The 72089-nt window shown below is 41.7% G+C and overlaps 1 protein-coding gene across 1 annotated transcript; it reads left to right on the top strand.

Annotated features, from left to right (window-relative positions):
- Window positions 1-20848: 20848 nt before the first annotated feature.
- Thbs4 (thrombospondin 4) lies at window positions 20849-61913 on the top strand. Its single transcript, XM_090331705.1, has 21 exons — window positions 20849-21034; window positions 34604-34851; window positions 37461-37569; window positions 37852-37934; window positions 38280-38331; window positions 38537-38739; window positions 40765-40902; window positions 43060-43128; window positions 44015-44167; window positions 49208-49312; window positions 49538-49645; window positions 50248-50407; window positions 51716-51834; window positions 52849-52901; window positions 54651-54844; window positions 56067-56245; window positions 56894-56942; window positions 57034-57230; window positions 57774-57946; window positions 60253-60392; window positions 60863-61913. Exons 1-21 carry the CDS (start codon window positions 21016-21018, stop codon window positions 60922-60924), a joined length of 2613 nt encoding a protein of 870 aa, XP_090187831.1. The 5' UTR covers window positions 20849-21015; the 3' UTR covers window positions 60925-61913.
- Window positions 61914-72089: the final 10176 nt, after the last annotated feature.

The raw sequence follows: 72089 nt of genomic DNA, 5'->3' as shown, positions 1-72089 counted from the left end.
AGGCCCTGAATTTGATCCCCAGCACAACAGGGGAAAAAAAGAGCATTTATCTTCCCTAAAATTTCAGTTTTAGTGAGTAGCTATGAGAATCAAGCAATGTTAAATTAGCTCCTGGCACAGGACCTTGAATGTAGTTGCTCTGATAAATGACAGTTGTATAGCTTCCCCATGAATAAGTCTAGAAGAAACAACCTAACAGTATGACGTACAAAGTTAACTTGGTCTAGTTACAAAACCTCCAGATACATCTCAGAGCCCAGCTCCTAGCTTTGTGTTTCTGTCTCACTTTCCAGTAACCCATCACTGAGGCCCATATACAGATGAGATTGTATGTAAATTGTAAAAAGAGATGTTTTCATTAACAATGCCTGAAAGGCAGAGGTGCTCTGGTTTCATCATAGCCTTCTATAACACGTAAGTCCAATCTGGCTGACTGTAAAGGGGTGGAGGGACGAAAGGGAGGGGAAGACCAACCATTTAAATTTCTCTGCAAGTTGGAATCACAGATGTACTCAGTAGATTCACCAATGGTCTCTAGCTCATATGTCATAAATACTAAGACAAGATTATGGTTCACAATGGAAGAATCAATGATTTCTCTAACAGACATAACACTGTCCCCTCACGCATGGTGGCATCTCTAGAAGTAGCAGAATAGTGCTATATGGACAAGCAGACCACTGAGAAACATCTATAGTCTTAGGCTGAGAAATAGAGGGGAGTTCAAGGATCTTGAGGCCCAGCAGGAGCCATACTCAAGTTCCCCGTGGTTGGGGAAAGAGAAGAAAGTGTTTAATACCATAAAGTAGCACTGTCACCATATGTGAGGCATAGTCAAAAGCACAGATCTTCTAGAAGTGATAGATATAGGAAAGAAATTAAATTGGACCAGAATGTGCAAGATAGCCAGGGAGCTATGAAGCACATGCCTAATTTTTGAGGTCATGAGAGGAAAACTAAGAATTTCAAGTATGTGTGTGCACACATACGTGCATGATTGTACACACATGCTCGTCTAAAGGCTTGCACTCAGGGCCTCCTGTCCTTGGTCACCTCTTTTCTTGCTTTAGTTGTGACTTGTGCTCTACCACTTAAGCCACACATTTGGTTTCAGCTTTTTGCAAGTTAATTGGAGATGGAGTCTTTCAGACTTTTCTGTTTGGGATGGCTTCAAACCTCTCAGCTTTCTGAGTAGCTAGGATTATAGGCATGAAGCATAGATGCCAGACTCGCACTTCTATTTTTACATGTTGCGTATTGATTGTAAGGAGGAGTTTCACAGTAGTATTTCCATAGAGGCATAGAATGTTATTTCTGTCATATTTCCCCTATCGCTTTCTCCATTTCTCCCATTTCTTTCATTGTTTCCTCTCCCCAAATGTTCTCTTTCCATATTCAAGTCATAAATCTTTAGGTGTCGATTTTACATATGAGAGAAACTATGCAATATTTGTCTTTGTGATCTCTATTTTCCTGAAAATGACCTCACTTCATTCTTTGCTTTTCAATCTGTGTTTCAATGAGGACGTGGGAGAAGATCTGGGATTGAAATTTAAAAGACAGATGAATCCTAGTCTGCCTCTGACTCTCTGGGAAGTTACTTAACCTCTCTAAGGCTTAACCTACCCAATCACAGAAAGAAAGCGAACAGTTGTATTCAATAACAGATGCTTTTTCCATGATGAGTTTATTTCATCACTGCTGGATTCAGACAAAGTCTAGGTCCCCTTAACACTTCTCGGTTTAAATGTAATAACTCTCAAAAACTTGGAACGCTTAACATAATCTTTTCATGGAAACTTTACATCCTCCAAGATAATTAACATTCAGTACCCAACCTTAGAACATTACCCAAATTTAGATGACAGGAGATACAGCAAGGAGAGAGGTGTTACCTTATCATACTTTTCCTTTTGGCATTAAAATACAGATCCATTTGGGGTATAGGAAAAATTTGGGTTTCTTTGGTACTGACTTGATGGCATTAGGAGTTAAATAGGAGATGACCATCTCAGATAGGGACTTCAGCTAAGTGACTCAGGAGCCAGGCTCAGCCAAGGTGAGTATGTCCTTCTGGGATTGCATGGTTATTCATGGTGAAAGACCTTCTACAAAGCTGACTGGAGCTGGGTGAGGTGGCTCATGTCTATAATCCTCGCTACTTATGAGGCTGAGATCTGAGGATCAAGGTTCAAAGCCACCCTGGGCACTAAAGACCATGAGACTCTTATCTCCAACTACTCACTAGAAAATGAGAAGTGGGGCTATGGCTTAAGGGGTAGGGCGGTAGTCTTGAGCTGAAGAGCTCAAGGACAGCACCGAGGCCCAGGTCAAGCTGCCTGATACCTGTGGAGATGGGAAGTCACGTTCTCACAGCTGTCCCAACTGTTGGGAGGTGGGGTGGGGAGGATGATATAGCCAGTACTCTGTGTGATAAAATCCATGGAAGAGAAAACCCACTTTCTAGAGCCCCTTTCTATGCTTTTCAGAACATTGCCCTTCTGAGAAGAACCCCTGTGAAAATAATGTGTTTCACTGCAGCAGTATCATCTTCATCATCAGTAAAATAATTGCCAGTTGGGAACACTTGTGGAGAAGGTCCCTCGAGAGATCGGTTGTCATGGGAAGAATGAGAGGCTGACTCCAAGAGGATTGGTTCTTTTCTAGGTGAAAATACCATAGACCAAATTCACGGTGTCAGTCTTAGAGATGTGGACTCTTGTGAGTACCTGAAGAAGGCTAAAGGCTAATCAGCAGATGTCATTGTTGTCGTTAAGATACAAGGTGTTATTTATGAGGTGGACATTGGCATCAACCAGGCAAAGACATTCTACACAAATGGTAAGAAAGCTAATTTAACAGAAATTTGCTTGGTAAATAAGTGGGATATTTAATGGAGTCCGCCTATCATTAGCTGGTGCATCTATTTTCATCATGTGGGCCTGTTGGCCTCTTGAACCAGAAGCGATTTGTTGTTGGGATGGATGTCAGGAAAGCCTTCCGAGGACAACACTCACACGTCCACTGCCATACTTTCCCTTCTGCCTACTGTGCTGCTGGTTTTCCCACTCTGACTAACCGGGCTCCCGTTGTGATTCACATGGTCTTTTTTGAAGTGCATTAATACCTTTAGTCAGGCTGGGTTAACGTTAGGTTTCTGCATTCTATGAGATGTGGTTACACACTGTTGGAATTCATGTGTGCTCAGCTACAAAGGGCTATTCCTTAGATAGCTTAATATTTGGGTTACCCCAATGCGCCTCCCCTCGAACACCAACTCTGAAGCCTGAAAATGTCATTTTGTTTAATTTCAGTTCAATTTTATTTCCTATGCTCTTTTGAATGCCTCCACTGATTTTTTTGAGTGGGATAGCTCGAAGAAGTGATAGTATTTTTAGCATAAATTGAGTCAAGTGAAATGACATGGAACAAATGAACACTGGTTCATTCAATCAAAGGAGAGTAGATTCTTTAACAACTGAAATTTCTCTTTGAGAGACAAAACTGTGTTCATCATAAATGAGGAATAAAGAAATACCCATATTGTGTTTGGAATTCCTTTGTACCCTAAATTCTGCTCAGCAGTAATTTGGCACTTTTTATAATCAATTTCACTTGTTAGTAGTTTGCACCTTTAGCACCTACTAACAATCCCTATAAATAGACACTCCCCACTAAAGAACTGAGTGGAGCAAGCCACTGAATATCTTCCCATTGGGACACAGGGATGGAACCAGGATCCAAGCCTGATGTACTCTTTTTTTTTTTTTTTTTGGCCAGTCTTGGGCTTGAGCTCAGGGCCTGATCACTGTCCTTGGACTTTCTCAAGGCTAGAGCTCTACCACTTGAGCCTCAGAACCACTTCCAGCTTTATTTTCTATGTATGTGGTACCAAGGAATCACACCTGGGTCTTCATGCATGCTAGGAAAGCATTCTACCACTAAGCCAAACTCCCAGCCCCTGATGTACTCTTAACTAGAGCAATAGCCCTGCTGCTTTTACTGATCCTTCTCAGAACTGTTCTGGAGTTGGCTTCAAGTCTACAATGTCAGAATAGCACTAATCTAGAAATGAGGCATCACTCTTTATTGGGAGACAGAATGTCTGGAACTGATTCTCACCTAACTCACAAAATAGAGATCATCCTGTCATCCCTCCCAGGAAGAAGATGGAGACATCCTCCCAACACAGAAAGCTTAAGCTACTTCCCAACGACACATAGCCAATAAGTGTCTGGGTCTGGTTTTGAGTATGGGATTGGATCCTCACGCTGCCAAGATATTGTGAGCAGACCTTCACAGCCCAGGGTATAGTATTGGGAGCTGCACAATGGGAATAGCCTTGTTGGTAAGTAAAATACCTCTCCCCCCGCCTCTCTCTCTGCTTACGTGAACTTTGTTAAAATGTTTCTATTTTCTATGAAAATGATTTTGTAAAAATATAAGGAAAGAAAGGGCATATACTAGAAAATTGAATGTGGGGCTTCAAATAATACATTAGAAAGAAGTAAATGATGTTCATTACGAGAAATGTATGTTTTTTAAGAATTTTATAATAAATTGATGCTCAGAGGAGTTACAGTTTCATAAGTAAAATGAGTACATTTCCTTTTGAACAGTGTTACCCCCTCCCTCATTTTTTTCTCCTACTTTCTCTCCTCAGAGACTCCCCTCCCCCCTAAAGTTGTAAAGTTTCTTTCCAACATAATGAGTTTCTAGCGAGCATAGCTATTGCATTGGTTCATTCTTTGTCCTACTGTTTCTGTGATGTGAAATGCATTCTGTGGCGTCCCCTACCTTGGTATACCTGGAAGCAGCACTCATGCACTGAACACACATTCACTCACAGTCAGGCAGTGCTGCAGCACAGAAGGGCACTGGACCTGGGGACAGAAAGCCTAAGTTTGAGTCCAGACTTTGGTATTTCCTTGAGAAGTTTGTTCAATCTATTTGACTTTCAGCGTTTTTGTCTGTACAGTGGAAATTATAGCTATCCCATCTACTTCACCTTCTTGTTGTAGCAATTAAATGAAGCCAAACATAAGACAGAGCCACTAGCGGGACTTAGCAGTGCGTGCCTGGATCTCAGCTACTTAGGAGGCAGAGATAGGAGGATTAACGGGGAGACAACATCTCAAAACCTACATGAAAACCAAAAGGCTGTGGATGTGGTTCAAGTGGTAGAACATTCGTCCATCAAATGTGAAGTACTAGGTTCAATTTCTAGTTACTTAAAAAAAAGAGACAGACAATATCAGTCTTTGAATATTTTGTTTACTATTATTATGTATATTATTAGCAGGTAAAACTTACTATATTCTTCTATACAAAAGGGAGAGATGGTTTGCTTTGGTGTGTTTGTATGTGTGTGCATAGCTATACATACTCAGACAAGAACATATGTACCAGTCAGTGTATTCCGCCAATAGAGATGTAAAAACAAGCAACAACAAAATGCAGGATCTCATAGAAACAGCCTGATAAAGGGTGCCAGGTCAGATGTGCAGGTCAAGCTCCTTGCCTATCAGATACAATGTTGAAAGATTTGCAGGAGCACTAGCCCACAAAGCCTTGACCTTACCTGTGACTTCAGGAGCTAACCATGGAATGCTTCCAGCTGTGTCAGGAACACTTCACTCCAGACAGAGGGCACCAGGCTCAAGGAGAACTCCTTATGACGGGTACTTTAAGGGAATCGATCCTCAACACCCTGGACACATCAAGCTTGTCTGTGCCTCCTTCACCTTCCCTTCCCAGGCCTCCTGTTTGAACCTTTCTCTGTTCTTCTTCATGATCTTGTTGCTATAATTGTACCTAAAGTTCTACTAAAAGTTGACTACATTTGCCATCCCTATTTTCTTTCCCATTGGTCATTTTTAGGTGTGGCAGCCAGAATAACCAACATCCCTAGTAATGGCATCACATGCAGAACTACTTTATGACAGAACATAAGGGAACACCAGGAGAAAATATCTTTCGAGGACCATAGAAAGTCCGAATCCATTTTTAACTAGGTGTGACAAAACATGCTGTATATCAATGAAAGTTAATGTTCACATGGAACAGTAAGGTATGCTTGCAGTTCACATTTCCTTAGATCCACAAGATGAATTAAACCATATCATTAAATTTTTCAACTCAGTGACTAGATCCTCTTGAATGTTATGAAGTAGTCTTATGTACTTCTCTTTCTTATGTAGAGAGAGGAGGAAGAGCAGCAGCAGACAGCGTTTATTTGTCTGTGGACTAGGAAGCAAGATGGTAATCTAAGGCACTGAGCTTCTACAGAGGGTTATGAGTGAAAAGGCATATGCACTAGTCTAGATAATATTCAGAACATTTGGAAGGAAAAGGCAAGCTAAAGGGAGAGATCTGCTGGTTCTGCGTTAAGATAGGAATGTCAGGGACAGAGCAAAGGGATTCCACAGGCATTAGCTTTCCCTTCCTGCCCCATTCTCTACTTAATAATGGAATCTAACACTAATAGCTAAGTGTTGTTGGGAAGACTGTGGCCGGGAAATTACCAGAGAGTAAATATGCTAGACTTTGGCATGTCTTACAAACTGCGAAACAACTATACAATTTGCCACGGTACCACAAAAACAACCAGTGATAAATGAGCATGATTGTGTTCCAATAGTACTTTATTTACATCCCTTGAAATCCGAACGTTACATCATTTTCACATGTCAGAAATCTTACTCCTGTTTTTATTTCTCTCCCTGCCATCTAACACTCTAAAAACTGTTCTTGACTTGATAATGCTAGACAAGCACAGTGGCCAGATTGGGCCTGTCAAGCAGTTTGCCAATTCCTGCTTTAGAAATGTATGTTAGTTAAATGACAGACATTGAAGCCAGCTTCTCCCTTTCCACCTTCTCCACACTCTCACTCCACTCCCATTCATCAGCACATTGCTTCTCTTGAGTTCACATGTTTGTACTGTAAACTTCACGGGAGAAGAAGGGCCATTTGGCAGAGCTCCACCAGGCCATCCCCAGAGACTGCAGAGGGCACCACGGAGCCTGTGGGTGAACACAGCAGTGACACCATCCATCACCTTCTCCATTCCTAGTGTAATCCATTTCCCATAGCAGGCTGAAAACACTGTGGTGCCGCTTTCCTAGCCCTTCCTATAGACAAGACGCAAGTATGTCTGTGATTTACTTCTGGATAATAAAACTTGAAATCTCCTGTGAAGTTTTTTTTTCTCACTGGAGAGAGAGAAGAGAAGAGAAGGGAGAGAGAAGAGAGGGGATAAGAGAGGGAAGAGAAAGGAACAGAAGAAAGGAGGGATGAGGGAAAAGGGGGTGGGGAGGGGAGAAAAAGGTAAGGGGAAAGGGAAGAGGAGAAGGGGAAGAAGAGGCAAGAATGAAAAGAAGAGAAGTGAGAAGAGGAGAAGAGAGGGAAAGGAGGGGAGGAGAAGAGGAGAAAAGGAGAGGAGGGGAGGAAAGGGGAAAGGACAGGAAAGGAGAGAAGAGGAGAGGAGAGGAGCCATCTTGCAATCATGAGGAAAGCTCAGTAACTGCTGAATTCCCTAAAACACTCCAGAAATGCTGAACTTTGCTATAGACTATGGCAAACTCTCTCAGTGGGAATTATCACTATTACATAGATGTCCTTTATTCTTGTGAAGCTCATGTCATTGGAAGGGTGATGGACATCAAAAAAGTGAAAGGTGATTATTAGAAAGCATAAAATAGGGGAAGGGAAGGGGAAACAAGATGATTGGGAGGGGGTGGGGGAGGGAAATGGGGACCAAAACATGAGAATGGGTATCAATGTGTGAGAAGTAATGCACCAACTACCTGACAAAGTTAAATGTAACACCTCTATACATTATCCCAACAATAAAATAAAAATTAAAAAAAATCCCAAAGCAGATATGGGAAAAAAAGAAAACATAAAATAGAAGGCTCATTCCAAGAATCCCAGCTTTTGGAAAGCAGAAGTAAAAGGATCATGAATTCAAGATCAAGCTGGCAACCTGAGTTCCAGGCCAGCCTGCATTTCATTGTGAAACCTTTCTCAAAAGAGAAGAAAAAAATATAAAATATCAAATTTCATAGACCAGTAAATTATATATCCTATTTTCATTTATTTTTGTGACCCTGGATTAAGAAAAATCCCTTGTCCATGATTCAACCCTAGAAGTCAATGTGAATAGAAACAGGTTTGCATATGGGCCTGGGATCAGCTCCACAGACCAGATTCTCCAAAGCTCACTGCCCCGTTACCCTCCAGTTTCGTGTCTTTATCCTCAACCCAAATGGCCCATTGACGCTGTTCCACCAAACAGCTTCAGTCACCAATGACTCCAGTAATAATAAACCCAAGAAGAATTGGGGTTTTTTTGCTTTTATTTATATTTTATTTACTTGTTTGGTGCTGGCAATCAAACCCAGAGTCTTACGCAAATATTCTACTGCAGAGCTACACCCACTGCCCTCTTTCTGATTTAGTCTGCATCTTGCCTCACCATTCTATAAATGTGTTATCATTCTCCTTTGTCTTCCTAACAGCACACATTGTAGCTCTCCTCTCATCTCTTGCAGTCTCTCAGTGTTGATTCTCCTCACTGTCTACTTTAACCCCTATCTTTTCTTATTTTACACTCTTCTTAGGTTGGTCTCATCTATGCAGCTTTAGTTATTCTTTATGAATGTATGTGGTGCTTGTATCTATAAAGCTCCCTCCTGCATCACAAACCCAAATAAGTATGAGGAGACAGCTGCATTTGAATATCCTAAAGTTACCTTAAATTCAATATAGCGAAGCCAAGTCCTCATTTACCCTTTGCATGTCAGCACGGCATGTAATTCAGAAACCAGGTATATTGTTGGCATTTCACTTATGGTTTTCCATGTAACAATTCATCTCTTCTGGTTGAAAGGGTCTCCCCTAGCTTTGTCACATAAACAGTGTCTCCATATTCTTTACCATGTCAGAGAAAAATGAGCTCTTCTAGAAACCTTTCTGACACTCTCTAGCTACATTTTGCTCTTTCCCCAGAATGTTTTTATATCTTATAACACATCTCTATTACAGCATGTATCATCTATTTGTCTAGGTAGAACTTGAGTCAGTGTAGACATTGTGTTCATAATTCTGTTGTCAAGACATTGTTGAGAACATTCTAAATAGTTGCTGAGTAAATTAATACATAAGTGCTGAGTGACTAGTTGGATGGTTGATTATACCAATGAGAATAGATTCTAAAATATCATACTTGATAGGAAAACATCCTTTCTTGTATAATGCTCTTGTCAATATATAGTGAATTTACATGTTTTTTCTATGTAGAATTAGAAAAAATAATAGATATTTATTCTGGCTTCTTTACGAAGTAGTTAGGGGTTGTTTGTAATTAGCAACACTAATTTTTCTGATGATAGTTAATGATTAAAATCCTTCATGTCTTTGATTAAAGGTGCTTACAAACCTTATCTTCTTCCTTCATCTCAGAAGAACCTCAATTCAGATCCAGTCAAATTATACCAAATTCTGAACTCCTTTCCTCCAAATCGGTACAATTTCTAGTGTGTTTTGTGAGTGTGTTCTATATCCTATTATGTCATTGTACTCTGCCTTATTTAGCCCTCTGGCACTAAATTTGGGCTTTCCTGGTACAGTAATTATCATTGTCATTAAATATTGTGGGACTTAGTATATGGATACATTAATGGGCTGCTTAATAAAGGAATTGACTAATTTAAGAGGTGGTACTTGTTAAAACTCTCTCTGGACTCCAAGTTTGGTAGACAAGGTTAATAACTAAGAAACATACCGTCATTTATAAATATTTTTCTGAGTTTTACACATTATTTAGTAAAGTATATTAAAGAAGCTTAATGAGAGGCTTCTTAGAGAGTCTACTGAGACTTTCAGTGAGATGAAAAGAAAGTGATTTTACAACCCCTTTTTTGTACTTCACTAATCTTCAGTGCCTAATTGCTAAAACAAAATATCTTCTAAAACCTAAAAAAAAAATTCTGTGTTTAAATTGCACACTAATCAAAGGCCCCCTGCTTCATTTACTGGACTCTTACTTGTGCTAAGCAGCTTCTAGAAAAGCTATTTTGCTGTCACTTAATAGATTCCCTGCCTTTGTAATTAACAGTAAACAGCAGTGCAGAGTCCACCCTCCCAGTGCTGTGGTGTAAATGTCATCCCACAAAGCAGAATGGAAACTATATTACCTTTCCCATCTTTAAATGTTAGTAACTATCTCCTTGATGGTCCCTTTGAGAATTCAAGTGGAAACTTGGCAGAACTAAGGATGGTGTTATACATGTCTTAATGAACAAATATATATAAACATATATAGCTACTCAGTTGTGCCAACTATCAGTATATGGTGAGTAATGTCTCCCACCCTGCAAGGAGAATGCCAGAATTCTGTACACACCTCACAGGAACAGCATGGACCACATTCTCATCCTTAAAACTGGGTTTGGATGTCAAGGTTAATGCTGATGCTGCACAGGCATTGAAAGACATCATAAGACATTCTGGGAAGAGCAAAGTAGACTCACCTGCTGCTCAGCAAATGGCTTGAGACATCAGGGAAAGGAAAATGGCTTCAATAGGAAGGGCAAGGGCCAGAGTGTACAGAGATGAAACATCCAGCCAGCATGGCATCTAGGCTTTCTCATCAGTTGGGGCTGAGATGAAAGGGAGTAGTAGGGCTTGAAATTGTCAATAGTCAGACATCGGGACGCGCCCGATAAGTTGGCATCCTCAGCAAAAAGACAGACACATCAGCTAGTGTGTCTTGCTTCTTGTTCAACGTGGCCTCCTTTCTAGGGATCAGGGCCTCTGTCTCCCCTCTCAGATTAATGCCTACCATGATATTGCCTAAATCCTCGCCCCTCACTTATTTTAAGGTTTAGGGAGGATATGTCGGAGACATTCTCCCCTTCCCTGAATTCTTAGCATAAGAATGTGCCTGCATAGTTCCTTGCCCTAAGGTCACTAAGCAACCCTTGCCTGCTTGTATTGATATGTAAACATCCTACCACCTGACCTCCTACCCTGAGCAGTACCCCAACCCCGTCTTGCCTCTCCTGAAGAGGCATATAAGCCCCTGTGTGAAAAATAAAATTCGCAGCTTGATCAGAAAAAAAAAAATGGCATTCTAAGTTGGGCATTGATGGCTCACACCTGCAATGATTAGGAGATGAAGATCTGAGGATTGCCATTTAAAGCTAGCTTGGACAAGACTCTTATCTCCAACTAATCACCAAAAAAAAAAATCCAAAAATGGAGTCTTGGCTCAACCTCAGGGACAATGCCTCCGCCTTGAGTTCAAGCCCCAGAACTAGCACATACACACAAAAAGGTATTCTATTGTGTATCACAACACATTGTGTATTACAACAGAGAAAAAGCAGCAGGCACCTATGCTTCATATCTGAAATTCTATGTGGGGAATAGAAATCTGGAGGATGGTAGGCAGAAGCAGCCCAGAAAAAGTTGTGACTGCATCTCAACCTACTTCTGGGTATGGAGGCATGAAACTTCATCCCATCTACCAAAAGAAGAATGGTAAAAGGCTTACAATCCAGGCTGTCTGGGCAAAAAAAAAAAATGAGACCATTTTAAAAATTATCAGAGCAAAAAGGTCTGGTGGTATGACCCAAGAAGGAAAGTGTCTGCCTGGCAAGTGTGAAAGCTGTGAGTTCAAACACCAGGACTAACACTTTTTAATGTAACTGTATTATTATTAAGATGCTTTGCAGAGGAGTTATTTCACAATTCAGGCAATGTATGCATTTCCTTTTTGGACAATGACTCCCCTTCTTTTGCTTTCTTCCAGTTTTTCCCTCTCATTCCTGCACACAAATTATAGCTATTTTCCATAGAGTATGTATTGATACCATTACTGAATTTATTCACCCTTCTCCATTCCCTTTTCCCTTTCTGTGTCCTCCTCTGTGCCCCCTGAAGAAGCAGAAAAATGAACACCACACACACATACACACACACACACACACACACACACACACACACAAAACACGTCCACCCAAAACAACAATAATAACCAATATTTCTGTTTCCTGGAACTCATTTCAAAAAATAGTATTTTACATGTTTAGGGGAATTACGCCTTTGGGCTCCTTCTTGACTAGAATCCTTTTATGGTCTGTTTGTCCATGGGTGCCTGGAGTCTTGTATAGATTATCCTGTCCAGTTATATTTTAGATCTAGCTTCCACATATGACAGAAAGCATGCATTATTTTGCCTTTCTAAGCTTGGTTTACACCTCACTTAGTATGATTTATTCTAGATGCATCCATTTTCCTGCAAATGATATAATCTTATTCTTTTTTCCATATATTTTTATTGTAATTAATAGAAGGGTTATATTATATTCACCCTTTCTCATGTCTTGGTCCCCATTTCCCTTCCTCTACCCCCGCCCCTCATCTTGTTTTCCCCCCTTCCCTATCCTATTTCAAATAACCAAATAAGCATATATACAACATATCAATCTTATTCTTTTTAATGGGTGAATAAAATTCCATTGTGTGTATATATACCACATTTTGGATCCACTTATCTATCGTAGGGCATCTGGCATGTTTTCATGACTTAGCTGTTGTGAATAGTGTAGCAGTGAACCTGGGTACACAAGTGTCTTTACTGCATCCTAACTTACAATGATCTGGATAGATGCCCAAGAGTGGTATGGCTGGGACATAGGGAAGTTCTAGATTTAGTTTTTGAGAAACCTCAAAACCTTCTTCCAGAGTTGGTTGCACTAATTTACATTCCCACCAACACTGCAATAGGGTCAGGACAAACTTTTTTGGAAAGAAAGGAATGTAGGAGGGGGAGAAGAAAGGAGAGAAGAAGATGGAAGAGGAGGAAGGTGATAAAGAAGAGGAAAGGGAAGGAACTTAGTATACTAGTTACCCAGTGTTATTATGGTGTTGTAGACCATTCACCCTCCACCCCATGCCCAGCTTCTATAGCTGATAAAATTGTTCATTGCTTCTCTGTGTGGAGTCAGCTAGACAGCTCTGCTGGTCTTGCTGGAGCTCATTTGTCTGTATGAGTCAGTCATCAACTGATTTTGGCTGGCTTTTTCTAAACTAATGATGCTATCCTCCATGTTGATGATCGTTCATTATATGAATTTAGGCAAGCTATCCTGGCAAAGATAATGGCAAGCAAGTCTAATCACACAAGCACTTTTTAAGCAAATGATGTGAATCATTTTGTGTACCAAGCTGTTGAGCAAGCAAGTCATTTTTCCCAACCTATTGTCCTTATATACAAATGACCTGCACCATAGCATCTCTTGTCCAAGTTCAAAGTACTTGGAAAGAGACGTTGAGTCAATGATCTATTCACTATTAAGTGCTCCAGCACTGTACTTGAAACTAGTGCTACAAATGCAAATGAGATAATTCTCAGGAGCACAAAGCCTGATAGTTTAATACACTATTAAGATAATTCAATTCAGTGCAAAGGCAACCACATAGATTTTAACAAGGTGGTACAGAAATTAAACTGGTTAACTCTTTTCCCTCCTTTCCCTTATATTTGATAGTTAATTCAATGAGTTTTTGGTCATAAAATTTTCTCTTGATTCATGAAGAGAAAACTTACTAAGATTCCCCTGTGTGTGGCTTCATAAAAACTTATTTATAGAAATACTTACCAGTTCTATTAGGGTAGTGGAGATGTATTTGATTCCTTTTCTCTATTGCACTTAGTAGCAACCTAGTTCAACCAAAATTTATTGTGTCCCTGTATATGTAAGCTATTGTTCTGGGAACCTAAAGATGACTAAGATGACCAAAATATGATATCTATCTTCAAATAACGTATAGTTTAGTTTTACTTATCCATGTCAGGAAAATTGAAAACTCACCACGTATTTCAGGTGGAAGGAATTAGTATAGGGAAACAGCTACATAGTGAGAAAACTGAGATCCGAACTGAGTCCTGTGAGACTGACAGCAGCTAGTGGAACAAATGGCCACAGGGCAGAAAGAAGACTATGTTGGCTCTTACCTACAAGAGTCACAAATAAGATGCATTTATTCAGGTCAGAAAGAAGGGAACGATTCCAGCTTCTATCTAGATCCCCATTTTATCTGGACTAGTGACCAGTATACAGAGGAAGGAGGAAGACTGGAGGGGAGAGGAAACAGAGAGTGTCATTTTACCCAAGGACTTACTCAGGCAGCTATTTTATGTGTCAAAGTATGGTATGGCACATAGGGTATATTAGTCGTTCCTTTTTTATGTGTTTGCTATTGTTTAGGTATTTTATTATTTTTTTAAACAGGGTCTCACTAGGTAGCCCAGATGGAATTAGAAACCCCTATAGCTTGCGTTGATATGGAACTCAAACCCTCCTTCCTCAGGCAAGTGCCACCAACTCCAGTTTTAATCATCCTTTTCCATGTTTGGTTTTCTTGGTATCCTGAAAGCATTTAATTTGTGTATTTTTAAGTTCCCCGAGAAAATTTTAATAAGCTTATTAAATAGTAGCTTTCAAACCTGTCAATATCCACTTTTTCAAAGAAAATCCCTTTGGAAGTGCATTGTATAAAACACATAAAAGCAAAGCTGTTCTACTTGTTCCAACTCAGTCCGGGAGACAAGGTTTGGGAACTTGAAGATCCTCAAGTTTTATCTGATAGAAGCAAATCTACACATTCTTTGTGTCTCTCCAGAGCTCTCATTCGTAGATATATGATGACTCATTCCATCCAGTGACTTTAGCTCAACACTAACGGAAGTGTGGATAGATCTGTTAGATCTTAAATAGAAGAGAACTCTAAGGATTGCACAAATCTCCAAGAGTAGCTGTAAACTTCAACTCTAATTGCTGAGGGCTTCTTCTATCTTTGGGAATAGATAGCACGTTAATGTCCTAGTTTGTGGTAGATAGTTTCTTCAACTTTCAAATAAATTCTTCTAAACAAAATTTAGAAATACTCCATTGGACCCCTACATTAGCAAAGATTGTTACACAGGGAAAATTCAGCCCCAGATTTTCCTCAGATATTCCCCCCTCTAGTGAACCCTATACGGTGTTAGGAGAAAACTAATTATATAATGTTCTTTCCATGCCTTTCCCATCCTACTTCAGACTCTTTAGAAAGGGTGGAAAAGGGAATTGGGAAACTGGATTGAAAATAAATTCTCCACAAAACACAGCATATATACGTACAAATATATATATGTATACATACACATATATGCATATATATATATATACACACACACACATAGAGAGGATAGTGTTCTGGATGGATTCTTTGAGATGTGTTTTATTTCCATTAAAATTACAAAAACTTCCAGTATTCTTGTCTCACATGTTGATGAAAAAATAAAAATCTAGCCAAGAAAGGTTAGAAGAAATATCTAGAAATATCTAGGAAACCAGTTGTTCCCTGGACCACAGGAGGCAGAACTTTCTGGAGTGCCTGGGGAGATGCTCAGCTAGGAACTGGGGGGAATCCTAGAAGCCCCTCCCAATGTAGTTCTTTTTAGAAAATAAAAGAAGCACCAGAGGGCCGATGGTGTCACCTCTTCCTCCTCGCCTCTGTTCTGTCTGTCCCTGTCCTCCCGTCAGCCCTCCTTTCCTTTGCCTCCCTGCTCAGCCCCCCAGGAGGCCAGTGTGTGCGCTCACCCCGTCTCAGTCCTCCCAGCTCCTGGCCCTTCCCTCCGCTGCCCACGCCCCGGCTCGCACCTCCCCCACCCTTTCCAGCACCGGGGGATCCCCGCCAAAGGGGGCCGCCCTGGCCTGGTCCTCCCCCGCCCCGGGCCGGGCCGGACCATAAAGCGCCCAGTGGCGGCCGCCCAGCCCAGCCAGCAGCGCCCCAGGTCTGGACACGAGCACCCTTCCTCTCCCCCCGACGGCTCCCGCACTCGGTGTCCTCTCCTCGCCGTGCGCCCTACACCTGCGCAGACCTCGGGGACGCCTCGACGTGGGACGGCACCCCGCCAGCCCCGGGACGCCGAGGCAGGGCACGATCGCTGTCGCCTGGCGGACCCCTCGGTCAGCATGCCGGCCCCGCGTGGAGCCGCCTTCCTGCTCCTGCACCTGGTCCTGCAGCCGTGGCTGGGGGCCGGCGCGCAGGCCGCCCCGCAGGGTAAGTGGCCGATCCCCTGGCTCCGGGAGTCCCGCGCAGGGTCGCCTGGCTCGGGGCTCCAACAAAGCACGTTGTGATTGCAAGCTGTGGCTGGAGTCTAGACTTTCCTGAAATTCGATTATCCCTAAGGACAGTGCGAGGGGTGCAAAACTTCTTCTCCAGCCCAGGCTAAGCGGGGAAGTGCATGTGTGTCACAGCTCCCTACAGGGTCTTGGGGGAGTTGCCTGAAAACCAGCTTCTGGCCCCTGGTCCACCCAGCCCTAACCCCGGGAGGGCCGGGGAAAGGCTCACCCCAGGAAAGGCTCAGCGTTTCCCTCCACTCTGTCATCCACCTTTCTGGTTTGGATCCCAAGGAAGCACGCTTTCTTATTCTTCAAAGTTTCTTCCAGCACCTTGATTCCTGAGACAGAATGAGCTGAAAAGTGGTCTTTTTCTATGGAAAAGGTTTTTTTTATTATTATTCAATAATGATTTAGAGAAGAAAAGACGTTAAGCCATATTCCTATTTGAACCTGGTGCTTGGGTTGATGTATTATTGACTAAGGAAAGAAAGCGTGAAGGCAAACACACACTCACATGCTTGAAGTAACAATTGTGATCCTCGAGGAAGCCAGAGCACAGAATTCCTGTGAGAACACTTTCAATCCCCGCTAGTCCCCATCACAGGATCACCCACTCACTCACTCATCTTGACTGCGCACCAGAAAATCAGAATTGTGGTTTCAGGGTGCAACTAATTTCAGATAGGGTTGAAATCCTGAAAATGCCAAAGTCTGCAATATACATTGTGCCCTGCGCTTCTAGGGAGCCGGAAGGGCTAATTGTTTTAAAAAATACAAGTCAAAAAATATTCTTGTTGCAAAGATTATTTGGCACATGTGAATTTGGATCCAATATTTAGTATTCTAATAAATTCTTGACGTGAGAATACACAATTTCGTGGTGCACCTGCTTCTTGTATCTGGCAGTTTTATGCAGACTTAAGCTCGGGCTAGAATCTAACTATCTGGTTAATTTAATTGCAGTAGATGGTCTGATTAACCCAAGTTTCTGATAGACTCTGTAATTGAGTTAGATAACCATCAACTCAACTAGATAATTCGATTATCTCCTTGTAGCGTGGGAATTACAAGTACTAAATTAGAGTGTTCCATTTACATAATAGTTGGGTTCAATGGCAGCAGCAATTTCACCTCTAACACTAGAGGGTTGTGCTTGGATTCTGGTTGGACTAAAAAGGCAATAACATTAATAGAAAATGGGAGTGCCTTGTTTCCTTTTTGAAACCTCCTAAAGTCATTACTAACTAATCTCCTCTCTGCCTCTTGAGAGAGCAGCAAATGAATCAGACAACCCATACTGACTGAAATACAGCAACTTTTAGTATGAGTTAAATTATGGACTCAGAGTCAAAATAAGGACGAAGAGTACCAAGTTTCATCTGGATGCACTTATCTACCCTGAACACATCTCTTTTCTGAGGATGCCTTCAGCGGTAGAAATGCAGTTTCCAATTATCTGAAAATGACAATGATGATGATGATGATGACAATGATAACACCCGTTTGAAATAAATTGGGCAGCTGTGTTCATAATTTGGGGACACACAATACATTTATTTTTCCCAACACATCTAGTATTATATTATTGTATGAGGTCCTCTAGTGCATAGGAAAGACATGGTATGGATCAATTAAAACAGGCATTTTTTTTTTTTGCCAGTCCTGGGCTTGAGCTCAGGGCCTGAGTGCTGTCCTTGGACTTTCTCAAGGCTAGAGCTCTACCACTTGAGCCTCAGCACCACTTCCAGCTTTTTTCTATGTATATGGTACCGAGGAGTTGAACCCGGGTCTTCATGCATACTAGTCAAGCCCTCTACCACTAGGCCAAACTCCCGGCCCCTAAAACAGGCATTTTTGAGTAGCTGAGTTTATTCCTATTTGTTTTTAGAATTTTATTTATTCTTTCATCTAACAAAAGCAATATCTATTCATTTTAGAAAATAGAAATTGGAAAAGAAAATAATAGAATGGATAAGAAAAAAATACTAGCTTCTATCAAGCCAGACCCAAAGGACTCAATGGTTTCTCTCATTTGTAATAATTAGTACACATGTAGGCCTCTCCTAGCAGACAATTACAATAGCTCAAAACCTCGGTACATAAGGTCATATAGAAAAAGACTAAATGAAAGGATCTCTAGGATATGGAAACAAGAGCTTTATCTTGAGTGATTGTTGTTCTTAATGTACTATGTTATTAATCTCATATTGTGACTTTATCTGACTTTGTTACCTAGTATATTGTACATACGTTTATTTGTTTATTTGAAAGAGGAAAGGGAAGGAGGGAAAATAGGATGATTGGGAGGAGGTGGGGGAGGGAAATGAGAACAAAAAGGGGTATCAATGTGTGAGAAGTAATGTACCTACCATCTGGTGAATGTAACTGTAACCCCTTTATACATTAAAAAAAAGAGAAAAAATAGTAGCTTCTGTTAATACAAACGTTACATTATATAAAGCATGTCACAAACCTTCATAATCTTATTTTTATTTTATCATAAATATCTTTTCCTATCTGTAAGTATTTAAATAGCTGTATTTTAAAAAGTAGTTAGTAGTTTCTTTTCTTTTAATAACTGAAATTAACTTAGCCAGCTTTGTAACCAAGGATACTTGTCATCTTCAGTATTTTGATATTGTAGTTGGTAATTTATTGAGTGATTAAAAGTGCCACGTGGCATGGTTAGCATTCCCCAACCAAAGAGAGTTTATATTTCTGTGGCAAAATGCTTTGTCAAGAGAACTTCAGAATTTATTTATCTTCCATTTAGAGTGGAAGATAATTTCTCCCTAAACAAAATGTTAGATTTTCCACTATTTGATGGCAAATATCCTTGTACCTAAGTCATCTTCTATCTTATCTATTATTTCCATAGTATAAATTTTTCAAGTAGAATTGCTTGGTCAAAAGGTATTTGGATGCCTTTGATACTATTTGTTAAGCTATCTTTAGGGTAATTATACTTATTTAAAACTTTCCAAGCCAAAAATATGAATAAGAGAGCCCATTTCCTCAAACTCTTACTAGCTATTAGCTATTACTATATTTATGATTTCTCTGGTTTATAGAGAAAATAATGTCCTATTATTTAAGTTAGCTTTTTTCATCATTAGGTAAATGTGAACATTTATTTGTATGCTTATTTGTGATTTATAATTTTTTCCATACATTGCTTTTTCATGTTCCTTGTTCATTTTTCCATTAGATACTTAGCATACATTGTAAGAGGTCTTTATAAATTATTAATATTATCCTTTAGTAATCAAATTATCATGTCTAAGAGACAGGTATAGAAGTTCCTGTAGGTGATGGAATTGTTCAAATAATACTTGCATAAGCTAAAAAACTCTAAGTAACTTCTAAGTAAGTGAGTGTTACCCAGATTTTAGTCTTTGCCTTTTAAGTGGCTCCAAACATAGTCACCTATAGCTTTTGTAAGTCTTAAAATATTTTTTAGAAAGTGCTACTTACTTGATCAAAGACAATTTATACAAATACAGACTTTTGTTTTTGCACATCAACTTTACCAGTCTGTAGTCAAGAAAGAGAAGCCTCCTCGTTTAGTTTTGTTTTTATAATAGGACTATTTTTAAACAGAGGAATATTGGAGAATTATAAAGGCACAAAGGGAACATTTAGGTCTCACAAAGGCAGCCAATCATTTTTAGTGACACTGCACCTACCACCACATCCATGCCTTCAGCTAAATTAACTGTCATTTATCACTGACCAGGAAAATGCAATTGATTCTGGTCTGCCAGGTACCTAAGGGAATCCCATGACTGAAACCCACTGCTCGAGGACATGAGAAAAACAATGAGCTTGATGTTTTCACCTGTCCCCATTGTACTTCAAACCTTAGTGTTTTTCCTCGAGGGCATTTTCAAATCCACTAGTATAGCCACATCTGATTTTGTTTGCAAATGTAGTCTTCCCTTGATGGCTCTGAATATTATACTGTAATTCTGCTGCTTCAAATGTGCAGCCACTACCAAGTGACAGAGAAGAATTTATGAGCCTGACAATGGGAATGCGTGGTATAGGTGGCAGGAGTGGTGACTCACACCTGTAATCTGAGCTACTCAGGAGACTGAGATCTGAGGATTATGGTTCAAAGACACCCTGGAAGGGAAGTCCAGGAAACCGTTATCTCTAAGTACCACTAAAAAGCTGAAGTTAGCCGGCGCGATGGCTCAAGCCTGTAATCCTAGCTACTCAGGAGGCTAAGATTTTAGGATCATCATTCAAAGCCAGCCCTGGCACTAAAGACCATGAGATTTTTCAATTAACCATTAGAAAACTGGAAGTTGTGCTGTGGCTCAAGGGGTAGGGTAGTAGCCTTGAGCTGAAGAGGTCATGGACAGTGCCCAGACCTATAGTCTAAGCCCCACGACCCAATAAACAAACAAACAAATAACTAAATAAATAGCTGAAGTGGAGCTGTGGTTCAAGTAGTAGAATGCTAGCCTTAAATAGAAAAGGCTAAGGTACAGAGTCCAGGCCTTGAGGTCCATGTACATGTAGATGCAAGATACAAGGTAAATTTCGATTATTTTGTAGCTACTGTCATATAACCCCTAAGAAACATGTTTGCCTCAAAGTTAATCTCTCACAAAGTTCATCTTCCCCTTCTTCCCTCTCCTCAGTCTTTGACCTTCTGCCATCCTCCAGTCAGAGGCTGAACCCTGCTGCTCTGCTGCCCGTCCTGACAGACCCCACCCTGAATGACCTGTACGTGATCTCCACCTTCAAGCTGCAGACGAAAAGCTCAGCCACCATCTTTGGACTGTACTCCTCATCGGACAATAGCAAATATTTTGAATTTACTGTAATGGGACGCTTAAATAAAGGTAAGTACATTTGAAAGGAATATTTTCTTGAAACTCCCTTTTTCTGATCCCAAAACTTCATGTACACTGTCCTGAAAAGGGTTCCCTTGTGCAATTTTATTCTTATACATTTTTGTTTCATTTTCAATACCACATTCTTCTATTTATGTATAGTGGGGGATGAAGTTACATGAGGAAAGAATAAGGAATTGCTTTGGGCGAAGATAGCTTTTAACATTGTCAAAATTCAGCTTTGGAAGGGACAAGACCAGCATAATTCTGGCACTGTTTTAGTCATCCCTGGCTACTGTAACAAAATACCAATAGAATACTAAAAAACTACCACAGATTCTACTTCTCACATCTCTGCAAGCTTCAAAGTCTTAGGTCAAGGTACTGGCAGATATGGGTGTTGATAGGGAGTCTCTCTCCCCCCCCCCCACACTCACTCTCTCTCTCTCTCTCTCTCTCTCTCTCTCTCTCTCTCTCTCTCTCTCTCTCTCTCTCTCTCTCTCTGTATATATATATATATATGTATGTACTGGAACTGAGGCTTGAACTTAGGGTCTGGGAGGGTCTTGGGCTCTCACTTGGCTTTTGGGGGCCCATTGTCTGGCTTACAAATGTTCATCTTTTCATTGTACCCTCTACAAAATGCATACGAAGCATATTTTCTAGACATCTTATTTCTCCTCTTATAAGGGATTGAATCCTATCGTGAGAGGCCCCCCTAATCTAGTCCTACTTGCCTCTCTCAAGGCCAATTACCTCCAGGTACCACTTACTGAAAATTCAGAGTTTAATTCAGAGTCTGATGTGGACACAAGCATTCAGCCTCTACCAGCAGAGCCCATCATTCTCATGTTCCAGAGGCTCTGCAAGGACCTAGCTCTCCTGGACAGGGAAAATGCCCTCCTCCAGTAGAGAAGAAAGGGCGCTTTGCTGCTTGCTTCTTAACAGCTTACACAAGCTCTCACTTTTCTGATCCTTCTCCTGTCACCTCTTTTACTGCGGAAGGGAGGGACTGTAAGCACAGAGAAATGACTCCCAAGAAGAAAGGTCACTATTTTTCATCCTTTTCCTCCCACCCATGCCCTGGGGACAACACCTGTTCCTGTTTATTGAGGAATGTAATAGATACATGCTCTGCTGTTTCATGCATTTAATAAAGCAGGAAGGGGAGGCCAGTCTTTCTGCCTGGGTTTTATATTTCTCTCCACTTGCTTTAAGAAGAGATGCTTGCAGGTGCTTCGCAGTATCTCTTAGATTCTACTCACGACTGCGCCCTTAAATCTGTGGATTAAGAAATTAACCCTTAGCTTTCATAGGACTGTAGAGTTAAAGCAAATGGGAATAGATATAGGCGTGCCTATCTCCTAGCAGAGACCAGGAAGTTTGCAGTTCAAGGCCAGTCTGGTTAGAAAGAACATGTTTCAAAATCCAATCTCAACCAAGAAAAGCACCACATGTAGTGGCCTTTGCCTGTCATCCTAGCCATGCCAGAGTGTAAATAGAAGAATCCTAGTCAAGGCTAGCCTCGTCTTAAACATAAGACCCTATTAGAAAAATGATAGAAACAAAAAATGCTGATGCTGTGGCTCAAGAGGTAGACCCCTGCATGGAAGTTCAAACCCAGTGTCATACCCCTTTTCCACCTCCAAGCAAAAAGCTCATTTGCCTTGCATATATTGAAAGAGCTGCTTCTCCATAGTGATCACTTTTCTTCATTTATAGGACAGGAGCTTCTAGCCAAACGATTTTAGACGCATTGGTATATTCAACCCAATGGCTACAAGGTCCTCTGTGGTGAGAAAAATCTCTGCTCCTAGCATGTCACTCTCACGGCATCTCCCTTCAGTTTCTCAGTTGCCCCATCTGTATGAGTTCACCATGGTCTATGGGGCCAGGAAACTCAAGGAAGTCATTTCTGAACAGATTCCATTTGCTCTGACAGGACAAGAATAGCAGATCCAGCATAGCAGAGAGAGAAATGAGTGAGGAGCTTGTTAATGTGTCTCTTCTGAAGAATTGCCAGTAATAGGATGGAGCCATAAATACCAGCTTATCAACTCCTATGGAAGAAGAAAGGGTTGATGGTCCCCTCCTGTTATGGCTTAAATGGTGAATGTTCCTCAAAGGCCCATGTGCTAGAGGCTTTGTCCCAAGAATGTTGGCAACATTCTTGGGAGCTGATGAAACATTTAGTGGTTGGGGCCCAGTGAGAGAACTCAAGTCATTGAGGGACATGGCTTTGAGAGGCATCTTAGGACCCAGACCCTTCCTGTTTCTCTCCTTTACTCTCTGGCCACTACGAAGTGAGTAGCTTTTGCTGTATCTTGTATCCCCACCATCAGACTCCCTCACACAAGCCAAGAGGCAATGAGCCAACTGACTATGGAGTAAAACCTCTCAAACTGTGAATCCAAATAATTGTTTCCTCCTTTTCAGTAGTCAGTCCCATCTATTTTGCCATAGCTATGGAAAACTAACACACTTCCTCATCCTGATATATAGTATTCAAAAAAGTGAAGGGAGTTAGTAAGTGAATGCTGAAGGCTTTTTGAGTATGAAAATATTTGTTGAATTATTAGCACAACAAAGTCTTAATAAAAATAAGGATTCTACAGAAACTACTTGGCTGAATATAGTTGATGCTTTTGTAGTATCTGACAACTTTCCAGTTAGTATTCTGGGTTTAGATTACTAACTGGTCTCTGTGACTATATATCTCCATCTATCTTAGCCCATTTATCGTCTCTAAAACAAGTAACAGCTGTCTCCCAGGTCAACTCCAGGAACTAAATTATTTAATAGTCTCCTTTAGACTTTGAGATGCAATAAAACGTTCATATTCTTTTTATTTTTATTTCAATGTATAGAGGGGTTATAGTTACTCTTTTTATTTTTATTTCAATGTATAGAGGAGTTACAGTTACTCTTTTTATTTTTATTTCAATGTATAGAGGGGTTACAGTTACATTAGCCAGATAGTAAGTAGGTACATCACACATTGGTACCTCTTCTCATGTTTTTGTCCCTATTTCCTTCCCCCCACCCCCTCCCAATCATCGTGATTCCCCCCTTCCCTTTCATATTAAAACATTTATATTCTTAAACACTAGAGAATGATAGATGGATGGAAAGATCGATGGACAGATGGATCAGATGGGCATATAGATCTCTAGTGTTTATCTTCTAAAATCAAAGCCTTTCCTTAAAAATAGCTTTACATTTCAGGGGAAAAAAGACACTGGAAAGAATTGTTTCTTTGATCTTTGACACAGAAGAATAAATTAATGCTGTGAAAATGAAAGAAACCTTACTGTTAATTTGCAATCAGGACCAAGGAGAGCCAAACAACTCATCCTACAGCTAGGGGATGTCCAGTGATCTACAACAATGGTTCTAGCACTTACTGGCCAAAGAGAAATATAGCTAGGGAGAAATGGGACACTTAGAAATGAATACTCGGAACTCTATATTGAGTGGAGAAAGACAAAGGACCATGAAATTAATCATAACCTTGATTGTTTCTATTCAATATGCCAAACCTTTTCTAAAAGCTCAAAACTCATTTTAGTTTTAACTATTAAAAGATTCTAACCCTTCAATTAGCTCAGTTTTAAAGTGGTCATATGCAGAAGATAGAAAGAATTTTTTATTGTATTTTATTGTTGGGGTAACGTTTAGAGGGGCTACAGTTACATTTGTTAGGTAGTGCATACATTGATAAGAATTTTTGAATTTTCAAAAAATAGGAAGAACAAGTTAAGGAGAATTTTTAAACTTTCACAAAATTTAGGCCAGAAACACTAAAATCTAATTGAGTCAAAGTTAATAATTCACACTTCATGTAATAAAAAGCTATGTCCAGAATAAGGAAGGAATAAGCCCTGGAGTGAGACATGAATATGTTTTCCTTGTTAGAAAGAGAGGCAAGGTGGATTCTGAAAAATCAAAGGCTAGTGAACTTTATAGCATAAACTCCCAGAGGTCTGTCTTATTATTCATATATTTTAAGATTGCCTGGAAAAGAAATCTGGAATTTTTTGAACACAAAATTGGAGTTACTGATGATAAGTCACATGAAACCTTTTTTTCCATGCAACCTCTAAGCTGATTAAAAAATGCTATGGAACACTGTGTATTTTTACTGCACAAAATAATGTTATAAAATCACTGACTATATCTTTCTGAATAATATAAAAAGGAATAAGTTACAGATAGATAATAGTGCTGCTGAGTTTTGTGAGGTGATTTACCACTAAGTAGCTAGAAGCTTTTTGACAAGACTGTCTTTAGCATTAAACCTTTCAACGTTGTGATTTAAATGAAGATAGACAGTATTTATTGTGTTTATAGTCAGCACAAAGCTGAAAACCCAAACTGAACATATTGAATGCCATCAATAGTTATAAAATAACAACAAGCCACAATCAAATTGGATGTGACTTCACAAGCATAGATGTAAACCCATGCTCCAAAAGGGAAAGGAAAACTGCAGAAGCATAGAAGGTGGGAGATCTAATATGAGTTCAACAGCAGTAGAAACCAATCAGTGTTGAGCAGAGTGCTAGACATAATAGACATTCAAAAACATTTAGTGGACGTTTCATAAGAATACAACTGGTTTTTAAAAGCTCTTTAAGTTTCATTAATGCATACACGTGTCCAGTTTAAAGAAACCAATAGTCTCATTTTACCCTTAAAATAGCCAAGCCACATCTAGAATTATACCTTGTCACAAACACATTTCACAAAGATACAGTCTAATCAGACACTGCTTTGAGAAGAACTGAATCCATTTAGACCGTCTTATGCCTTTTATTATTATTATTATTATTATTATCATAACCCAGTTGAAAAGTTTAAAAAGCTAGGAAAGTAAAGAAGGCAGACAAAAGACAAAAGAAAGATGAAAGTTGCCTTAAGGTATTTGAAAAAAATGTCATTTGAAATGAGGGTCAGACTAAATCTGTCTAAAGCTCTGAAGAGTAAAATGAGGACTCAACTCATTGGTGAAAGTGAGAGGAAACAGGTATTGGCTCTATATTAGGAAAATTGTGAAGAGCTTTCCAGGAGTGAAATGGGTTTCTCTGCAGAGTAATGAGTTCCTTGTTACTGGACATGTGTTGGTAGAGGAGTCATTGTGATTTTATTGAAGAGCTTTGTGAAGTGAGACATTAAGCTGGATGACTTATAATGCTCATATTCTGTGGTATTTACTAAGGCTAGAAAGGTTCTGTGACTTACGAAGTTGCTATGCAACTCCTTCTGCAACATGACCCTTGGATTCTGTGCACCTCACAGCATTAGGCATCATGACTCGTCTTATAATTTTTAAAACATAAAAGCCCTCTGTAGATATTTAATATAATGGCTTCCCTTCTTTTACTAAATAATTTTGCTGGTGGTGGTGATGGTGGTGGTGGTGGTAGTGGTGGTGGTGGTGAGGTGTGTGTGTGTGTGTGTGTGTGTGTTTGTGTTGTGTGTGTGTGTGTGTGTGTGTGTGCTCTATAAACTTTGCATCTGTTCAAACTATCATAAGAAAACTGGCCAGGTACCAGTAGATTTATCCCTGTAATCTTGGCTACTCAGTAGCTGAGCTATGAGGATCTTGGTTCAAAGCTACTTAGGGCAGAAAAGTCTGTGTAACGAATTAACCAGCCAAAAGCCAGAAGTAGAATTGTGGCTCAAGTGGTAGAGCACCAGCCTTAAGCAAAAGCAGATAAGGGACAAGGACCCAGGCTCTAAGTTCAAACCCAGTACCAGGACATACACACACACACACACACACACACACACACACAAGCACACACACACACACACACACACATATGCAAATTGATACAAGCTAAATTTATGACACAGAGTACTTTTAGTAAAAGGCAATTTTATATGAATCAAAAATATTAACATTATTATGACCTAGTATATAGACCATAAAGATAAATAAACAAAAATTCCCATCACAAAAGAATTAATAGAATGAAGGCATTTGAATATGTAAATTACTTTAAGAGAAGAAACTTCGATGGTAGTGGATTCCATTATATATTGTAAAGTGCCAGAGCAAAGCCATCTGCCAGGCAAAGACGACAGTCCTGTGCTACCTTCAGGAATTTGCTGCCTGCAGGCCACGTGACTGAACTTGTGTGCAGAAGCTGACAAAATGCTGTCAGCTCCAGTTTGTTAAAACCATCATTCTCCTTTGTTGCCTTGTAGGTAGGTCAACATTTCATAACATTTTTTACCTCCATGTCCACTTTTCCAAAAGTACCTTTAAAAAATTCTTTCCTGGGGGGCCGGGAGTTTGGCCTAGTGGTAGAGTGCTTGCCTAGCATGCATGAAGACCAGGGTTCAATTCCTCGGTACCCCACATACATAGCAAAAAAAAGCCAGAAGTGGTGCTGAGGCTCAAGTGATAGAGCTCTAGCCTTGAGAAAAACCCAAGGACAGTGCTCAAGACCTGAGCCCAAGCCCAGGACTTGCCAAAAAAAAAAAAAAAATCTTTCCTGAAACAGTAGTCTACAAAACTGCGTTCACTGCAATTGCTTGTCGCTCCCTGCCAGTCACTGAGATGGACTCTACTCAGGAAATTAAGGGAAGGGGTTACCACATCAGGTATGAAACCACATAGCTTTTGGATATGCCACAGAACCAAGTCCCAGATTGTCAAGTACACAAAGATGCTATGTTTGGGGGAAAGGTTTTAAATTAACAAGCCAATTAAAAATGTCCATATTTTCTAAAATACTTAATTACAGGTAATAAACAGAGCAGTCATACAAATATTCTGTCTGATCTATTTTGTCATTCAGTAAATGAATACATTGCCATCTACTGTATAATCCCAGTGATGCGGACTATATGAGAAGTAGGCAGAAATAGACGTGGTAGTGTAGAGAGTAAAGAAGGTGGCAGGAAGCATGGGGCCAGGCCTGAGGTAAGGAGTTTAGACAATATTTATAAAAACCATTAGGGAGTTATTAAAGGATTTCATTCACTTGTCTGTGTGCTCACCAAAACAGAGCACTTTTATAAGATCCACCTGTCAGTCCCAAAACTCTGGGCAGAAAGAGTGGCAAGGTGAGTCAAGAATCCAACACAGAAGACTGAAATGGAGCCGAGTACAGGTGGGGCAGGGGCTGGGAGTGGTGTGGCACGGGAATACCTGAACGTCAGGAGCCTTCTGCTTCAGTCCAGTGTGGCTCCCCTTTTTCGTTTGCTTTTGTTTTCTTTGTTTTTGCACTAAGCCTGCAAAATAAGCAGGTTGAATCCCCAAGCAGACGTGTTGAACTGATGGTGAGGGGAAATTTCACATGTGGACTGCATGTGCTGCAGCTGAAGAAACAAAATTGTACCCAGGAACACTTTCCTGAGCTCAGTGCTCCCTGGGGCAGGGAGAAGGCAGGACTGTGCTTCCAGTCAGGTTCCGGTTTCTCACTTGTTGCTGGAGGGTGTGTGATAGCCTCACTCCCTCTGAAGTATGGTACCCTTTGTTTTGCTCTCTCTGTTCTGTGTACATGTTGGGTTATGACAGTGCCAAATGAGCCTTAGAAAATGCTCCTTCTTGCCCCCTTACTTGCTCTGGAAAGGTCTGGAAGGAGTGCAACAGAGGCTGCAGGGATCATGGTTTTCAGCCATTGCTGGACTCAGTGCAACTGATAAAAACACATGGAGTTTCCTGAACAGGAGCCAGTCTGCCCTCTGGGGTTGTCTTGCTGCCGTAGGATATAATAAGTGTAGAGGCAATGGAGTAAGGAATTTGCAATAAAAAAAAGAAAAATGAAAACTGGAAGCCACAAGAGAAAGGAGAATTATTGGATCAAGTTTGAAGAATGGCAAATGTCAAGGCACTTGATAATTTTTTTGTGAAGATGAAAGTTTCCACAATTCTTCTTGTCTGTTCTTCATCTTGCTATTGTCACAAGATCTGAGAACAGGAGGGATTTATCATCCAGGAGTTGCATTGCAACAAAAAGCAAGGGAGAAGTACAGAATCCCCTTAAGTAAGAGCATGGACACAATGGTATGCTTTGCTACATGGAATAAAAAGCTAAATTGCCTCTCCAATCTTTTTATTTTCTATATGAAAAGCTCTGGGATGCAATCATTTAATTATTCATTGCAAGTTCATACATTTAATGTGCACCTGTTATATAAAAGATCCACTAGGCACTATTTATGAAATTCAACTCAGCTATTCAGTTATGAAAATAAACTACAGCCCATGTACCCTGAAAAGGCCTATTAAGGCTAGCAGCATGCCTAGGGAAATATATTTCTATTGAGTTTCATAGACACCTTACTTGGGGTTAAAAAAAATGTTATCTGAAATACAAGCTGAGCAAGGTGGCACATGCTTGAAATCTCAGCTAGCCTATAAGCAGAGGTAGGAGGATCCAGTCTGAAATCAGATCAGGCAAGAGACCTTACCTGAAAACAAATGAAAAGCAAAAGTACTGAGGGTGTGACTCAGATTGTAGAGTGCAAGTATGAAGCCCTAAGTTCAATTCCCAGTATCACAAAAGAAAGTATCTGTTTTAAGTCCCTAAGTGTATCTTCTTAAACTGTTAATATAGGGAACAGAATTAGTGGCTGTAGCTAGAATCAGGGAACACTGAATAAATGTGTAATATCATTCAAGTTTGGTAGTCCAAGTGGCATTTTTATTCGCTTATAAAAACTCCAGGAATTTGAAAAACTATTCTAAATCATAAAGTTATTAAAGTAAAAAAAATGGATTAGTGCTTATTTGGGCTCTATTCTTTTAGCTGTTATAGGTGACTCCTATGTCCAGCCATAAGTTCCTATTGTAAATTCCCAACTATTAACATGTAATTAAAGGGTTAAAATCCTGTTGGGTCCCAGATTACAGGAAATCTTAAGAATATCTCTCCATGTCAATATTTCTCTATCTATCATCTTCTTCCTTTTTCTACCTTATATCTCACTGAGAGTTTACTTCGGGAAACTTAGTATTGGGCTATAATCATAGATAGTCCTTCTAGCTAATCTTCCTTTGCAGGGCTTACCAATTCTTTTCTCTCAAGAAGCTTTGCAGTGGTGATCACATGATAGATCTATGAGATCTATCTCAACCCTCCTGACACATCTGTAAATCAGATGGATGGCTGCCCAACTCCCCTTTTCTCTCATCCTGGTCAGATGGAAAAGGAAATCTAGTCAGAGCTCAAGAGGGGCAGGACAATTAACATAGAAAGTGTAGAAAAAGCCGTTAAATGTATGCTTCAAGTTAGTCAGCAGAAATTATTTTCTTTGGTGAAACGGCAAGGTAAATAGGTATTCTTGGCTAGGTATCCATGAGGTGGTTTTACCAACTTGACATTAACACTTTCCAGAGTTGGTACCTGAAGAAAAGTAATCCAAGTTACATACTTGCCATAAATCATGGGTACACAGCATATTGTGACTTTACTTGTTTATATATAGGTAATGGGTATTTCTAGGATGCGACAGTGATCTGACTGTGACCTCAGTAGCCAGGGTTGATTCAGCTGCTGGCTCATATACCATGTGAGTCCCTTCTGAAGCTGAGCCACACCAGTGAAAGAGAGATCCTTCCCTAACCAATGAATATGAATGCCATGATCCACCAAATAAGCTCTCATAAGTAGCAGGTGTCTCATAGAAAAGTTAGGTGAGACAATGGAATTCTATGCTGCTGTCAGAAAGAATGACATCGCCCCATTTGTTAGGAAATGGAAAGACTTAGAAAAAATCATATTAAGTGAAGTAAGCCAGACTCAAAGGAACTTAGGCTCAATGGTTTCCCTCATTCGTCATAATCAGTAGAAACCTTGGGCTCTACTAGCAGAGATCTGCAATAGAGCAAAATCTTGATACATAACGCCATATAGTATGAAGCTAATTGAAAGGACCTCCAGGATATTGAAACAAAAGCCATATAACGAATGATTGTTGTCCTTAATGTACTATGTTGTCTCTCATCTCCTTTGCTGTCCCTTGGTTATCTCATATTGTTACAGTATCTCACTTTGTTATCTGATATATTGAATTTATTTGTATTTGGTTATTTGAAATTTGATAGGGAAGGGGGGAAAACCAAGACAGGTGAGGGGTTGGGGGGGAGGGTAATGGGTACCAAGACATGTGAAAGGGTATCAATGTATGTGAATTAATGCACCTTCTATCTGGCAAATATCATGTAACCCTTTTACTAATTACAATAAAAAATTTTTAAAAAAAGTCCTCAAGGTTTGTCCATGTATACATCAGTCATGTTTCAGAATTTCCCTTCTTGTTAAGGCTGTATAATATTCCACTGTGTTTATACGCCACATTTTATTTACCCAATTTATCAATAGATACTTGGGTTGTCTGTACCTTTTGATATATATTATAAATACAAATATTTCTTAACTTAAAAAAAAGAAAAGTTAGGTGATGATGATAAAAGAAAAATACCATCTAAACACCCAGCCATTATTAAATGAATATTGATTGACATAGTCTTATTTTCCCTACACACATGTACATGCACATATGCACATGTATGTGTATGCTTTCAAACAGACATATATACATTTTTCTTTTTTTCTTTTTTTATTGTCAGGGTATTGTATGGTTGCAATTACATTCATATTATTTCTCAAACATTGATACTCCTCATGTTTTTATTCCTGTTTCCCTCCCTCTATCCCCTCCAATCATCTGTTTTCCCCTCTTACCTTCCCTATTTCAAATAAATGTATATATATGTATATGTATATATATATAAATGATGCTGGGTAACAAAGTCAGATACAGTAACCACATGAGATTAACCATAAAGGGAAAAAAGAGAAAAGAAATAACTGCACATAATACATTGAGAACAACAATCACAAAGATAAATCTCTTGTTTTTCATATCCTAGAGTTCGTTTTGTATAGTCTCATCCTATATATATAGCTTTTGAGCTAATGTGATCCTCTGCTAGGAGAGTCCTAAATATGTACTAATTATTACAAATGAGGGAAACTATGGAGCCTATGTTCCTTTTGGTCTGGCTTACTTCACTTAATATGATTTTTTTCCATTTCTTTATGAATGGGGCAATGTCATTCTTTCTGATGGCAGCATAGAATTCCATTGATATACACATTTTTCTGAATGAAACTATGATGTCTTATGACTTCCTTTTGTTCATGTAACAAAGCAATGAACCCATGTTTTTGTTCTTTTACTATATAGCTATTCCATTAAGGCCTGTTTTATAATCATACAATAATTTGTGTGTATGCGTGTGGAGGAGTAAAAGAAGGGGGCTGGAGAGAGGGAGAGAGAGAGAGAGACTGTGCCAGTCCTGGGGCTTAAACTCAGGGCTCAGATGCTGTCCCTGAGCTATTTTGCTCAAGGCTTTACCACTGGAGTCCAGCTCCATTTATGGCTTTATGGTGGTTAATTAGAGATGAGTCTCACAGACTTTCCTCTCCAGGCGGACTTTGAACCATGATCTTCAGATCTCAGTGTTCTATGTAGCTAGGTGTACACAAACTATGAGCATGTAGACATCACACCATAATTAAGTAACCATTTGCCTCTTTTCACATATATGTATATACCCTGCCAGATGCTTACTATAATGCATATTTCTGAAATTACCATTCTTATCCATAAATCTTGATGTTCCCCCCAAGCCCTCTCTCTTTCTTTCTCTGTCTCTGTCTCTGTCTCTGTCTGTCTGTCTGTCTCTCTCTCTCTGTCTCTCTGTCTCTGTCTCTGCCCCCCCCCTCTCTGTTTTTTCTTTTAATTCCTTTAGTTCCAAGTCCCTGGAGTGGCCTTGCTGGGTTATTTAAATTTTTCATGGACATTACCAATTTTCCTTCCAGACCTGTTTCTGACAGTTCAAGGCTTTCCCACCCTGGGACAGCTGAAAGATTGGACTTGGACCTTGGAGGCTGCAGTGATGTGTTTACCACATCCACTATCCAACGATGGGTACAATCACCTTTATCTTGTTCCTGAAATTGTTTCTAGAGAGTGATTGGGTTTGAAAAGGATACTCATGGATGGACCTATGGAGTTTGGTTGAGTTACTAAGACTTTGAAAGTAAATCACTGTAATCTCTCTAGCAAATCTCAGCCAAGGATTCCACGTGCAAAGCGTCAGCTGCTATGACCAGATTTTATTTTAAAGCCCAATATATTCAGGACAATAATGATGTAAAAATGAAGGCTGGAAACCAGAATTTAAAATACAATAAAAAAGTTCACACAAAAAAATTCTCGTGAATTTTTATTGAGTAATCCCATGAAAATTATCAGCTTCCTACATTAAAAAATAATAATAAATATTTTTTTAAATCCAGGGGGCCAGGAGTTTGGCCTAGTGGTAAAAGTGCTTGCCTAGTATGCACAAAGACCCAGGTTCGATTCCTTGGTACCACATATATAGAAAAAAGCTAGAAGTGGTGCTGAGGCTCAAGTGGTAGCATTCTAGCCTTGAGAAAGTCCAAGGACAGTGCTCAGCCCCTGAGCTCAAGCCCAGGCCTGGCAAAAAAAAAAAGTATTGGATAGGGGTGGGGGAGAGGGGAAGGGAAATGGGGACCAAGACATGTGAAAGGGTATCAATGTATGGGAATTAATGCACCATCTATCTGGCAAATATCATGTAACCCTTCTATTAATTACAATAAAAAATATATATTAAAAAAAGTCCAGGAGCTGGTAACTTACACTTATTATCCCAGCTACTCAGGAGGCTGAGATCTGAGAAATGAGGATGAAAAGTAGTCCAGGAAAACAAAACTGAGAGACTCATATCTCCAGTTAGCCAGCAAAAAGTCAGAAATACATGCTTCAAGTGGTATAGTAACAGCTATGAGCAAAAAAGCTAAGCAAGAGTACAAAGCCCTGAGTTTAAGCCCAGTATGGCCCCCACCATCCAAAAACAGAAAAAAGGAAATAGAAAATAAGGTAGTAGATCTGCCAACTTCTTTATTTGCTAACTAAACATTGTTAACATCAGGCTGTCCAAGTGCAATATAAAGACTGTACTCTATTTGACGTGTGTTTATAGATACATATCCATGTCTAGCAATCTGTTAAGCATAGAATAGCTTACACTTGGGTTCAGATTCTAGTCCCTCCATGACACTGTCTTTGAGAAAGCTCTTTTAGTATTCAAGCTTCGTTTTCCTCATTTGTATTTTCATAGCATTGCCAGGAGTCGAATTCAAAAATTTAAAGCAAGTAAGGACCTATGACTATTTGATATGTTGATGATTTGTTCCCCCAGAAAATGACTTGGATTTGAGTTTACTTTCTGGTGAGGATTCTGTTTGCTCATTCTGTTTTTCACTATCTGAAGCCTTATTGCCTCTTTTGAGATTTGCTAGCAAATCCATCAGCACAAAACGTCCATTGGAAGAAAGGAGGCTCCCATCCTAGTGTCTTATCTGTCCCTAGGACAATGTCTGGCATACAGAAGATGATGAATCAGTATTTGTAGTTACAATTTTCATTCTTTCCAGTGACTACCCTTGTAACCAGCTGTCACCTGACACAGAACCAACCCCTCCCCTCTTGTCACTCCATTCACTGATCTGTGCTTGCTTCCAGCCATCCTCCGTTACCTGAAGGATGATGGGAAGATCTATTTGGTGGTTTTCAACAACCTGCAGCTGGCTGATGGGAAGCGGCACAGGATCCTCTTGAGGCTGACCAATTTACAGCGAGGAGCAGGCTCTGTAGAGCTCTATGTGGACTGCACCCAAGTGGATTCCACTCAGAATCTTCCCAGGGCTTTTTCTGGTCTCTCTGAGAATCCTGAGGCTCTTGAACTGAGGACCTTCCAAAGGAAGGCACAGGTAGGAACCTGCAAACCATTTTCCCAAATGGAAAGAGGAACTACAAGGAATTATGGGATATGAAATCATGTGCTGGGAAAATGTGTCAGCTTCCAGGCCAGTGAGTCCGATGCTGACTGCATATTAGAATCACCTGGAAATTTGCCATATATTTGGCTACTATAGGATTATTACAAAGACCAATTAATTAGACCAATTAATCTGTAGGCCTGGTGCCTAGACATTAGCATTTTCTAAAATATTGATTTAAATATACAGCAGAAATTAACAATTTTTGCTTTTAATGGTAAATAAAGCCTTGGAGTCAACTTTTCTTATTATATAGTTACAAAGCGGTAGCTGTTCTTCTATGATATTATTTATTAGTTTTTCATAAACATAGAAAAGAGTTTTTTCACAAGTCTTAGAAAGACTTAGTTCCATCACCTCTGTGTTTTGTTTTATTTCACATTAATGATGATATTATTTTTTTTTTGGCCAGTCCTGGGCTTGAGCTCAGGGCCTGAGCACTGTCCTTGGGCTTTCTCAAGTCTAGAGCTCTACCACTTGAGCCTCAGCACCACTTGCGGCTTTTTTCTATGTATGTGGTACCGAGGAATCGAACCTGGGTCTTCATGCATGCTAGGCAAGCACTTTAACCAGTAGGCCAAACTCCCGGCCTAATGGTGATATTATTATCATTAATTATTATACCATTGTACCTGCTATAGAAGGTGCCACAAACATCTTTTGTAGTGCTAGGAATGGAACTTACGACCTTGATCATAATGCACAAGGTCTCTGAGTTACAGTCCCAGAACTTGTTTTTATTTTGTTTTGTTTGAGGATCTCACAATATAGCATAAATTGGCCTTGGCCACACATCCTGAGTGCAGGATTAGAGAGAGATGTGTATGATCTTGCCAAAACGTAGAGTTCTTTTAGAAGTTTTGTGATAAGAGATGCATTATTTAGTAGTCTTTGTCCTTTCCAATAATTTATATCTGGTCATGGTCCTTGGATTTTTATCTGTTGTGGCAATCAATGCCCAAATCAGTAACTATGCTTGTCTGTTATGACCTATAATATTGCTGTCTTCTCTCAATCTTTATTTTCCATTTCTATTTTATTACTTCATTACATGTACTTTAGTTGCGAGCTGTTCTGCACTCTCTGTCCAAAGAAGCAGTGTGTAAGCAATGGTTTTCATTATAAGTCGGATTGCAGTGAGATTTTAGATGCTAATATAAAAACTATGAATCTGATCCTAGAATTTTGCATTTGAACAGGAAGCAAAAATTCCATGAAAATGAATATCTAAGAGGATTTTTGTTGGCCTTAGTTTGGTTTTGCAGGTGACTATTTGGTTTGGCATTTTGTTTGTTGATATTTTATTTATTTAATTTTTCTTCTCCTTTCTTTTCTCTCTTTTGAGGAAGAGTGGGGTCTTACTATGTGCTCTAGACCAGTCTCAAACTCAAAATCCTCATGTCTCAACTTCCTCGGTTCAGGGATTACAGGAGTAAACCACCATACTCAGCTAGAGAGTTTATCAGTAGGGATTTATACAGCAAAAAATTAATAGAAAAACATACCTAACTTTATTAACCAAATATCTTCAAGAAATCATACTGACAGTCAGAAATTTTGTTGCTGATCATATTGGAAATTAGTGTCCATATCTAAATAAGTCAGCTTGTAGTCGTTTCTAGAAGTCAGAACCCTTGACAAGGTTAACAGGGGACTGTACTCAGCATTTCTGAAAAGCTTTGATGCCTTGGATTATCATTAGGAACCATAACAACGTGGTCTTGGTAGTCACATATGAATTCACTTGATCAGTTAACGTATCAGACTGCATAGTCTAAGCACTCAGAATACTGAGTGGTACAAATCCATGGTGACCCCTTAGCCTAGCTTTGAAATCACTACCTGTTACAAAGCATGGGTTGCATAAATCCTAACTTGGCTAAGCCATAAAGTAAAATTCCTCTGAAAGTCTTGTACATACTCATTTCTAAAATAATGATGAAGACTTTACATTAGCAGTTAACAGTTTCTAACACCCATAGCTCTAATAAAATGAGTACAAGTAAGCCAGTACAAGATAAGGGGATGAGGAAATTGACTTTGTGACTAACAATGAATGATGGATATCAACCAGTAATATAAAAATTCAGTGCCAGCAGCCTAATGATCATAGAATGTACTGCTTCTCCAGTCTCATAGCCCAAGGAAATCAGAGGCTTTGCGAAAACCTGGAGCCAAAGCAACCTAAAAACAGTCCTGCTCAAAAATGAGCTCAATATCATAATTATAGTCTATCACTCGTTTACCATGAAGGAAAGCAGCCTTTCCTTTTCTCAGCCATTTTGATGAATGCCTAGGCCAAATTAGATGACAGCGTTTACTCAGGCAACTGGCTGGTTCCACATTTGCTTCAGTCAAAAGGATGGAGCCCAGAGGCTTTAGGAAAAACATGAACCTACAAAATCATGCCAGATGTTGACATCCAAGTGTACAGGGCTCCTATCTCATGAATCTCATGACTCTGAAATCATGTTGGTGTTGAATGGCAGTGGAAGGCTTTAGTAAGCATGTGCTTTTTTGTTTGTTTGTTTGTTTACCAGGACTTCTTGGAAGAGCTGAAGCTGGTGGTGCGAGGCTCACCGTTCCAGGTAGCCAGCCTGCAAGATTGCTTCCTGCAGCAAAGTGAACCATTGGCCACCACAAGCACAGGTGTGGGAGTTTGTGTTTTCTTATCAGCAAAGACAATAGACAAAACCCCTGAGTGACTCTCACCCAGCGGTGGGCTGTCATCTGTATCTGCTCAAACCAGCCCTTTCTACAACATCCAGAGCAAGGAATCTTTTATTTATACTTCTTTATAACTTACATGAACTTGAACTAACTAGCCAGTGGCTAGAACCCTGGCTTTCTGAATCCCCTTGTTATAATTGTCCAGGGAACTGTTTAGTTTGTTGCTGGCTAAATGTCCTTTACCTTTTGCTATTCCTACAGGGGACTTTAATCGACAATTCTTGGGTCAAATGACACAACTAAACCAGCTACTTTCAGAGGTGAAAGATCTTCTAAGACAGCAGGTAACCAACAGGACCTACCCTAAGAAAAGCTCACAACTTTATCAGAGTAGAAATCTGTATATGAGGTTGGAGCTGTGGGCCTGCACAGACCAGGAAAGAGGCTGGTCTCGAGCCATACTTCAGGTGGCCCCATACAATGCTCTTTACCAGAGCGCAGCCAGAGGTGCTCTGCAGAGGGATACACTTGCAACGAACACACCATGGTTCCCGGTAGAGGGGAAGCCATTGAAGGCTTGAGCACTGTAAGAAGTGTTTCTTGGACAGCTCTGCATGGGTTCTTTCATTCCTGAGTTCTATTAGGTATTCCTGTCTAATCTTTTCCCCCTACCTTTTCCATTCGTAAAGGTCAAGGAAACATCATTTTTACGAAACACCATCGCTGAGTGCCAGGCGTGTGGTAGGTGATTTTCTGAGTGGTTCTGAGCAGGATGGAGTGGACTCCTGGGGAGGGAAGGGGAGGAGGCAGAGCGGAGGCTACAGGGCTGCAGCTCTGCACAGTTGGAAGGAAGGGAAGAAAAGTTCATGGGGAAACTATTTCATGTGTTATGTTTTGTATTTCCTGGACACGAATATGGATTGTTGAGGGTTTTTCTTCTCCCTAGGTCCTCTCAGCTTTCAATCTCCAACCCCAAACACACTAGTTCCCCCAGCACCCCCGGCACCTCCAACTCGACCTCCACGCCGATGTGATTCTAACCCATGTTTCCGAGGTGTCCGATGTACCGACACCAGAGATGGCTTCCAGTGTGGGCCCTGCCCCGAGGGCTACACAGGAAATGGCATCATCTGCTCTGATGTTGACGAGGTAACATTCTGGTAGACTAGGTAGAAGCTCCCCAATCGAACCATAATGCAGGCTGATGACTTGAGGAATGACTTGGGTCATTCTCCAGAATCCATGTCAACATCCCTCATTGTGAATCCTTGGAGACACTGAGACTCAATGAGTAACGGGATGTGTGACACACAGATGTATCCATGTTTCCAACTTTTCTACCAGTCCTTGTTGCTACAGTGCTGTAATTGGAGCAACATCTGCATTGGTGCCTTTTTTTTTTTCAATCTGTATTAGAAATTTGCTTTTTCTGTGTCTAAGAAAGGTTGAGAGGGGAGGATGTGTGCAAGGGTATATTGTGGAACTCTGAATGGATTTCTTTAGGCTTCTTAAAACAGAAGAGGAAATCTCAGACCAACAAGATCTGTTGAGGAAGCCTATAACTTGTGAGTAGAACAAAAGTGGCCAAGAATGGTACCAATGAGATCACATACAGCCAATGCAGGTTGTGTGATCTCTGGGCAGAGCCACAGAACACGATTGTGTGAAGATCATGCCTAGCCAGTCACAAAGATGTGTCCATAGCAGATAACTGGCTGCCACCAAAACATGCCTCCTGGCTCCCAGCAACCAGAGGGAGGCTGGAAGAAGTGGAAAGAAGGACATGTAGGAACGTGAGACCCGCCCACAGCAAGGCTCCTGCAGGCTCAGGGTGCTACTCAGCTGATTACTAGTAATAAGCAATTAAGATTGTCCTAGTGTTAATCCCAGCTCTAGGCAAGTCAGGAGGATCATGAGCCTGGGACTGCCTGGGCTGTAGAGCTAGACCCTGGTTTGGGTTGTTTTTGTTTTTTGAGGCCGGGGGTGTTTTTTTGTTTTTTTTCTTTTTGAAGTTTCTAGTAATCCTTCACTAGGAGAGTCATCTGCATGCATTTCACAGAATGCATCTGTTTTTTACCTGTGTTCTGGAAACTTTCTCTTTTTTGAAAGGACAGGACTGGTCATGTTTTTTTTTTTATGTTAGTTGAAGTTGATGTGCTTTTAAAAAATTTTTTTAAAGTGTAAGAACCAATCTCACAGGCTGCAAGGGCTTTGGAATAGCTATGGGCTAAACAGGACATGGAGGAGGCACAGACTGAGTAAATCGTGCCTGAAGAAGCTCCAGCCCGTCCAGGGGAAGGCCTCTCAAGGTCTTCCAGGGGAGGAGTTAGTTCCCTGATGCTTTTGGTAGTCACCTAGCAACTAGCTGACAGGGATCCAGGACCATGGGCACACAGGGGAGCTTCCTACCTTGGGAGGTAGACTAGTTATTATTAAGTATCCTTTTGACTTCAATGTTCTATAACACAGCAAAGCGTATTAAAAGGCAACTCTCGGGGCCGGGAGTTTGGCCTAGTGGTTAAAGTGCTTGCCTAGCATGCATGAAGACCCGGGTTTGATTCCTTGGTACCACATACATAGAAAAAAAGCTGGAAGTGGTGCTGAGGCTCAAGTGGTAGAGCTCTACCCTTGAGAAAGTCCAAGGACAGTGTTCAGGCCCTGAGCTCAAGTTCAGTACTGGCCAAAAAAAAAGGCAACTCTCAGCCAGGGGCTGGTAGCTGGTGCCTGTATCATATCTAGTCAGGAGGCTGACATCTGAGGATCATGTTTCAAAGCCAGTGCTGGCAAGAAAATCCATGAGATTCTTATCTCCAATTGATCAGCAAAAAGCTGGGAGTAGAGCTGTGGCTCAAGCAATAGAATGGTAGCCTTAAATAAGCACAAAGTTCAGGGACCCTGAGCATCCAGACCCTGAGATCAAGCTACAGGTCCAGCACACACACACACACACACACACACACACACACACACACACACACACACACACACAAAAGATACCTGTGGACTGGGTAGGTCATTCAAGTCCAGTAGGTAACTATGAACTTTGGAAACCTTAATTCTGTTATATGTTTTTCCACCAAAAATATAGTTAATAAACAAGCAACTGCAAATGGGTGGGGGAAAGTCTGAGAGTGTTTTCTCCATGTGGCTAAAGAATAATATTTTTTCCTGCAGTGTAAATACCATCCCTGCTATCCAGGTGTACGCTGCGTGAACTTGGCTCCTGGTTTCCGATGTGACGCCTGCCCAATGGGTTTCACAGGGCCCATGGTGCAAGGGGTTGGGATCAACTTTGCCAAATCAAACAAGCAGGTGGGCTGGAGTTCTGCTTTTTAAAAAATAAAAGTCATTGTTTATCTTATCAGAACAGTTTCCCAGCTCTTCAACAGACCCCTTCACCTCCTTGAGCACCCAGTGCCCTGTGGGATGCTGGGTACACAATGAGTGCAATGTGAAGTTTTCAACATATTTCTGAGGATGTATGTTCATCAAGTCTAGAAAATAAGCAGCTGTGACAGCTGAGAAAATAGAGAATTGCTGAGAAAAAAACAGTAAATGGGTAACACTAGATATGTGGCTCATGGTGCCACATCTTTTGCTGGAAGCCTTCAGACATTTTGTCCTGCAGATTAAGTTGAGAACCAGGGAAACAAATAAAAGCTTTGAAATATTAGATTCCTTTTATAGAGCCATTGTTGCCAATCAGAAGCCATTTTAGAGATGAGAGGATTTCAAGAGTAGAGAGATAATCCCCTGAGGAAACCTTTCTCCCTATATAAGCTATAAATTGCTATAAAGCATCTGAGTACTTTGTGACAGTCTCCATTTATTTCCAAATGTTCTACTACGTCCTGGTCATTATTTAACTGACTGACTGTGAAATTCTTTTTGAGGTTTTCATCCCTTTAAAATGGTTAGTCTATAAATATATTTGACCATCTTAGGGAAGTTATTAGCTTTCAGGAAGGGCAAGAGTTCATTATTTCCTCTCCACCTATCAAGGGGTTATAGAGGCAGCCATTTTTTAAAACTAGAAAAAGGAGCTGGACACAGAGAAATGACAGAAACTACTGGAGTAATGACCTTAAGTTTTTCTTCTTCTCCTCCAAAGACAAAATCTCCAAGACTTACTAAACCAAGAAAAATAGACAACATGAAATATACTGGATTTGATATATGTTCTTGATTCCCAGCAATATGGTAGACAAAAGTGAAATAGAGGGAGCCACTTTGCTAAAATGTGATGACAAATTTTAATGTATTACCAAAGGTTGAAAGAAATCAAAAGAAATGGTGCAGCTTCTGGAAACAAAGAAGAAAAGCCAGTGCTATGAATTGAAGCTCAGAGGTGCCTAAAGCAGGGATGTTTTAACACATTCTCAGATACAGCAAATGCAGTCTGGAGCTTTAGAAAGACTTAGCATGCCTGCTGAAAGCCAGAAGCCTCAGAAAATTATTCTCTTCATTACATTGAAATTAAAAAAAAAACTTTACTATCTCTAAGATACAAGGGAATTTGACTTCAGCCTCAAGACATAGTTGGCAAAAATGAAAATTGCCCATCACAAAGCAAAGCACCAAGTTAATACCATATACAGTTATGAGCTTCTAATCAGTATTAACACACACAGGGCAGAAAGACATGCCAAATGCTAGCATAATAAAATCAGTCCGGGTCGGTAAAACCCCAAATGCCCTGGCTAACATCAAAGAAATGCAGGGCCAATGAAATGAGTATGCAAAAAGTTGAGGCTATGAGGATAGGCTCATAAGTAGCAGTTCATATGAAGAAACTACTATGGCGAATCATGAAATGTTTTAACTTAAATGGACAAATGGATTTTAAAAAAAGGAATAGATAATCAATTAAAGAACTGAGCATAGTGAGAAAACCAAAAAAATTGAAAAATATAAAACTTTGGTCAATGAAAAACAATTATTGATCAGTAAAAATTGAAACAGATTAGACCTAGCAAACTAGGAGAGATGAGCCTAAGAAATGCTCTGAGAATACAGCACAGAGAAATAAAATATGAAAAAATAAACAGGAGGGTAAGGGGCAAATGAGGATGGTGATGGAAAAATAAAACATTATTTGTCTAAGCGTAGTTCAAAAAGAATACAAATAATGAAAATGAAGAGAAGCAGAGAATTCTCCAGAATTGAAGAATTCTCTGAGGAAGTAGCACTGAGTCCCATAAAAGGATAAAAATAATTAACTCTTTACTGACTAAAATTGCTGTGGAGATGAGTTGTACAAGTTGCATTTTCTGAGCTACTTTAAATTCTGTGAAGGCCATTCGCTGTTAGGTTACTCACAAACTACCTCAAATGCCCAGAGATGGCTTAACCCCAGGCCAACATCCTACTTGAAATTCTGTCTTCACTCACACAGCAATGTCTTACTTGCATCTCTCTCTAAGCCACAGGCTTCTCTCCCTAAACCCTCTTTATACTCTTCTGTTGTAGGTGTGCTCTGACGTGGATGAGTGTCGCAATGGAGCATGTGTTCTCAATTCTATCTGTATTAACACACTGGTGAGTAGTTTCTACAGCTCTTCCTATGAGCACAAAGTTGGTATTAAAACAAGTGTGTACTTATAGGTCAGAACCCCAAACATACATTGAACATAAAGGCATAGGACATGGGACACATGGAAAAAATTAGGACAAAAGTGTGTGTTATACATACATTCACTGTAAAGTAAATTTTATATGACTAATTTTATAGATGTTGAGTTTGAATTGTATTTTCTGTGAAGATTGTAATATAGTACTGTTTAGATAACTATTTATTAAATAAGATATTATCCTCGTACTTTAAAAATATAAGGAGTTTGTTAGTTTATATTAACAAATCAGTGATCTGTGACTACACAATTCCTAAGCAATATTCTCTATTTTCATAAAACTTTAAAAAAGTAATTGTATTAAATTAAAATCCTGCTGGTCACTGGTGGCTCACACCTGTAATTCTAGTTGCTCAGGAGACTGAGATCAGAAGATCCCAGTTTGAAACCTGCACATGAAAAGCCCATAAGACTCCTATCTTCAATTACCAGCAAAAAGCTAGAAGTAGAGCCATGGCTTAAGTGGAAGAGTACCAGCCTTGAACAATAAGTTCCTGCACAAAAATTAGAAGCACTTTGAAAATACACACACACACACACACACACACACACACACACACACACGCACACGTACATGAAGACACTGGTGTTCAAGTCTGTCCTTTACTGACTCCATGGCTTGCCACAGAATCTAGTCTAATGAGGGGTTGATTAATATGTCCATGATCTTGTAAGACATGTATATAAGCAGAGAGATAGACCTGGGCTTCACTCAACCATGATATTGCTGAGTGTATCAGAAAATAAACAACAGCCATAGGCTCTGCGAGCTCCTGACTCACACTCCTTTATAGGGATCCTATCGCTGTGGGCCTTGCAAACCTGGGTACACTGGTGATCAGACAAGAGGATGCAAAACAGAAAGAAACTGCAGAAATCCGGAACTGAACCCTTGCAGTGTGAATGCGCAGTGCATTGAAGAGAGGCAGGGGGATGTGACATGTGTGGTAAGTTATTTGCTTGCTTGATCATTTTACTTCTTCCATTTTAAACAATCCTCTCCTCTAATCTCTGCTTGCTTCAGGGTCAAGTGCTACAAAATAAAAATGCTGCCATCAGAGTGGGGACAGAAAGTAGCATCAGTGGGGTACGTGGCTCTTTGCCCATCAGAACTTGAGTTGCTTTGCCTCCCCTCTTGACTATGAGGTAACGCGTCCTCCTTTAGGCATTTGGAATGGTAGAGCCGAGCCCCAGCTCCCAGCAACCTTCTGTGAAAAGGCCTATTGAGCCAGCACCAGGGCAGTGAGGGCACTACCATTTCCACCTGCCCTGACCCTTACAATGTCCAGTGTCAATCTGGCCTAGAGCTCCAGGGGTGAGTCACAGTGCAGTACTAGGAGGTGGTGGACTGTTGTACAGCCTCGAAACCTATTTCCTGCATGTCATTGGAAAAGGATGATAGCACCACTGTCTACGTTCCTCTCAGAACAGAGTGTGGTCAGTCTTCCTATATATTCCTAGCCCTGGAGCCTGCGGAGCAGAAAGAGCTGACACAGGGCTATCTGTGCAGAGCAAGGCTCCTTGGCATTACCATTACCAAATCCCAGGAACCCGAGTCCTTAGCTGGATCAGGGCACTGATGTGTCCACAGACTTCAGGTGCTCACTTCCTCTTCACTTCCAAGGCAGCTGGTGACCCTTCAACTATAGCGGTCCTCTCCTCTCAGGGCAGCAGTATGGATTCTAGAATCCCCCCTCTGTGTGGAGGGGGTAAGGGAGTGCTTGGAATTGAACCTAGGGTGTCGTGCTTGCTAGAGTAGCACTCTACCACTTGAGTACCACCACCCCCACCCCCTGACAGCCCTTCTGTTTTGTATTTGTTTTTTGAGATAGGGACTCTCTAGCTTTGGGCTGACCTTAAACTCATGATCTTCCTTCCCTTACCTGCTAAATGGCTGAGAATACAGCTGTGCATCATCATGCCTGATTCCCCCCCCCCCGTCTCTCTGTCCCCCTCTGTCTCTCTCTGTCCCTCTCTGTCTCACTCTCTGTCTCTCTCTCTGCCTTTCCCTGTCTCTCTCTGCCTCTCTGTCTCTGTCTCTCTGCCTCTCTCTCTCTCCCTCCCTCCCTCCCTCTTCCCCCTCTCTCTCCCTCCTTCCCCCCTCTTTCTCTCTTCTCCTCTCCTCTGCTCCTCTCTCTCTCTCTCCCTCCCTCCCTCTCTCCCTCCCTCCCTCCCTCCCTCTCTCCCTCCCTCCCTCCCTCTCCCTCCCTCTCTCCCTCCCTCCCTCCCTCCCTCTCCCTCTCCCTCTCCCTCTCCCTCTCCCCCCCCCCCTCTCTCTCTCCCTTATATTCAGGGCCTGGATGCTGGGTTTCTCTGTGCTCAATGCTAATGCCCTACCACTTGAGCCACTTCCACTTCTAGTTTTTTCTGTATACTTTATTGGAGATAAGAGTCTCCTAGACTTTCCTGCCCTAGCTGGCTTTGAACCGAGATCCTCAGATCTCAGCCTCCTGAGTAGCTAGGGTTTACAGGTGTGGGCCACCAGCACCCAGCCTTTTTTTTGTGGGTCATGAGGCTTGAACTCAGCCTGGGCATTATTCCTGAGCTCTTCAGCTCAAGGCTACTGCCCTCCCCTTGAGCCAAGCCCCACTTCCTGTTTTCTAGAGGTTAATTGGAGATAGAGTCTCAGGGTCCTCCTTTTGTGCCCAAGCTGACTTTGAACCTTGATCCTCAGATCTCAGCCTCCTGAGTAGCTAGGGATTACAGGTATAAGCCACCATGCCCAGCTTTTCTCCCCCCCCCCCCCCGCGCTCCCTCTCTCTCTCTCTGTCTCTCTGTCTCTCTCTGTCTCTCTCTCTGTCTCTCTCTCTGTCTCTCTCTCTGTCTCTCTCTCTCTCTCTCTCTCTCTCTCTCTCTCTCTCTGTCTCTCTCTCTCTCTCTCTCTCTCTCTCTCTCTTAATACCTCAAACCTAGGCTTCTTTCTTGCCTGGAAATTTTTCTACAGTAAGTATATTACTTTTCATATGGGAATAATAAGAAAAGCCAAAAATAAATAGAAGAAATAAGTATAATAAAATCAGTCTTCCCTGGCAGTACCAATATTCTGAAATAAGGTCAGGAAGAAAGAATGTGCTGTGTCAGAGGGGAGGAACCCCATACTTTTTTCTAATTCATGTTAGGTGGATGTGTTTTAGGAAAAAAACACATTAGAAACAAGTGTATATGTGTACTTAAATCTTCATTTTCTATGAACAAATTGATGGTTCCTCTAAGAGGATGGGTGATGGGACTCTTAATATGTTTTTGAATTTCTAATAAGGCACAACGACAGATGGCAAAAGATTAATAAACTTGGTGTGACTACTAAAATAATTTAATCTGCCAGAAAATGGCTCATTAAAAATGTATTTGTTCTTAGAGGAAATTTTTTTCCCTTCATTAAAATGAGTCAGGAACCAGACCCATGGCTAAACTTTCCAGGCTCTGCGAAGGTGCTGCTGAAACCATTGAGTGGGTAGGGGATTCTGTGGGGAGAAAGGGGTCTGTTTGGAACCCTGCTTTCTAATTCTGGCTGCAGAGAGAGTGCAGATGATGAGAACAGACAGGCTGCAGCGAGGAAGTGGCTGGTCTGAAAGCACCTTACTGTGATTTGAGGCCAGGAAATTTCACAGACTCATGTAGCTTTTCCCCTTGGCCCTGTCTCTCTCAAATTCTTTCCATCTTCTCTCCTTTTGCCTTCTGTCCCAGTTTGACTTTTCTTCCCTGTGCATTTCTAGTTCTTTTTTGGTTTGGTTTTTTTCTCATGCCTCCTCTTCCTTCTTCTCCTCCTCTGCCTGTTCCTGCGCCAGGGCTGATTTTCAGACCCTCCTCACACCCTTCTGAGAAGGATTTCCTTTCTCCTTGACCTGTCAGTTGCCCTTTAGTAGGCCAATAGATTATGGGAGAGAAAATCAAGAAGGCATGCTAGCCACATGGAACTGGCCAAAAACAGTCATGGACAGAAAGTGAAAAGGATGTCACATTGCCCAGCTCTGGGACTCTGATCAAGGCACTAACCCAGGCTGAGCTTACTTGACTCTCCTGCAAAGAGGGGGAATGATAACCTGACGTCAGTGGTGGCACAAGCATACCGGTAGTAAAGAATACAGTTCAGCTGGGTGCTGGTGCCTCACACCTGTAACCCTAGCTACTCAGGAGGCTGAGATCTGAGGATCACAGTTCAAAGCCCGCCTGGGCAGAAAAGTTCCCATGCCACTCTTATTTCTGATTATTCAAAAACTGGAAGTGATGCTGTGGCTCAGTGTGGTAGAGCACTAGCCTTGAGCAAGAGAGCTCAAGACCAGCACCCAGGTTCTGAGTTTAAGCCCCACAAACACTACTACTACCAACAAAGAATCCAGTTTAGAACAACTACTATCCTCCGGCCTATTCTGCTGTTAGTACATACTTACTCTCAGCTGCTGTGGGTAGCCACCGAACAGCCACAACCTGAGGTGGCATCATATGAAGCCTACAATGGGCCTTTGTCCAGAAGAAAGCTCCCACCATTCATTCCCAAAGTGTAGATTTGGACATATCCAGGGAGGGGGAGGTAAGGAAACCTAGTACTGCATACATAGGACTCTCTTCTACTAGAAGAAGAGTGTGAATGGAGACTAAATACTTCGGAAGATTCTTTCTTTAGTGGAAATTCATCCAGAAGACGGTTCAATTCAGGTATATAACTACAATGCAAGATGACAGATAAGTGGGTGTGGTGGGGGCATGCCCAGGACTTGGGGGGCTGAGCTAGGAGAATTATAAGTTTGAGACTAGCCTGAGCTATACCAAGACTCTGTCTCAAAACAATAACAACAACAGCAAATTAAAAAAAGGAGGAGAGTGTCCAACGAATTAGACAATCATATGGAGAATACTTGGACCATAACCCAAAATTACAAACACAGATAACTCTTTGAACCAGGAATTCCTGACAATGAAACTAGCACACATGCAGAATGACAAATGTGCCAGAATTATCTATAAGAGCATTGTTAGAAATAGGAAAGGTGTTAGAAACTTGACATCCATCAGTGAAAAACCATGATCTACATGAACTAACATGAAAAGAGAAAATGGCACTGTGGCTCAAGTGGTAGAGGTTTAGCCTTGAGCAAAAGAAGCTCAGAGATGGCGCCCAGGCCCAGAGTTCAAACCCCAGGACCAGAACAAAATATATAAAAAGAATTTCAAGATAGGTTTTTTTAAGGCACAAAGCAGAACATACATATAAATGTGTGGTATCAATTGATAGAAGACATAAGGAGAAAAAGATCACATGCATTTGATGGTCTACACATGCATTTGATGGTCTACACATGCATTTGATGGTCTACACATGCATTTGATGGTCTACAGGACAGTGGCTTGCTTGATCACCTTAGCTGCAGGTGAGACAACCCATTTCCCCATCCACATCCCTTTAAGTGTTTTTCACGAGGAATCACTGAAAAGTAAGTAGAATTTCTTTGTTCCTTTTTTGTGACTGTTCTAGGGCTTTTTTGCTCAATGCTAACACTCCTTGAACCAAGCTCCACCAAGCTTTTTGGTGATTAATTGAAGATAACGCATCTTAGGAACTTTCCTGCCCAGACTGGTTTTGAACGGCAATTCTTGAATAACTAGGGTTAAAGGCATGAGACACCAATGCCTGTTTATTTTTTTCTCTTTCTGATGTGATACTCTGGTTTGAACTCAGGTCCTTGTACGTTAAGTGTCTATCTGATTTAAGTGCACTACTAACTCGTGACATGTCACTCAGCCTTGCTACACATTAAATGAGTTTTCAGAGAGACTCTTGAGTTTTGCCTTAACTAGCTTAGATCATGATCCTTCTGTTTGCCTGCTGCATAACTATAAGGGTCAGCCACTCAGTCCATGCGCTCAAGTAGGCTATCAGGCTCCAGGCCTTTCCCTAGAGGATGCTCATAGTGAAGCAGAGGCTCTGTGGATACCTTCCCAAATGCCAGGCTCAACTTCCAGGCCTCTACCGGGCTTTCTTTTCACAGTGCGGAGTTGGTTGGGCTGGTGATGGTTATGTCTGTGGAAAGGACGTGGACATTGACAGTTACCCTGATGAAGAACTTCCATGCTCTGCCAGGAACTGCAAAAAGGTAAGGGGGACAAGCAGGGAGGGAAAGTACACAAAGGCTATGGCCTTTCAAAAGGAGAGGCTCTACAGATCCCACTTCAATTATATTTGTAATTGGTGTCATCTGAAAATGAAGTGAAACAGCCACCGATATTAAAGCCAGGCAGCCACCATCAGTTTGGGGAGCAGGCATGGTTTTTTGACATGAAACAAATGTGCAAGATGACACTAGACTATCCCCATGTAGGACAACTGCAAGTACGTACCAAACTCTGGCCAGGAAGATGCAGATGGAGATGGCATGGGAGATGCCTGTGATGAGGATGCTGATGGAGATGGGATCCTAAATGAACAGGTACCTGCTTCGTGGGAGGAACTGCAAAATGCCACCATGGCAGGGAAGATAGAGGGGGGCCCACAAAGCAAACTGTTAATCACCCCAACTGTTACCTCCATGCCTGTGTTCCCGTGGCACAGCAATTCATTCCCCTGTAAGATTCACAAATGTACAACTGAGCTTGGGCACTAGTGGCTCATGTCTGTAATCCCAGCTACTCAGGAGGCTGAGCTCTGATGATCATAGTTCAAAGCCAGCCCAGGCAGGAAATTCCATGAGACTCTTATTTCCAATTAACCACCAGAAAATCAGAAGTGACACTGCGGCTCAACATGTTGAGCACTAGTCTTGAGCAAAAGAGCTAAGGGACAGTGCCCAGGCCCTGAGTTCAAGCCAACTATATAATAAAATGAAATATACAACTAACAGCTGGATACCTGTGGCTCATGCCTGTAATAAATAACCGTATATTATATATATATATAATACAGACATACGTTATGAATACACACACACACAACTGACAGGTGCTGTCACCAAAGCTCTGACCATTCATAACAGTGGGGGAATGAATTCATTAGAAGTCTGAATAAGTATCCCACTGCCTTTTTTTTTTTCAGGATAATTGTGTCCTGACACACAATGTGGACCAAAGGAACAGCGATAAAGACATCTTTGGGGATGCCTGTGACAACTGCAGGACTGTCCTAAATAATGACCAAAGAGACACTGATGGGGATGGCAAAGGAGATGCCTGTGATGACGATATGGATGGAGATGGTGGGTTTGCTCCACTGTCTTTTACTAGGGTTTATTTGTCCCCTTTTCCGTGTCCTAAGTGTGAAAACAGAATTGCTGACTCAAACTGATTCACCCAACGGTTCACTTTGGCTTGCATTTGGCAGCCTGTGACTGGCTTGTTCCTGGAGCCTACATTCCTATTCAATAACCCCAGCGTTTCTGGGACTCTGTGCCATTTCCAGACATCCCCTTCAAGCAGTATGATGTCAGGGCAGTGTTTTTGCAGAGCCACTGTCCTCCTAGGCTGTTCCTCTTGTCAGTTCTCAAACCTTGGTGACCCAAGACTAGGGAGATGAGCTTTGAGCAGGGCCCCGGGCTATCCTGTGGAGGCAGGTTCCTGCTGAAAGCTAGGCCTTTCCAGGGAGGTGTGGCAACACTCTGCCTGTTCTGGGCAGAGATGTAGAAGCAGTAGTGCTCAGCCTGAGAGACTCCATCACTGCTACTTCCTGTGAGGTCCTTGTGAGGGTCACCTCCTGGAGTTTGCCAGCCCTGAAGCCTCATGGGATCTGAGGGAGGATCTTGGTTTCTGAATTGATCCCATAGCATATAGACTGATAGACAGCTATCAATCATGCATAGCAGCATACCCCAAAATCTGAGAGTATCTGACATTTATATCACATCATAGAGGACTATCTGAAGAAAAATTCTAGCCATTCCAAACACACACACACACACACACACACACACACACACACACACACACCAAGAATATCTAGTCATCCCTAAAATAGGACCTCAACTTCTGTGAACTCCCCCAACTGATGGCCCTAATCCAACAGTACCCTGCAAACCAGCTCAGTGAAACACAGCAAAGAACGTCCCAATTTGTAGCATTTGTTGGTTTCTGCAATGTTACTTCTCCCGTCATCCTCAATTGCAAGCTCCCAGTATGACACAATTGAGGTGAGAGGCCTTCAGTGAGTCTGGCTTCACACACCAATGCCCAGAGCCCTTGTACCTCAGAGGTCACTTACCTCTCCAGGGCCATCCTACCTAGTCATCAGCCTAACTAGTCTCTAGTTACTATCACAGCCCTTGACATTTAGGAGAAATTGAAGTGCTAATTAATTCAAAGAGCCATTAAGTTTTTTTTTTAAGTCTTCCAACATCCTTCCTTTGAAATAGTCTTCAGGTCAGTGCTGGAAAAGGTAGTGGCAGTGTGATCCTGGCCCAGCGGAAGTTACCAATCCCCAGAGTCTGGACTCTAGAACAGCTAAAAGTCCCCATATTTCATCCCTATCTGTGACATCCCCTTGACCTAAGGGAGCAATCTTCTTCATGCAGGAATAAAAAACAATTTGGACAACTGCCCTAGAGTTCCCAATCGTGACCAGCAAGACAAGGATGGTGATGGTGTAGGGGATGCCTGTGACAGTTGCCCAGATATCAGCAACCCAAACCAGGTTAGTAGGACACAAGGAAAATCAAACCCTGGGCTGAACTCCTTTGTGCAAACACTTCTTGAAGAGCAGGGTGGGATCAGATGTAGCATGCATAGCAGAGCGTGCTAGCCAGTTCTTCACTGGTGATAGATACTTACATAAGAAAGCACACAAAAAGTAATTGCACTCATTACTTGACGTATGAACTTGTAACCCCCCCCGTGCATCATCTTTACAATAAGTAAAATAAATAAAGCACAGGTGGGGAAATAACACACAGGAGGCCTGAGCTTGCTGGGCTACAGCTACATGAGGCTGGATGGGGGTTTTCTGAGCCCTTTGGAGCTCAGCTCACAGCTGCAGCATACAATAGCATTAGTAGCATGGATTTAATGATGCCCTGGTGTTTTGTTTTGGGGTTTTTTTTTTTTTAAGGAAAACAGAACATGATAAAGAAGCACTGGGAGCCGAATCACATGTCTCTCTACTCCCAAACCCCCATACAGCTTGTGTATGGACATTTCAGATTAAATTCCATCAGTGATGCATTATTTCCCTTCTCATCTCCCTGCCTGTCTGGATCACTGGGCATGCTACATCATTTGCTTCTGAGGCCCTGAGGAAGGGGAGTCATTATCGCCCTCCGTGACTCACTCCCCATTTGGACTCTACTCCAAAATGCAGGAGCAAAGCAAAGTCAATTTTCTTTGTCCGCTGTTCTGTAGTTGGCCCCCTTCCAACTCGTGCCAAAGTACTGCGTCTCCACCTGCCGCTGCACTGGCCCGGCACCCTTTCCAATCAGCTCATCTGGTGTGTAGGCAGTCCCGCCACGAAGCTTGATATTTCAGAAGGCTTTTTTGAAAATTCAGCATTTTGCCTACACCAATATGGTGTTGTCCTTTTGCAGTTTTGTACCGCCTGAGTTGCAGAGGAATAATGCCTGAAATCCAGTGATGACGGGCCAACTCTGCCTTCTCTGGGACATTCTGTACATACAAGCCCAAGGATAAATAACATGTTGTGTTGTCTTTGTAGTCTGATGTGGACAATGATCTGGTCGGGGACTCCTGTGACACTAATCAGGACAGGTAAGGCACATTTCCCAGCTACAGAGAGACAGGTGCAAACATCTAAAGAGAGCTTTCACTGTCAGCTTTCTGAAAATGCCTTCCTTTGGGAACTTTGGGTGAATTCGGCTACTGATGGAGCAGGAGCTCTGCCTCTGATCAAGGCCCCCTACTCATCTGAACACATAGCATAGGAGCAGTGATGTCCCAATGGGCCACTAGACAGTCTAGCAGCAGAGCTCTCTTAAAGGAAAAGCAGTCTAGCACAGGGGCTCCAGAGTGACACACCGGATATATATCTCTCGTTAGGAAATGTTTCGACTTAGGCAGTTGGAACAGAATCTCAAAGGCACAACAGGAAAGGCATAACTTCTCTCCTGGTACCTGGGGCATAGACCCAGTTCCATGCAGTCAAGGACAGCTCTTGGGAAGTCCCATCTCCTTTAGGTTCCATGTCCTTGCTTGCCAAGTGCGTGCCAGTTAAATGAGCTTAAACATTTCCTATGTCTTGTAAGAATCTCAGTTTTTTCATTGACAAAGCAGAGCTAATTAAATGCATCTTGCAGATTATAGGGAATATTCAGGATAATGTAGATAAAGCTGGTAAAAATGTGAAGAAAGCGCTGGCCCATGGGTGGAGAAAATGGAGGCTGCATTCATGAGAACTGCCATCCCAGTAGAGGAGGGGCAGCAGGGGCTGGAGTCTGAATGGATGGCTCTTTTCATTGCAGAGAGGAAGGTGGGACTGCTATCCTGACAACTACCTAAATGATCTACAGCAAGAACCTCCCCTGTCTCCATTCTGTACTGATAACCATCTATGGAATTTTCTAAAATAGCTTATCTTGCCAGACTCTAGATGTTTGCTTAAAACACATGACTTGTTACGCCACATTTCAGTTCCCACCAATTTGAACTTTAGAGAGAACAGGAATTGCTTTGTTTCGCATACAATGATCTGGGGCTTTGTAGAATGGCTGCTAATGGAGCAGTTGTGTTATTTTAGAAGAAAAAGTAAAAGTAAAATAAAAAAGAAATAAAGGAAAAGCCTTGCTATGCAGCACAGTACTGCCATTTGGGGCACAGTATTCTGCTTGTTCAAGCTGGCCTCAATTTTTAGGTCCCTTCTGCTGAAGGGAAAATGAGGTCTGAAGGGGATATACTGACCCCGTTTTCCTCCTGGGTCCTCTGCTAGAGAACACAGGGCCATTCTCAGGCCAGAACGGGATGCAGGTGGAGTGGGATAGATTAAGGAATGGCCATTCTGGTCTCAGGTAGCCATGAGAGGTCTCAGTAGACTCTAGGAGCCCTCTAAGGGACAGAGCATGCTCGTCCTCTGGTGGCCCATAAGCTAGAAATAAGAAACGTCCAGGCCAGCTTGAACCTCTGAATTCAAGCAATAATGCCATCCAATAAAAAGAAGAGGGGGAGTAATAACTAGGTGGACAGAGATAGGACATCCTAAGAAATTCTTTAAGTAGGCTGAGCCAGGATTCCTACAGGGCAGGCTGGCTCCACTGTCTCTTGCTCTGTGCCCTTCACATGTCCTCTGAGTTGGTGCCATCCCCAGAGATGGTCAGAAGCCTCTGTCAAAAACAGTCTCTTATCTTCCTGAGTAAGCAAGGATCGCTTTATTTAAGAGGTTGATAAAGTGGAAATATTGTCTCCAAGGCCAACAGGCCTTATCCGCTTATCCAAGTGAATGACCCTACTGGGTCTGATTTAAAAAAAAAAAAAGACAGTCCTGACTATGTGTTCTCTCCTCTGCAGTGATGGAGACGGCCATCAGGACAGCACAGACAACTGCCCTACCGTCATTAACAGTGCCCAGCTGGACACTGATAAGGACGGAATTGGTGATGAGTGTGATGATGATGATGACAACGATGGCATTCCAGACCTGGTGCCCCCTGGCCCAGACAACTGTCGGCTGGTCCCCAACCCATCCCAGGAGGATAGCAACAGTAAGTAGACTCAGGGCCCAGGCTCCCTCCAGCCAAGTATGAAAATGACACCTCCCGCAGAGCCCTGAGGACACAAGCATTTCCAGCACTCATAGCTCCCATCATCTGCTTCTTCAAACCCAGTTTCTCTGTGTAGCTGCAGCTTGCATGGCTTTGGACAGTAGACTTCTGAGAGACAGCTGTCTCCAACTCAAGCAAAGCTTTTCAGCTTCACATCTTTCTAAACAGCCAGAGATGAGAAACACAAAATAGTCACATAATACAGCTAAGTGTCCTTAGGGCCTGGAGATCAGCTTCATAGTCTTGCTCACTTCCACTGGGAGCTAGACAGAGAGGAGGCCACAGTAGAAATGGTGTAGGCTGAGTTCATAAACCTGGATGCCTACAGGGCCAGACAAGGAAGGTATTATGTTCTCCCAGCCAGATATGAGAAGTCAGGGGGTAGAGGGGTCCATGGTAAATGAAGAGGGCTCACTCACACTGGTACAAATTCAGATAGTTCAAACATTGTATCAGCTGAACAAAATACACTGTGGATTACATTCAGCCTACAGGCCATTAAAATCTCATCTTAGATTCAGGCAATAATGATAAGCTTCCCTCTTGGTGATCCACAAAGTCCTATAGACATTTGCTATGTCAACTTAGGCTTAAGACCCACCACTTAGAACCCAACTATATGTGATAAGAACTTGCCGGGGACAGAGTAGAGGCCAGTTGCTCAAACTGATGTATAAGAGACTCTGAGTGTCCAGACACCAATGGCTCACACCTGTAATCCTAGCTATTTAGAAGGCGGAGCTCTGAGGATCACAATTAAAAGCCAGCCTGGACAGGAAAGCCCACAAGGCTCTTCTCTCCAATGAATCACAGGAAAAGCTAGAAATGGTGCCATAGTTCAACTGATGGTCTTGAGCAAAAGGAGGTCAGGAATAGTGCCAGAGTTCAAAACCCAGGACTGCCTACCCCCCCCCCCAAAAAAAAAGAAAAAAGAAAGAATCAATGAAAAAGGGAGAAAAGGAAAGAAAGAAAAGATGGTTCCCGGATGGAGCACAGATTAGCTCAGAAAGACCCACCCCAGGGCTCCTCTCCCAGAAATGGTGGAAATCACTGGCCCTGGGGGCCAGGGCTTGGGCTTTTCGTGTCTCTCCTGTACCGCCCCCTCTTCTCACCAAGAAAGGTGGATATGAGTGAGCACCTGTCCCTTTTCTCACCCACTCAGAGGACGGTGTGGGAGACATCTGTGAGAATGACTTTGACCAGGATCACATCATTGATCGGATTGACGTCTGTCCGGAGAACGCCGAGATCACCCTGACAGACTTCCGAGCCTACCAGACCGTAGTCCTGGATCCCGAAGGGGATGCCCAGATCGACCCCAACTGGGTGGTCCTGAACCAGGTGAGTGTCTTGGGTTGGCAACAGCTCTACTTTGCCTCTAACCAAGGCCCATCTGATAGCAGGAAGCACCATTTGCAGGCTGCTGACTAGCAGCCAGGCGCTGTGCAGGTGTCAGTTTGTCCCAGTAGCCCTGAGACAAAGAACTTGCATTCTGCCCACATCCTGGATGATGGAATGAAGCTTGCTAATGGTGGCCCTGCCGTGAGTGGCTTCGACAGCTCAGACTAGAGCTAGGCAGTACCACACCCTTGACCTGCCTCCTGCAAGTCCTCTTATTGTGTAAGTAAAGAAGAACAGCAGAGAGGCTTAGTTGCCTTTCCAGAGTCACAAAGCAAGTTGTGTTTATCAAGGTGTGTGTGTGTGTGTGTGTGTGTGTGTGTGTGTGTGTGTGTGTGTGCGTGCTAGTCCCTAGGTTAGGGCTTGTTGAGGCAGTTTAGGTGACGATCTTAGCAAAATTACTTCTAGTCATCTCTGAGCTTTGTTCAAACCTTGATCACCTTTTTTTTCTAGTCATGAAGCATAAAAGAAGATAGGGAATTACTGAGCTAATGAAATCCATATACCGGTCACTCATTGGGCCTGCGGGCTTCCCTGATGCTACCTGGTCCTTTTCAGGCCTGTTCTTAGCACCCTCAACTCTTCCCACAGGGCATGGAGATCGTGCAGACCATGAACAGTGATCCTGGCCTGGCAGTGGGTATGTTCAGAGACTCAGTAACAGCTCATATAGGATTGTGCCAGCTGCTGAAATGGCTTGCCTTGTGTTCTAATCTTACCTGTCTCTGCAGGGTACACTGCTTTTAATGGTGTTGATTTTGAAGGCACCTTCCATGTGAATACGCAGACAGATGATGACTATGCAGGCTTTATCTTTGGTTATCAAGATAGCTCCAGCTTCTACGTGGTCATGTGGAAGCAGACAGAACAGACATACTGGCAAGCCACGCCATTCCGAGCTGTTGCAGAGCCTGGCATTCAGCTCAAGGTAATGGTTAGAAGGCCCTCCCGTCCCTTTCTTCTAGTCCCCTCGCCCTCTTTCAAGTCCTAATTTCTCCTAAATGGCAACTAATCTAAGAAGCAGATGCGTTCTTGCTGACGTTCGAATCAGGGAAGAGAAGGCCAATAGCCTTGCATTTGCTGCTTTGTATCAACTATAACCCAATCTCCAGGCAACTCTCATGGTGGGGATTTTGACCTTAGTGGGTCAAAACTATTGGAATGTTTGGGGTATGCTTCAGACACGCTGTGTTGAAAACTGGTTAATGTCTGTCATTGAGGAGCCCAACTGTGTTCAGGAATTTGGGGTCCCCTCTGTTACCTGCTGCAACAGAAGATCAGCTGCAGCCGCAAGGCATTTGGTGGGAGCCCTCATTGGTCAAATACAGGGAGCATCGAACTCACCGGAGGGAAAATGTGCAGTAGTAGTATTCACTGTTGAGTTCAATTCATTCTAGTCCTAGGTAACATCGCCTCGGCTCAGGACAGGCGGGCTGTCCTGTTCTAACACCTGGCTCCTGTCCTTCTGCAGGCCGTGAAGTCTAAGACAGGCCCTGGGGAGCATCTCCGGAACTCCCTGTGGCACACAGGGGACACCAGTGACCAAGTCCGGCTGCTGTGGAAAGACTCTAGGAATGTAGGTTGGAAGGACAAAGTGTCCTACCGCTGGTTCCTGCAGCACAGGCCCCAGGTGGGCTACATCAGGTAGGTCAGGCCCTCTTCTCTTGGCACAAAGCACAGGCTCCTGACTTCAGAGAGTCCCCAAGAACTTGTCAGAACTTCCACAACCTCAGGCCAGGGCTCCCAGAAAAGAAGTGAGGGGAAGATACTAGCCTCAGCTGACACCAACACCGAAGGACCACGCTGGGGGTGAGGCTGCTCGAGTGGGAAGGGAGCCTTAAGACACCTGTGTACTTGAATTGTGGTGAGCTTGGGCCATGCTCTTTACAGATGGCTGATAGTGGACGTGCTGATGGTATGAGGTGGGGTGTGGGGGGATGCACTGCTGTGATGCCACCCACACCCTCCTAAGACTCTTCTGGATCCTTCTAGATTCGTGATTCACATGAAAGGCACAGAGCCCTTTCAGTCTATTTTCACTACAGAGTCATGGATACCACAAGAGTAGCACCTGTGGGATTTATCTGTTTGTTTTTGGTTTTTGTTTTCTGGTCCTGGGCAGGACCATGGCATTGTCCCTTAGTCTTATTTTTTTCTTAATCAAGGCTAGTACTCTACTGCTTGAGCCACACCTCCACTTCTGGCTTTTTAGTGGTTAATTGGAGGTAAAATCTAACAGATTTTCTGCCTTCACTGATTTTGAACTTTGATCCTCAGATCTCAGGATTACAAGTGTGAGCCACTGATGCCCAACTACACCTGTGTCTTTTATCCTGATATCCTCTGTGCCCACACAATGCCTGGCACACACCATGCACAGCAAAAAGTGGGCATTAGACCAGTGTGACCTGCCTGATTCCTTTATAAGGCTGCGTTTTAACTAGTCTCAGGAATTACCGTGGCTTATGGCTCCATCTCTGAAGTATGTGCCTAACTTTTTCACTCCTGACACTTGTAGATGCATGCTCATGTCACTCTGGCATGAGCACTTTTAGGGAGGTTGTGAATTGTACTTCTGTGCCCAAGCTAGAATAGCAGCTTTGTGGAACCAGAAAGTCTGAGGGATAATTCATATTCTCTTTTTTTTTGCGGCATTATGTACAATGTACTCTGGTTACTACACAGTAAGAAACATATTCTGATCATGCTAGCAGCTCAATTCAGTCCAATTACCCTTTTTTTCTTTTTTTTTGCCAGTCCTGGGCTTGATCTCAGGGCCTGAGCACTGTCCTTGGACTTTCTTGAGGCTAGAACTCTTACCACTTGAGCCTCAGCACCACTTCTGGCTTTTTCTATGTATGTGGTACCAAGTAATCGAACCCACGTCTTCTTGTGTGCTAGGCAAGGACTCAACCACTAGGCCAAACTCCCAGTCCTCCTATTACCCTTTGTAATGACAAATATTTTGAAATGTCACTTCCTCCTCCTCCTTCAAATGAGATCACTAAAAAGGACTCTAACTACGTATATAATTTTAGAAAAATCTAAGCCCTACCAATAATATGAAAAAGAATAAATCAATATGCAACAAGATAATGTAAATTTGGGGGCCCAACCACACCAGAAGACAAGATGAAATTGACACCATCACATGATAAAGGTGACATTTAAATAGAGATTGTTATGTCAATGACTTAAGTGTCTCAGTGGTGGTGCCAATGGTGATAGTAAGTTCTGAAATGGCAAACAACTCCTAATTTTCAAACTAAACAGAGGACTCGGTATTTACCCTGGAAAATTCTGTTTACATTTAAATCAGTTCAGAGTATACTTGCTGTTCAAATAAAAAGGAGTTCTGCTGTAACATTAGAAGCAGGCTCTTCACCTTCCCATGTGCCTGGAGGAATCTCCAAAAGTATACAGGGCATGGGCCCAACTCCAGACCACTGCAAGACATCTAGTGACCCTGTCTCATGTCACTCAATACCACTGTGGCAACCAGAAGAGCCCCTGCACATGTTTAAAGCTGCTTCTGGAGTGTTTACTCCTGTTGAGAGTCACAGCTCTGAAACCACTCCAAGACTCAAGAAAGTTCCAGTGTGAAGCATGATAGCCACACAAGGTAACTACAAATCACAAAGTCCTTTACCTGTGACACAACAAGCTATTTCTTTTCAAGTCAGCAGCAAACATCTGTCATGTTTACTAGGTGAGTAGCATCATGTTAGGCTGCTTAAAAGGCAAGTTAGGCGGACATGACCACTCGGTCCTCCCCTAAGGATCTTCCAGTTGCAAGGGGAAGAGAGGTAAACTAGAGCGCAGTGCAGGTCAGTGGGGAGTCGGGTAGAAAGGCAAGGCAGGCAGGGAGTGGGACCCTGGCCCCGGTCTTGTTGTGAGCTCTTCCCCCTTGGTTACATTTCATGGACACCTATTGTCTGTGTTGTCTACAGAGTGCGATTTTATGAAGGCTCCGAGTTGGTGGCTGATTCTGGGGTCACCATAGACACTACCATGCGTGGGGGGCGGCTTGGCGTTTTCTGCTTCTCTCAAGAAAACATCATCTGGTCCAACCTCAAGTATCGCTGCAATGGTAACGCATACTCTTATTACTGAACAATATTATTAGCATTAATCAAACAACACTATCTTATTTCTATAATATACATTTTCCCCAAAGGCCATATGCTTATTAAAACCTGATTATCTCTGTGCAACAGGTTTCCTCTTTTACAGATGTGGAAATTGAGACTTTACTGCCAGATTTGGGGTGTGGGGCTCAGGAAGAACCTGAAGTTTAATTGACAGGCACCTTTACTTTCATGTGGCTCAAGTGTAATCATAGACTGAAAAGCCACACTGCCTGCTGATTTTCTTTAGGTCTCTGAATGAGCACTGCTGGGCTTAAATCCAACAATTTGTAAAGCAGCCTGAAACAGAAAATGGCTGTTGCTCTTGCAAGGCCTCTTGAATAGGCAGACAGTGCCCCCTACAGGGTTTGCATAGCATGTGCTGGATAAAGAATCTTAACTAACTATCCCCATGTGTCCCTTCTTGTTGCAGACACCATCCCAGAGGACTTCCAGGAGTTTCAAACCCAGAATTTCTATCGCTTGGATAATTAATCTAAGGAAGCAATTCCTAACTGATTTTCTAAACACTAAAACCATATATTTTTAACATCCTATAATTTTCCTTATATAGACTGGATTCTTTCACCAGCCCAAATATCAAACTTTTTACACAAATGTGGAAATAAAGGAGAAGAGATCATTTCTAACAAATGTGACTCTAAGAAGTTGTTTCCATATGGTTCAGGCTTCTACAGCATAGGTGTTTTTCTGAGAGATGGACAGAGAGTTTGCAGGGAGAGTTTGTCCTCTCAAGTGAGCAGTCTGTGTACATAAAGCAGAAGACTCCAGTAAGAGATCATACCTGAGGTCACACTAAATAGCTTCACACCTGATAGGTCAGTGCTGGCCTCCGAGTCTCCCTCATTCTAAGGAGGGAAGTTCCCGAAATATTTCCCCAGGAGCAGTTTCCCTGGGAAGACTTGTTCTGACAAACCCTGAGTCCAACTGGCCCAAATTCTTCCTGATAATTCCAAGCACTCCCTTGCCCACCCCACACACTGCACAGAACCATTAACAGAATTCTTCATGCTTATTTATCCATGTGGCTCCCCCTAGTGGTATGTGAACATACCGAAACTAAAGGATAATGTCATGACAACTAGTATCTCACAGTATCAGGTAGGAAGTAGCTATCAATAAACGTTTGCTGGATGAAAAAGTGAAGAATGGATGCCTCTTTTCTCTGGCAGTGCTGGGATTTGAATCTATGAACTCATACTTGAGCCACACACCCAGTCCTATGTGCCTCTTACGCATCAATTATTACAGGTGTAGATAGACCATGGAAGCCAAGACATGCTCTAACTATGGTGGGTCAGTAGTAGCTCTTTGTTACAGGACAGAAATTGGCTTGTTTTGTGTATTAACCTTTCTAACTTTCCCAACTGTGTAAGACACAGACCCATAATTTCTTTTATCAATTCCCTAGAAATTTAATTCCAAAGAATATCACTGGGTAGTATTATATTCTTCAATTTCAGAATTACAAGACATCTTAAAGCATAAATAAAGGATAAGTATGGTTAGCATGATTTACTGTATTTTTAAGATTCGAAAAACATAATGGGACATGCATAACCACTATGAGACATAGAGGGGTTTGGTACATCATCTCCAAGTGTCAGGCCAGAAAGTATGTGCTACTTCTTTTTTTTTCTTTTTGCCAGTCCTGGGGCTGGAACTCAAAGCCTGAGCACTGTCTTGGGCTTTTCTCAAGGCTAGCGCTCTACACTTGAGCCTCAACATCACTTTCGGCTTTTCTATATATGTGGTATTGAGGAATCAAACCCGGGGCTTTGTGCATGCTAAGAACTCAAATACTAGGCCAAACTCCCAGCCCCAGTGCTACTTCTTTAATTCAGGACATTTGATATCCTACATAAGATATCAGAGGGGCAGGCGTGATGATGCATGCTGTGGTCCCAGATACTCCGGTGGCAGGAGGAAGATCACAGTTCAACAACAGCCCAAACAAAGCACAATACCCTCATATGAAAAACAGTGGTGGGGGGTCTTGGCTCAAGTGGTAGAGCAGTTGCAGAGCAAGCACAAGGCACTGATTTCAGACCTCAGCAATGGTGGGGGCGAGTATTTTCCCATTGGGGAGAACTGAAGCTTATCAAAATCACCACTACCAACTACCTGTTCACCTGTGGCACCTGCTCTAAGTTGTCTGGGCCACATTTCTGTCTTCCAAACCTGGCTTACACATGACTGAAACACATCTACAAACATGTCCAACTCCAAAATGCCAGAAAGAAATGAATTCATTTTGTTGGAGGTTGCCATCTTTCAACCATCCCTCTCTACCTTTTTTGGCAGGGAGGGGAGGGTATAAGCCAGTTCTTGGGCTTGAACTCAGGACCTGGATGCTATTCCTGAACCTTTTTGCTCAATGCTAATACTCTATCACTTTGAGCCATACTCCCATTCCCAGCTTTTTGGTGGTTAATTGGAAATAAAGCTAGGAGTTTAGCCTGCATGCACAAAAACTGGGGTTTGATTCCTCAGCACCATATACATAGAAAAAGCCGGAAGTGGTGCTGTGACTCAAGTGGCAGAGTGCTAGCTTTGAGAAAAAAAAAAAAACAAACACAAGGACAGTGCTCAGGCCCTGAGTTCAAGCCCCAGGATTGGCAAAAAAAAAAAAGAAAGAAAGAAAAAGAAAAAAGAAAGAAAGAAAGAAAGAAAGAAAGAAAGAAAGAAAGAAAGAAAAGAAAAGAAAAAAATGACCCAAAGCAATTTGGTAACTAGATCATTGGTAACATGAATCAAAAGAAATGAGATGCTTGTGTACCGTATGCAGGTTCACACTCAGATCCTAGAAATACTGCAATTATAAAAGGGAAGCCCACCTTTCCTCTGAGGTCTGGTGAAAAAATCCCCCTTCAGGGTTCACAGCTCCAAATCTTACATCCCTTTCTAAATCTTTGATTAGTACACAACTTTAGGCAACTGAGAAGTTCACTTTAAATTTCTTAATGTTAGGTCTGCTTTAGCCTAGGTACCTCCCTGTTGAGGTTTTCCCAGGAGTTTTATTCACATCAATTCAAAACAGAAACTTTTCCCATTTCCTCTCACTGCCTCTAGGTATTAGTCAATTTACCACCCAACCCAATTGTGACACTGGCAAGGGTTCAAAGGTGGCTTAAATCTCATGCTTGAAAGCTTCACTTATTCTTTTTGAATGTCAGGCCTCTACTGCAAACATCTGCTGTAGCAGGTCGTCAGTCAAGCCAAGAAACATCCAACCTTGAGCCTCCTCTTCGTAGTTATTGGGGTAGAAGGTACTGAAGGGACCTCTTCACTGGCTCTGTTCAGTCCAAATGTCAGTTGGGACAGGAAGAATAACTCAGAATCCTGAAATGGGTTGAGTCCCAATGTCCAATACAGGCCCAACTCAGTGAGCGTGGACTACTGCTAACTGAAGAGAGAAGGTCCGTACTTGTACTTGTTTTTTAAAAGGTGACAATAAAGCTGCTTAAAATGAAGCCATCTGCACAATTTTCCACTTTATCAGAAAATATCGCCTGTAAAGGCATGATATAATGTTGATTTCTTGGATTTATTGCACTGATTAATAAATCTCTGAAACTTGTAAAAAAAAAAAAAGAATCCAATAAATTGAATTTGTGATTCCACTTTAAAATGTATAGCTGAGCACTTGAATTTAGATTGCTTTTAAGTGGAAAGGCACGGGAGAATATAGTTGAATATGTAAATAGTATTGTGGTAGTTAAGATAATTTATAATCTACAGTATTTATAAATTTGTTATATTTACAAGAGTAATTTAAAGTATGGGTAGGCTTTGTCAGACAAATGACAGAAAAATTCAACATTAAATTTACAAATACAATTACAAATGTTTAAGGAAATTTAATTACCCACATTTTCAAATGGCATGAAGAATTAATCAAAAGCTTTAAGATGACTATAAATTTTGCTATAGAGTCATAAGTAGATTTGTATATGGAGTAATGAGATTTCTTTGCTAGAACTTAAAACCTTAAGGTTTTTGCAATTTATAACCCTTACCAAATATTAATTCCATAGGCCTAAGTCAACATAAATTATGCTTTCTATGTACAGAGGCTGTTCTCCTAAGGAAAAGATAATATCATCAAAAGACAGCATCCTAATAAGTCAACACTGATAGAAAATTTTAATTGGGAAAGGAGCCTGAGAAATCTATTTCCCATTCCAAATGAAGAATTCAGCCCATTCCTACTTAAGAAGAGGAAAAGTCTCTTGCTACAGTCCTTCCTGGCTCACCCTGCCACAGACAGAAGAATTACGATATGGCTGAGGCTAGCTTGTTTCAGTCCTCAAATCCCTTGCTTAAATGTTGTTTTCCCTTCCCAAAACTCCTGTTGAGGCATCATCATTACTAACTGTGTTGTGCCAGCTTGCAGGACCTAGTGAGAAGTGTTTCAGCCGTGATAAAGGAGTCTTTATGGATGAAGGAATGCTTTTCTCTTGTTAGTATGTTCCTATTCCTGTGCAACTGGATTACTCAACACACAGCATCAGAAACCATGAATCAGAACAAACCATTTTAAGTAGATGATCTCGTTTATTTCATGATAGTAAAAGAATGCTGGCCAACGTGGAGGCCTCCTCACATAGATTCCCCCTGACATACTATGGCAATACTCTGAGGCTGAGAGACCACAGGTAAGGCCTCCAAGTTTATACAACACTGCATAGCCATTTCTCTACTGGTCCTCCCTGTCTCCGTATGGAAGAACTCTTCTGTGGTCTGGAGAGAAAGCTTCATTTCCTCTTGCTTTTGAACAAGAAATTTTGGCTGCTCCTAGTCTCCCATTATTTGTTACCCACGCTACTTGTGGGCTTAGCTTTAGGTCCCTGAATGTCAGGACAGTTGCATTCTGGATCTAGCCACACCCACCACCACCTGGCTAAGGTGAGCCCTTTGTGTCCACTCTACTGAACAGGAAGAAATTAGGTAACCAGATTGAAGCACTGGCCTACCACATCAGAATGATTCCAGATGGTGGGTGTTTCTGTGTACAAAAACTGCTCTCATAGGAAAAAGGAATACCAAGAAAAACACAATTTTGAATATCTTGATTCTATCTGAAAAAATAAAATAAAAAAGGACCTGGGATACTGATTAGAAGTCAGACATATCAATAAAGAAATCTGCAGTGATGAAACCTGAAAGGAAAGAAAAAATAAAACATTCCCTCTTTGCAGATGACATGATTCTGTGTGGAAAGACCCCTATAGACTCCACTCCCAAGTTACTTGAGCTGATAGAAAACTTTGGCAAAGTAGCAGGGTATAAAATTAACCCTCAAAAAGCAATAACTTTCCTGTATGCCATACATTCATACATACATACATACATACATACATACATACATACATACATACTTTTCCTGTATGAGTATAGTGAGGCAGAAATCAGGAAAGCAACTCCTTTTGCAATAGCCTCAAAAAAAATACTTAGTAATTAACAACCAACGAAGTAAAAGACCTCTATGATGAAAGCTTAAAAATCTGAAAAAGGAAATTAAATCTGAATTAAGGAAGTAGAAAAACCTCCCATGTTCCTGGATTGGAAGAATTAACATTGTGAAAATGGCAATCTTGCCAAGGGCTAGCTACAAATTCAATGCAATCCCCATCAATATCTCAACATCATTCTTTAATGAAATAGAGGAAGCAATCTAAAGTTCATATGGAACAATAAAAGACTCCGCAGAGCAAAAACAATCCTTAGCAGAAAAAAGCAGCACTGGAGGAATATTAATACCAAACTTCAGACTCTATTACAGAGCTATAGTAATTGAAAAAAATCACAGCGTGGTACCATCACAAGAACAGGCTTGAGGACCAACAGAATACAACTAAAGACCCAGAAATTAACCCACAGACCGATGGCCACCTAGTCTTTGATAAGGGAGCCAAAAAAAAAATAGGATGGAAGAAAAACATCCTCTTAAACAAATGGTGCTGGCAGAATTGGTTAAGTACCTGTAGAAAACTAAGGTTGAATCCTTATATGTCACCCTGCCCCAGAATTAATTCCAAATGGATCACAGGCCTTGAGGTAAAAGTAGACACCCTGAAAATTTTATAGGAAGGAACAGGAGATACGCTAGGTGTCCTTGGCACAGGTTGAAACTTTCTTAACAAAGGCCCAGAAACACAACAAATTACAGAAAGTTTGGACAAATGGGACTGCATTAAACTGCAGAGCTTCTGTATGGCAAAGGACATAGCTAGCAAGTTAAATAGAAAACCCACAGAGTGGGAGAAGATCTTCACTAGCCATACAACAGACAAGGGCCTCATCTCAAAAATATACCTGCAGCTCAAAAAATTGAGTCTCTCAAAAACAAATCCTCAAAGAAATAACTATCTCATTCAAAGGTGGGCTAAAGACTTAAAGAGAGACTTCTCTGAAAAGGAAATAAGAATGGCCTATAGACTAGCCGGGTACGGTGGCTCACGCAGCTACTCAGGAAGGAGAGATCTGAGGATCACGGTTCAAAGCCAGCCTGGGCACTAAAGAACATGAGACTCTTATCTCCAATTAACCACTAGAAAATGGGAGGTGGTGCTGTGGGTCAAGGGGTAGGGTGGTAGCCTTGAGCTGTAGAGCTTAGAGATGGAGCCCAGGTCCAAAGTTCAACCCTCATGACTCCCCCCACCAAAAAAAAAAAAAATGGCCAATAGACACATGAAGAAATGCTCAACATCTCCAGCCATACAAGAAAATGCAAATCAAAACAACTTTTGAGATTCCACCTCACTCCGGTTAGAATGGCCATCATCAAGGAATCTAATAACAACAGATGCTGGCGGGGAAGAGGCCAGGAGGGATCACTGCTACACTGTTGGTGGGAGTGTAACCTTGTTCAACCACTATGGAAAGCAGTATGGCAGTTCCTCAAAAGACTAAACATAGGGCTCCCCTATGACCCAGCAAACCCACTCCTGGGCATTTACCCAAATGTCTATAAAGAAGGACAAACTAGAGCCGGGAGTTTGGCCTAGTGGTAGAGTGCTTGCCTAGCATGCACAAAGACCCAGGTTCGATTCCTCGGTACCACATACTTAGAAAAAGCCAGGAGTGGTGCTGAGGCTCAAGTGGTAGAGTTCTAGCCTTGAGAAAAATCCAAGGACAGTGCTCAGGCCCTGAGCTCAAGCCCAGGACTGGCAAAAAAAAAAAAAGGCCAATTTAAAGCTGCCGGGGCCAGCCGGCAGCAAACCAGGGTTCACAGATTGGGGTTCCTGAAATAGGGGGCAAGGACTAGGAAAAAATAGAAGAGAGACAGACACACCGGGTCCGGGATGTCTGCAGTCCAGGTAAAGACTGCCTCGTTTATTTTCCACTCCAGCTTCTTCCCTTCTTGAGACCTAGGGAACTTCCAGGTGTTACATTCATATGGTAAATCTCAGGTCATTTAAACAGAATAAGGCCAGAAAACAATAAGACAATAAAGCCATTGTCTGATGCAAATCAAGGTACAGTTTGATTCCACTCTGGCTCCCAACATAAAGCAACTAGAACAACAATGTTCATTGCAGCATTATTTACCACAGCTAAGATATGGAACCAATCCAGATACCCCGCAGTAGATGAATAGATCAAGAATATGTGATTTTTTTTAATTGTAATGTATAGAGGGGTTACAGTTGTATTCACCAGATAATAGGTGCATTACTTCTCACACATTGATAGTTCTTCTCATGCTTTTGCCCCCATTTTCCTCTCCCAATCCCCTCCCAATCAACTTGTTTCCCCCTTCCCTTTCCTATTTCAAATAAACAAATAAATGGATATACAGTATGCCAGATTACCAAGTCAGATACTGTAACAATATGACATATAACATAGTACATTAAGAACAACAATCACAAAGATAAATCTCTTGTTTCCATATCCTAGAGCTCATTTCATTCAGCCTCATCATACATGGCCATACATACATAGCCCTTGAGCTATTGTAATCCTCTGCTAGGAGAGTCCTAGATGTGTACTAATTATTACAAATGAGGGAAACCATGGAGCCTATGTTTCTTTGTTTCTGGCTTACATCACTTAATACAATTTTTTCCAAGTCTTTCCATTTCCTTACAAATGGGACAAGGTCATTCTTTCTGATGGCTGCATAGAATTCCATTGTATATAAATACCACAAGAAGATGTTGTATTTTTATACAATGGAATTCTATGCTGCTGTCAGAAAGAATGATATCAACCCATTCATAAAGAAATGGAAATACTTGGAAAAAATCGTATTAAGTGAAGTAAACCAGACCCAAAGAAACAGGCTCCATGTTTTCCCTCGTTTGTAATAATTAGTACACATCTAGGACTCTCCTAGCAGAGGATCAGAATAGCTCAAAGGCTATGTACGTATGGCCATGTATGATGAGGCTAAGTGAAATGAACTCCAGGATATGGAAACAAGAGGTTTATCTTTGTGATTGTTCTTAATGTACTATGTGAAATTATTTCTCTTCTCTTTTCCCCCCTTATGGTTTATCTCATGTTGTTAGTGTATCTAACTTTGGTGCCTATTGTACTGAATATATGTTCATTTGTTTACTTGAAATAGGGAAGGGAAGGGGAAAAACAAGATGATTGGGAGGGGGTGAGTGGAGAGGATTTGGGAGAAAAATATGGGAAGGTGTATCAATGTTCAAGAAGTAATGTACCCATAACCTGATGAACGTAAATATAGTCCCTCTAAACATCACCCCTGACGAGAGAGAGAGAGAGAGAGAGAGAGAGAGAGAGAGAGAGAGAGAGAGAGAAAGTCAGATGCATCAATAAATGAAACCTGAAGTAATCCAAGACGCAGGTGGACATGAGAGGAAGGAGAGAAAAGGGGGGAGGGGGAAATAGAGGGGTGAAGATATAGAATGGTCATGTCTATATCAATCCTACATTGCATGAGAGTGTGTCAAGAGCCTCTGATGGGGCAACTTGAGTGACTGCAGGCTGGATGTTTAGTTCGCACCCAGAGAACAGAGCTGAAAACCCCAAAGAGTCAAATATCCAAGCCCACCTTGTTGACAACGGTTTGACCGCATCCCCTTGTAGCAGAAGACCAGACTCTTCCCTACCTCAGAGCCAAAGTTATATAGTGATAGCAACAGGGACCCCTAAAGATAAGGCTTCATTTTCTGAAAACCAACAGGCTCCCACATTCCTGCAAGGAGTAGTTGGGCTGCGAAAGGAACCCACCAAGGACTGACATCAGAGTTGCTCTGGGTGAGAGGCTGGAGGGACACATTGCAAGCAGGGATCTGCCCTATCAAAGGGGAATAGCTGAAAGAAGATTAAAGAAGAGTGGATGTGAGGGGAAGCCCCCAGGGGCTCTCCACTCAGGTAAGTGGACCTCAGAACCAGCCTGGACCATCTCTAGGCCCCACACTTCCATCCCCAAAAGGTATTTCCAATGCTCTGTTCATCCAGCCTCCAATCACCAGGGGCAAAAGCAGAGAACCTCAGCCTGAATACAGAGATGAAGGATAAACAATACCCCCAAAAAGGGTCTCAAATAAAATTCCTACACATGTGTGCTTTCTACAAGAAGAAAAGCTGTAGAATAGCTAGTGGCTCATGCTCGTAATTCTAGGTACTCTAGAAGCTGAGAGTTGAGGATCAGAGTTCAAAGTCAGCCACGGCAGGAAAGTCAATGAGACTCTTACCTCCAATTAACCACCAGAAAACTAAAAATCAGAAATGGAGCTCAAGTGGTAGAGCACTAGTCTTGAGCAAGAAAAGTTAGAGATAGCACCCAGGCCCTGAGTTCAAGCCCCCAACCAAAAGAAAAAAGAAAAGAAAAGAAAAGAAAAGGAGTAGCACAAAGTCAAGTGATAAAGAAACCAGTGAACATTTTGAGTTGGCTTGCAGAATTTCAGCTAAGGGAAATATGGGTTGTTAAATATAATAGATAAAAATTAAAGCAGGAATAATAGAAACATTTTCCTTTCAATTCACACTAATTAGGTGGACTGCAACCCAGTTTAAGTTCTCTCTCATGAGCCACTACAATTAAACCTGGATTGCCCGGCTTTGGCTGTTTGGCTTTGTTCTTATATGGGCCTATGTTTAGGACAGACCACTTAATTTACCCTAGAAATTCCACCAATAGCCTCAGAGCTGAGTCTTAAGAAGTTACAACTTTGGTCTGGAGTTATCTGCAGAGAGAGAGAGAGAGAGAGAGAGAGAGAGAGAGAGAGAGAGAGAGAGAGAGAGAGAGAGAGAGAGAGAGAGAGAGAGAGAGATTTCAATCCATTATCCAAGCTGGGATCTAGCACACAAATCCTCCTTGTAGAGGCTTAACTTAGTGCATAATAGTAAATATATGCTGTAAGACATGATAGAGCAAATATATCCAACAAAAAAGTGTTGCCTATGTGTGAACGTCAGTCACCATATTTAGTTGGTTTTTCTAGATAGCTGCTCATTCATTCCTTATTTTATGTCACCCAACAGAATAACAAGAAGCATATATATAATGTCTAGGAAAAAATATGAAAAAAATCACTTTAATTGAAAAAGTTTTCTAGGTACCCCAAACTGGCCTTGACATCGCCACCATTTTCCTGCTTCAACTTCCTAAGGGCTAGGATTTTAAGCAAGTTTTTTTTTTTTCGTTCAGTCAGTCTTGCTTTTAAATAAATCTCAAACCATTTCACCTGTCTTACCCTCTCTCACAAATTCTGAGGATTGGAAACAAACTTTTGAAAAGCTCATGGAGCGCTGTGGTTTTCTGAGGGCTTCTGGCCACATTTATCCCTCCATGGTTCCTGCTTGTAGACTTTAAAAGGTCAACATCAAGTCAAGCATCAAGAGACTTCCAGTGCATATAATCCACTAGGGGGCAGAAATTTTCAAGAAATAGTCTTACTCCCAACCAGTGCCTCTTTAAGGTGCCTTCAATTTCATTACAAGTTGAATAACAATTCTGCTCTCAGCACTGTGCTAAGTGTGAATTGTTCAGTTCTAGTTATTTATTTCTAAAGAGCTCTATTTATCAATTCAAATAACTGAATAAAGAGCAAGGACTTCGTAGGAAATTCGTAGGAAATAATCCTCTGAATTTAAATGACAGGAAATTAGGTGCCAAAGGAACTCTGATGCTTCATTTTCTTTTAGAAATTGCCTACAGACGATTTCTCCATTGTCCCTAAACTAAATTCAAAGATAAGGTCAGAAGCAAAAAGCCATCCATGTTTCTAGTCAGCATTCATTCATTAATTTATTCTTCTATCTTGCATTGAACAATTATTATATATAAACCAGGTACTCTGCTGGGTGTCATGAGGGTTACAAAACAAGTCAACTCCTGTCTGCTTTAGTCTAGGAGTGAGAGAGAGCTGCTCTCATTCTAATACTGAGTTCTTTTCTGACTATATGAGTTTTATTATGGCTTGGATAGGAAATGTACCCCTAGAATCGTGTTGAATACTTGATCCACATCTAGTGATGGTACTTTGGGAGGTTGTGAAACTTCAAGAGTGTTGGAAGAAGGAGGCCACTGAGAGCCAACCTTTGAAGCTGACCAGCTCAGCTCCTGGTCCTGCCTCTTTTGATTTTCTGTCTTCGGTGACGTGAACAGGGTCCTCTAGCACTCACTTCAGCTGCCATAAGGACGTGTCCAAACA

Source organism: Megascapheus bottae, chromosome 4 (genome assembly GCF_031878675.1).
Source record: "Megascapheus bottae isolate mThoBot1 chromosome 4, mThoBot2.hap1, whole genome shotgun sequence".
Classification (NCBI taxonomy): domain Eukaryota; kingdom Metazoa; phylum Chordata; class Mammalia; order Rodentia; family Geomyidae; genus Megascapheus; species Megascapheus bottae.
The sequence above is the reverse complement of the archived record's forward strand: the minus strand, read 5'-3'. Positions and strand labels throughout refer to the sequence as shown.

Bases quoted from the DNA above. Each gene is read 5' to 3' on its own strand.
- Thbs4 (XM_090331705.1), top strand. The intron at 43,129-44,014 runs GTGAGTAGTTTC...ACTCCTTTATAG, and splicing joins CTATCTGTATTAACACACTG to GGATCCTATCGCTGTGGGCC. The intron at 54,845-56,066 runs GTAAGTAGACTC...TCACCCACTCAG, and splicing joins ATCCCAGGAGGATAGCAACA to AGGACGGTGTGGGAGACATC.